This window comes from Poecilia reticulata, chromosome 12 (genome assembly GCF_904066995.2).
Source record: "Poecilia reticulata chromosome 12, P_reticulata-male-v2, whole genome shotgun sequence".
NCBI classification, from domain to species: Eukaryota; Metazoa; Chordata; class Actinopteri; order Cyprinodontiformes; family Poeciliidae; genus Poecilia; species Poecilia reticulata.
The window spans coordinates 4,551,428-4,623,516 of record NC_088841.1 but is presented as its reverse complement, the minus strand read 5'-3'; the positions used below and the strand labels follow the sequence as shown (position 1 = coordinate 4,623,516).

The 72,089-nt window shown below is 40.0% G+C and overlaps 1 protein-coding gene across 1 annotated transcript; it reads left to right on the top strand.

The window, feature by feature from the left end:
• The first annotated feature begins 11,653 nt into the window (after positions 1 to 11,653).
• On the top strand, positions 11,654 to 64,993 carry LOC103473262 (zinc finger SWIM domain-containing protein 6-like). The gene is made up of 14 exons (XM_008423360.3): positions 11,654 to 12,429; positions 39,725 to 40,081; positions 41,848 to 41,996; positions 42,678 to 42,828; positions 43,991 to 44,170; positions 45,345 to 45,521; positions 45,934 to 46,080; positions 46,253 to 46,393; positions 50,556 to 50,822; positions 53,849 to 53,984; positions 56,187 to 56,344; positions 57,594 to 57,757; positions 57,838 to 57,919; positions 60,752 to 64,993. The coding sequence occupies exons 1-14, from the start codon at positions 11,997 to 11,999 to the stop codon at positions 61,612 to 61,614; spliced, it is 3,405 nt and encodes a 1,134-aa protein (XP_008421582.2). The 5' UTR covers positions 11,654 to 11,996; the 3' UTR covers positions 61,615 to 64,993.
• Positions 64,994 to 72,089: the final 7,096 nt, after the last annotated feature.

Sequence of the window (72,089 nt, the reverse complement as noted above, 5' to 3'; positions counted from 1 at the left end):
ATGACGGGATAACATTATAACATGATTTAAAGCTCAAAAAAGTTTGTAATTTCACATAATACCACCCTTTTAATAGAATGAACAATTAATGTTTTTTCAATGACATTGAGTGAGCAAACTTATTCACATCTAATTTTAGTTGCATTCCTTATTTAATGAAAACACCGCAATTGTGAAATTGTGGGGTTTTTTTGGCATTAGCGGAATACCAGCAAAGTTTTGCGCACATTTGTAATGGAAGCACAGCTAGTGGGACCATCTTTCCCAAGATGAAAGTCTCTCTTTAGTCTTTTTTTCTTTCTTTTTATCTACTTACTCTCTTCCTTGTAGGCTGTTGTACTTTATTTGAACGTTTGAAACAACACAACTGTTATACAATAGAACAAGAACGTCTTGGTATCTTCAAGAACTCTTCCAGTGAGTCTTACTAAAGGAGAGCAAGACATTATTTTCTTTTATACAGCAGGAAACACAAATTTAATTCTGGAATCAATAAATGATAAAATGGATATTACGGATTTGATATCTCGGATAACAGTTTTGTTTTAGCTTAAAGTAACGGGCATGGTGACCTTGTGTACTGAAAGGACAACGAGATTCTTAAAGGAAAGGAAGGAAATAAGAATGGAGACACAGACAGAGAGAAAAACTAGGAAATGTGTTTTAAACATTAAGAATGCTGTAGCCATGATGAGCTGTTGATGCTGTTACTGAGAATGTGCTATGCTATGACACACACACACACACACACACGCACACACACACACACACACGCACACACACACACACACACACACACACACCTACGCACACTCACATAATCCCCACAGACCCCGGGGCCTTCCTCTGAGGCGCCCTCAGCTGGGTGACAACAAACCTGCCTGTCTGATTTATGAAAATGCAGATGGAGTTTATATTACACCCCCTCACACACACACACACACACACACACACACACACACACACACACACACACACACACACACACACACACACACACACACACACACACACACACACACACACACACACACACACACACACACGTACGCCTCTGTTTAGCTGTGAGGACAAAGGAGGGTCAAACGCTGGAAGAAATGTGTCAACTCCACAGCAGCCGAAATGTAGATGAGATCACCGGCTGTGTGTTAGTTATGATCTGAGGACATAAATCTGTCTCTGCAGTGCCTGACAGACTTCAGAGAATCTGGTTCTACATTTGATTTCTGTATACTTATAGTGTCTCAACACTCAAAACCTATGAAACTCACAGTAGCTGTGTTTGCACTGACCATATAATTGCGCAATTTGACATTTTTGAAAATAAATTTGCTCAATGGAAACACGGCAATTTTTTCTGTAAACAGTTTTGGCACTAGGATGTCTTTCTTGGCCGTATCGAAATTGGTTTACTTCGCAAATCTGCAATGGAAAAGCTTTTTTTGCACATCACACAAGTCTCATGATCAACAGCCAGATGTTGCCGTTGGCGCAAACCACGAAGAAGAAGAAAACATGAAGTTGATGGAGGATCACTGCATTTTATTTGTATGACTTATCGCATGATTTGAAGTGCATTTCTCATTTAATGGAGACGCCATAATTGCGAAATTGTGTTTTTTCGACATTAGCGAAATATTGATAAAGTTGTGCAGACATTTGTAATGTAAACGCAGCTTTGTCAGGTTTTTGGTGGGTCAATTTTATATATGGTTTAAGGACTGGGGCGGGCTGCACAGTGGCGCAGCTGGTAGAGCTGTTGACTTGCAGCAAGAAGGTTCTGGGTTCAATTCCCGGGGTCTTTCTGCATGGAGTTTGCATGTTCTCCCTGTGCATAGTGGGTTTTCTCCGGGTACTCCGGTTTCCTCCCACAGTCCAAAAACATGACTGTTAGGTTAATTGGTCTCTCTAAATTCTCCGTAGGTGTGTGTGCATGGTTGTGTGTCCTGTCTGTCTCTGTGTTGCCCTGTGACAGACTGGGGATCTGTCCAGGGTGAACCCCGGACAGATCACTGTTTAAACTTTACCTTTAATAACATAAAATTACCTAATTTTTAAAGTGCAATCAGTAATACTTTTATAACAAATTTATATCAGTGATGATTTCTTGGTTAATGTCAAGTTGTCATAACAAAGATATTTTGAATAATGTCAACTTTGTATTAAAAGTGTCATAATTTACCGAATGACGCTTTATGACAACAGTCATAAATAATTATAACACATTCATGTTCATGGCAGGTGTTATGTCATGTTTATGACAGTGTCATGACAGTCTTATTCACTAACCCTAACCCTAACCCCCCCTTCAAATAAAATGTTACCAAAGAAGGTTACAGAAAATACATTTGACATTAGTAATCTGTTTTCAACTTCAGCTAGCTTCTGGTTTTAAGCAATTTCATGTACAAACAAACTGTTTTTATTTTTTAACTGAGGACATGAACCAGCATAAAAAGAGCTGTACTGCGAAGCTTGTGCCAAAGAATCAAGTTCTCTAAGTTAACATCTGTCGCCTCGGGGAAATTTGTTTCATGCTGTTACTTCTTTATTAATAATAATAAATCTGTCACGCTGCATTGTTTAGTGTCTGATGTTTTGATAACAAACGCTGGCTGAGGCTGCTGACGCAGGTCAAGCCTAAATCTCACATTCACTAGAATGTGAGATTTGTACTGCAATGTACAATTTTTGTGGCTGAAGACGTCAACTAAAGTAAGGAAATTTGTGTTTGGGGTTATTTTTTTCTTTGTTTTCAAAATGTTTTGTAGTGGAAAATCTGCTACCTTTTCAGAAAAGAAGCGTACTCCTCAAATTTAGCTGCATTTGCAGCAACTTGAAGTTTGTGCAAAATCTTCTGCATTATTTTGAGTGACATTCAGAGCCATTTCTAATATGAAGGTCAAGTTTCAGAAAACAAATGATATCAGAGACAGGCAACAAAATGGGCGTCAAAAATCAGTCTTGTCCTGATTTGTGGTTCATGTTTGCAGAACAGTGTGGCCTTTGGATTTCTACATGGACAGGAAGAGACTCAATAAAGCCAATCTTGCCTTGATAGGGCAGCCAGGAAGTCTGTCATCAATGCCCTTCAAAGACATTTCTGTGTGCAAGGGACTCGGAACATTTGGAGGAATGTGTGTTCAGCGCCGAGTCTGGAGTGAAGACGCTGAGAATGTCACAATAATTACTACAGACACGTTGTAGCATGACATCACATGCCCAAAACCCCGCCCAGCTTCCTGCTGGAGGGCAGAAAGCTGCTCGCCGATGACGGCCACCATTGGATTTAGCTGTCAAGATGTCAATATAAATTTTACATTTGCTCGTGATATACAGTATAAAAGTGAAAAGTATGCAGTGGTTTGCTACTCATTGTCAACAGTACAACAACTAGAACACTAGGTCAGGAAACAGTTTTTTTTATTTTATTTTAAATGAATTGCTAGAAAGCATAACGAGAAAGAGGAAAGTAGGTCAGTTATGCTATAGCTTGACTCTGACAATCTTAACATGTAGATGTGCTGCAGCGGTGTTGGTGTTCCCGCTAAATCCTGAATATACCCAATTTGGGTTGTCTTGGGAATTTTTATCGCAACATGTTGGGTTTTTCCTGTCTGGGAACGAGAATACGACCTATTGAATGTGACAGGTAGCCAATCACAAAGCGCGGTGACGTAAGAACGGAGGGGAATCCCAAACAGCGGACATATCGCGCAACTGAGAGTCGAGTGGATATCGGAGATGATATGTGGAAATGTTTATTATTAAATCTAAAGGTCATTATTATGTTTATTCAGTTAAAAATGTTAACTATGAAAAAACATAGTCACCTCCGAATCATAGTGCAGCAAATAGAGCGGCTGCTCCCGTCGTCTTTCATCCACCGCCTTTTCTTTTTGTTATGTCTTTCATCTCTTAAAATGATTCCACAAACTGTCACTATTGCTTCTACATCATCATCCGTGTTTGGTTATTCTAAATTCCCGCTATGTTGGAGGTTTAACTGGATTATCCTCTTGAATCTCGATGTTCATGACTAGAATCAGTTCGTGTTGCTCCTGCCTTGGAGACACGAACCGATCGAACCTGTTGGACTTTTATCAGCTCTGTGGTCACAGAGGTTTGGAGAATCGGCTGACAATTCTTAAATCTTTCCGTCTAAACCAGACTTAAGACTCACGACCGCAGCGAAAACGCTCTGACTCTGGTCGCTATGGTAACGTTTATATAACGCTTCAAAATAAGATACAGATGCGCCACAAAAACTAACATTTTACTTTGGTGAAATTTTTAACTCACGATAATGACTAACGGGAGCCCTGAGCTTGTTTCTCTGCAACGAGACGGTTCCATCTGGGAGTGATGAGAGACAATAACACCTGAAGTGTTGCTTATATCCACAGTCTGCTTGGTCTCAACGTGGCAAAGCAGCTTGAAGCTTCATTACCTCATTAGCAGCCGGTCGCTGCATGTTACGCAGAGCGGGTTTGTAATGTGGGACTCACCTACCGGTCCGGGACAAATCCATTCTCCTGTCTTTTCTCTGGGCCTTTTCCCCTTTGCAAAGAAACTTTCCAAAGACATCTGATCTGTTTCTGACTCATTTTGCTGCTTGTGGCCTCAGTGTTGGCGCGCAAGTAACCAAGAGAATCCGGTTAAAGGATTTTCAAAATAAAAGATCCTCCAGACTCAAATGATACATAAAACGGAAATATAATATATATAATATAATATTTCACTAATTCTTGCGCGGCCCGGTACCAATTGGTCCACGGACCGGTACCGGTCCACGGACCGGGGGTTGGGGACCACTGGAGTAGAGGATAAAGAAGCATGAATGGAGAGAACATCCTTGTAGTCTGTCTCTAAACCTGCAGAAAGAGAGAAAACAAAACTGAGAAACCACAACTTCTGTGATTTCTGTTTTGAGTCCAGAACACATTTAAACCACATTTACAGTTGCTTGATGAAAAAAAAAAAAGTTTGATTGTTAATGTCATTTTTTTTTCTTCAAACTTCAACCATCTAATCCAAGAATCAATACTGAACAAGGCGTCTATGGCATTTGTAGAAAGGATGTGGCAAGTTTTTCATTAGCACCACTTACATACCCAACTCCGTTGCTTCTATTCCAAGTTTATGTGCCTGTGATTTGCTAAACGCAGTGGATATTATGAGTGGATTTTTTTCCCCTCAAATATGAAATAACCAATGATCTTTGTCCTGGCTGGGTTAAGGTTAAGCTTAGGGTAACAAAAAAGTCACCACAGAGAACAACACTGAGGCACAAAAACATATTACATATTACACATATTACAGCATTAATGCCACATGAGAGCCAGAGGTGTGACAAAGCAGCGACAGACTAAAAGATCTTGCTTACATGGCTGCAGCAAACACCATCAACCAAACACAGCACAGCGGAAAAGACTGAGGAATAAATTTACACCTGAGCTTTGAGGGAGGGTGGGGGTTGGGGGGGTGATTCAGAGGTGTAAGGGAGACCCAGCTGAGATCATATTTGTTGCTTTCGGCTGAATATTCATCACCTGCAAATCATTTTACATCAATGAGGGGGAAAAAAAGGAGTGGAGCGACGGGGTGGTTTCATGATCAGAAATCAGAATCCTTTTTCTTTAAAGAGGAAGGAGAACAAAGAGAGAAAAGAAGGAAAGAGGAACCTGGTGGAAGGTTAAAGGAACTCTTCTTTCCCTTCTCTCACCGCTCTCTCCTTCTTGCTGATGCTCTTTCCATGCGTTGATCGGGCACTTCCTTCATTTTTCACCTCACTTTCCTCCCTCTGTGGGGGTCTTCTTTATTCCAGAGTCCTCTCCATCCTCCCTTTGCTCCGTCCTTCCCTTCCCTCTCCCATCCCCGCCCTTTTAGTGATTAATGCGAGTTTTAATTGTCATCCTCACTCTTATGCTCATTATAGTGTATTATGCAGCAGTTGGGGTATTAAAGTTCAGCAAGAGATTTCATGCATACTGATGAGCATGTAAATGAGCCCAGCACGAGCAGATACCAAGGTTTGTGTTGTGTGTGTTCAAGTGTGTGTGATTATTCCCAGGAGAGAGCCAGACTATCATTATCACCCTCGCCAGCCATTGTAACTCAGCAGAGAGTCCATACGTGGTAATGGGACGCCCAAAGCGTCCCTCATACCAGTGTACCGGGACGTCATTAGCAAGAAGTTGCGTTGAAGTCAGGTGTGTAAGTACATTTAGAAAAGTTCACACGTGGATGCCTTGTCCTCCGTATTTGTCCTCCGTATTTCTGGCTCTGTTGCCAAAAGATTGATTAGAGGTACAAATTTTGGTGAGATAGCAGAAGTTGCACCAAAGTTAAGTGAATTTGCTACATTTCTTCCTTTTTTGTTGTTTCCATAATCACACACTCACTATTTTGTTCCTGCGAAGATCCTGAACTTGCTCTGTCCATGCAACTGCAACCTGAACCGGTCGAAGCTAAACTTCTGGCTTCAGGATTGTTCCTGGGATCGGTGGGTCGGATTTTACTAAGAGATAAGGAAGCAAAAAGACTGAAGACTCTAGAGTTGATGTAGTCAATGTACATGTCCACCTTTCCCAATCAGCAAAAGCTTAGGGAGGAAAATTCTTACCCCATTGTGGACGGACTATGCATGGCTGCCAGAAAAGAGCATTTGGCCGATGAAAAGGAAAGCAGTTTGGGCATGATTATAGGTTCAGTTTCATCCTTTAGTCTTTAGCTTCTCTACATTCTGTTCTTGATGTTGTGTGAGATGTTAACAACTAAGGCCCTCAGATACTCAGGTGTACTTTAGTCCGAGAAGGGAACTCGAGGTGAACTCAAAGCAGGTGGCTGAAACTGACATCCCCGCAAGGTCGTGTTTTATGACCGAGCACTCTGTGTCCCACAGTGAACTACTTGATTGAAATGTTTTGTATGTGACACCAAGCTAATAAGTTAGAAAATTGGCATAACCGGTCACACTCTCTGGTGCGCAGTGGCAGCTGTGTGGTGGCTGCCCAACTAGCTCATCGAACTAGCTAGCTTCATGAGCTATCAAAACTTGATCCTTTTGATCAAGTATGACAGTTTGTATTTAGTCTCAGTAACAAACCTCTCACAAATCCGTTTGGATTATGGGAAAATAAGGAATTTGTCACAAGAAATGTAGGCAATTGTTACGCTTGACGATGAAATCTCAACCTTCCTCAGAAGGTGCGTGAGGAGTCTATGTTGCTCGCAGAATACGTACATTTCGCCCGAGTATGTGAAGGCCTTTGAATTTTTATTTAAAACAAAAACCATTTTCAGTTCATAGTATATACATTTTCCAATTCTATTGTATATTTTTCCACGTCGCTGAATTCTGGTGGCATACCAGATAGAGTGGACAATTAAACTGGAATAAGGCTTTGCCTGACTTCCTTCATCTTTATACCACTCAGTAGCATGATGAGTGGGTTTTTAAACTTTGAGTATTATTTGCTTTTCTGTTTTGATCTTCTTTTTTTTTTGTTGCTATTGCTAATATACTTTGATCATGCCGTGTTAGCCATGTTTGTGTTGGCTTCTTTTATACATTTATTCTTACCATTTCTGCATTGGACTCGTTTCCTTAGATTTGTGTTTGCTCTATTTATATTAGTTTCAGGTAAGAATACAAAGAGATTTTTTTGAAGACAGTAATTTGCATGCTAACAAATCAATTCAAGACTCAGGCAAGTACAAGCTTTACAAAAATAAAAAACAACATTGGAAACTCCTTGACAGGGAAATAAAGGTGATCCTGATGGAAAGACAGACTAATTGCTCTGTTTAATGAAGGGTTACAAGACCAAGGTGACATTTGTGAAAGCAGGCAAGAGTGAGACACGGAAAACAGAGACAGGAACAGAACATGCTGAATTTTATAGATGGTACGTAGGTAGTGTGTAGTGATTTTTATAGGTAAAAATTGGAAAGATACAACAGAATAATTAAAAGACTTTAAAATTAAAACAAGAGAGAATCAAATGAAACAAATGATTAAAAACAGTAACATGTCAAAAAAAATCTTAATGAAACACACACTTAGATGAGAATATCTTACGCAGATTTTTAAATGAGTCCAAACTCTACAAGTCAGTAATACAGGAAAAAGTTTGACCTAGTATGGCGCTGAAATTTACAGGCAAATGATTCAGAATTAAAGTGGTAACCAGCACAAAACTTTATTCCTGGATTGACGTGAAATCCTCTTTTTGGTCCAGTCAAGAGTCTTGCTGCAGAGTTTTGGACCAACTGTAGGAAGTGGAGGACTTTCTTATCGATGAATGTGGAAAATGTGTCTCAACATTCTTGACACGAGGAGATAAAGACATGAATAATCATCTCAAATTCCTGTTTCAACACCAACCTTCTTCATTTGAATATATTCCTCAAATGATCTCTTCTCAGACTTCAGTTGAAGGAGTTAGCTTAAAGACTGGTGAAAATAAATATAATGTGTATTAAAGTGATGGAGGATGTTATGAAAGTTATTAATAGACTGCCAAAGAGGGTGAAAATATATACATAACAAACGAAGTGGGCCTAAAGCATGGCCTTGTGGTACCCCACATATTAGAGCAGCAGATTATGAAATTATATGGTTTACATGAACAGTGAAGTTTCTGTTTTAAAAGTTAAGATCTAAACCGCCAAAACGGCTCCGGAGAACCTCACCAAGATATGAAGTCTGTTCATTTAGGTGATGTAATGACTGAGTGTCAAAGGTCTAACAAAACTAAAGCAATAAATTCCCAAGTGTGTCGCGTCACTGGACAATTTAGGCAAAACTGTTTCTTTTTACAAAAAAAAAATAATTCAATTGCTTTTTATCAACGATTTCATGTTGCTCCAGAAAAGAAATCAATTGGTCGGCCTCAGCTTCTTAAAAGATTTTGTAAAATGAAAGGAAATTTAGAAATGATCCCGGTTTTATTTGGCCATGAGGAGTTAGCTGGATTTGTTAAAAAATGTATTTGACAACAGTGTGTTTAAATGAAGAGGGAATAGAACCATTTCTAAATACTCTTCAGCCATACTGTGCTGAAAATGTACAAGTATGAGAGAAGTACAATCATATTTGGGAAAGAGATGGATAAATGGAAGGATAGGTAACAGGTGAAGGTGAAACATTAGTTCTGATATGCATAATTTGACTTTTAATGTCAGGAATCAAGTCAAGTTGTGAAAATATGCCTGTAATGGTGAGTACTGCATCAAATGTCTTGACAGTCCATCTTGTAAGTTTTGATATTCAAGGTGAAACTAGAACAGTGTCGATGCTGAAATGTAGAATTTCAGAGGATGCGTTATGTGGGATTAATAAGCGTGATTTAGTAAAAATTCATAAAAACCAATGTACTTGTACAATGTTGGCATTAAACAAAACAGGAGAAGACTAAGGTACACATCCTGTATTATGTAGAATCAACTTTTTTCACATCATTTTATATTATTCGCTCATAAAAAACATTCTCTAACATGCATGACTCCTTCATGCATGTTAGAGAAATCCTTTAATCTCCCGTGGCAACCATTCAGCTGTGCAAAACACCTGGTGGGACCTAGCTCCGCCTTTGAGTCTCAGCTCCTCCTTGGAGCTTCGGCTTCCATGCTGCCGCCTCACAGAGTTTTTGCACTCAGCTCCTTCAGACTAGCCAGCAGCAATTAGCAAACACCTGGAGGGAAGGCACATCAGCTGAGCTCATTATAGGAGCTACTGATCAGAGCAATGCTGGTAAAAACATTGTTAAAGTGTTAATACAGGAGCCATGTTGTGATGACTTCCTGAAGGCGGAGTCTCTGGTAGAGCAGGAGTTTTTAAAGAGACAGAGGACCAATTTCAAGGCGTTAAGTTACAAAATCTAGTTTCTTTTAAGTAACAACTGAAGGTAACATAGTTACTTATGCTATAAAATAGCACCTTGTGCCTGGAAAACCCATAATACTGTCCCTTTGAAATGTCTTTTTTGTTTCATCTAATTTTTACTTGATGCCAGTAGAAATATTAAAACCTTAATCTTGTAATGAATGACTGAAATCTAAATGTAACGCAGTATGAAACGGATCAATGCAAACGCCACAATGTCAGAATTCGAAGGCTGCTTTTCCCTGGGTTTGTGTGTCTGCGCTGCTGTCTCGCAGCCCTCCAACTGTTCCCACCACGCTGTGTGAATAGGCTCAGTCATTACTGTGCTTCTTCTGAGCTGTCTGCAGGGTAAAATGAGACAACAGTCAAGATTTCCAACATGGGAGCCTAAATCATTTACGCAGCATGGAGCAAGTGTGCCGAAATGAGGCTGGTGATGATGCCGTCCTGCAGCAGCAGCAGGTGGTACTGTAAACGGAAGAGAAGACGACAGATAAACTCATTATGCTGGAGGAGAATGTTGTCTTTATGCTCACTGAAACGGCTTGGAATTGTCTTTGAAAATGTTCCCCCGGCGCTGATAAAAAGGGGTAAATACTTCTTTGAATAAAGGGAGTTTAGTCGTTTTTGCTCAGAGCAGAGCACGGCTGCAGAAGGACATAGAACGGCGTCGTGTTTTTGCAAAGGGCTTTTGGGGTGGCATTTGTTGTGAATTGGCACTACTGAGCCGAATTGAATGGAAGCTCATATAAGTGGATTTGTGTTTGAATACTGCAGGCTTCTGTCATGCTAAGCTGTTGGAGCTCAGCGTGGTTTATAGTTTTGTGCTTACTGCAGTTTTTTTTTATGTCACAAACATAGTTCCTTTAAAATTCCATAATCTCAATTTTATTATTGTATTTTAACATCAAATTGCATATTTTTCTACAGTGCATTATTTGATATATTGAAAGGATATGAAAAGACATATTCAGTAAATTAGAACTTTAACAAAAAGTTCATTTATTTCAGTAACTCAATTCACTCAGTGCAATACATTATAAAGATTAATTGCATGCAGACTGATGTTTTCAAACCTTTATTTATGTTGCTAAAGAGTTTCAGCTTACAGCTAATAGAACAAAATTTAAAAGGAGGATATAAAATTAAAAAGTCCAAGATATAAGCAATTTATTTCATTCAAATTCAGTTTTTGACATAACAAACTCGATATCTAAACATAATTCCACACGAAATCCAAGTAAAGGCATTTTGGAAAAGATGTTGTGGTCTGTATTCAAAGTGAACAGGCAGGAAACAGGAAGACACAAGAGGGGAAAACATGCAGTAAAGGTCTCAAGGTTAAAGCAAACCCTGCATTGAGGACTTATCGTCTGTTTATATGAAGTATACCAATCTCTGTCCTCAAATTTTACATTGAAATACAGTTTGCATCACGCTCTGCAAAGCATGTTTACTTTTCCACATCTTTAAATAGTTGAAAAATTCTGTTTGCTTCTGACCAACTTATTATTATGGTTTGTACATTTTATCTATATTCTTCTCATTTCCAGTCATAATATAAATCCTTTTTTATATTAATTATTGGCACTAAAAGGCCTCCACATTTCCCATAACGATGTGTATTTTCTTAAAACGTTTCACATTCCAGTGGAGCGTAAATGTCACGGGGCGGTGCTACGTTCACTGCCCCCACCCCCTTAAACCACGAGGCTCTAGTGTTGACAGGCCGATAACCGCCTCAGCATCCAGCTGGCTGCCAGACAAAGACTGCTCTCTCGTCCTACCGGCTGAACTATCGCCTGAAAACTCCTCCTTTTCGAAGTTAACAGCTTTTAAAAGCTTTATTTTAAAGTTTGTCGACCAAGATAAAGCGTCCGTTCGGACCTTTTTCCCCCTTGTAGTGCAGGACAAACCAACCAGACTCCGCCTTCGCTTAATTTGTCAACAAAGGGGTTTGACAGGCTCGGAAAGCCCTGCCCCCATGTTTCCATAAAAGGATGATTTGGGTATACACGGCCAACAATCAAACCCTTGCTAACCTTTTCTTTTCACCATCCACTTCATATGGTGCGTTGACTTCCTCCGGCGCTGTGAAAGCAGAGCTATGATGGCGGAGCGCGTGCAGCAGCCCCCGGCCAAGCGGCTCTGCTGTCGGCCGGGCTTCGGTGCAACATGTAGGCAAGGCCAGCGGGCCGCTGGGGCTCTGTGCGGCGGCTCGGCTGCCACCCAGGGCGAGTCGAGCCGAACCCAGAGCCCGGAGTCTCTCCTGGACATCGCGGCGAGGAGAGTCGCGGAGAAGTGGCCGTTTCAGCGGGTGGAGGAGCGCTTCGAGCGGATCCCGGAGCCCGTTCAGAGACGGATAGTGTACTGGTCCTTCCCGAGGAGCGAACGGGAAATCTGCATGTATTCGTCGTTCAACACGGGCGGCGGGGAGGAGGTCGGAAGTGGCGGCGAGAGCGGCGACGAGACGCGGCTGCCGTTCCGACGCGGCATCGCTCTGCTGGAGAGCGGCTGCGTTGACAACGTACTGCAAGTCGGTGAGTAGGGGAGACGAGACCGGGCGTAAAAGTGTTGGAAATCAACACCCCTTACAAAAGGAACCAACAGAATGACCACAGCAGTGGTGATAAGGTTTAGATAAAGTGACAACAAAAGGGAGACAAAGGGGCTTTAAATCGGCTGAGCGCGTGAATGGGAATGTGTGACTGGGGCATTTAAATCCTGTTTAGTTCAGGTCCGGTGGGAATTTTAAAAGCTTCGAAACCTTCATTATATTTCCCAGAACTTACTGTGAAACTTTGTCAGAATGACTAAATAAATAAATAAACAAACATGTATCTCTGATTTACTGTAGGTGACACAAAACATGTTAAGCGATTCATAGCGAAAGCGTCCAGTGTGCTTCACGTTTTGTTTTAGTTTCGTACACATTTCGGTCGGACCTGCGAAATCAGTTTTAGACTATTATAACTATTGAGTAATAAGGGAAGTGTGCAGGGTGGGTCTCAACTGACGCGTTACATTTCAATGAGTTGTTCTGCGTGTTGTTCTGCGATAATTAAAAAAAAAAATGCATTGTTGCTCCGTCAGCACGGGAGGAGTTTGATCAGCAGACACGGGGAGATACAGACCAGCGGAGAAGTCAAATATGCTCTGTTTGTGTTGTAAAATTAGATCCGGGGAAGTGCCTGGAATGTTTCTAGCTCTGAAGTTAACGTCCTCTCCTTCCTAAAATGAGGGAGGAGAGATGAGAACAAGCCCCGGGGGTTATCATATGTCTGCTTGTTCATACCTCACTGACAGCGTGTGGAACAGGAACAGACACCTGTGTGCTTGTGTTTGACAACTGCAGGCGTTCAGTGGCATGAATCAGAGCGTTCTTTGTGTGTCACCCCCCTCCTCCTAAAAGAAACCGTGGAAGTTGTGTTTTTCTCTCTTGTTTTTTTCACCAAATGATTAATGGTGACGATACAAACACGGCTCTGTCATAAAGCTGTGAGGATTTCACGAAAATGCAATTTTAAAAAGGGAATGAAACAAAAACTTAATTCGGTTTTCTGTCTATCTGGTTAGATGACATCACGAGAGATGGTTTAAGGCGAGCTGGCTAACTGAAACATTTCAGAGATGCACCAACCAAGTCGTCCAGTTTTCTCCCAAATCGCCTCCAATTAGCAGGTCAAATAATAATTTTTCCTGTCACTAAGACCATGAACTTTCTTTCTTTTTAAATTTTTTTTTATTTTCCTTAACACTTTTTATTTTCCTTGGCACCAATACAGTCAATCAGCACCAAGAAAAATAAATGGCACTTCTGCTGTTTTGCGAACGCCAGCCAATAGCACAAGAAGTATGATTGCATCTATGTATTTTAACTTCCCAAGCTGACATTTAAAAAAAAAAAATTTATTAATAAGAATATTTTAGATAAATGCCATGAAAAAATATCCGCAAATAGGCAAATGTTTTGTAAATTTCAATTTACGTTCCATGAAAAAAATCACAAGTGAATGAATTTAGGCCTTTGATGTCATCAGAGGCATGTGTGCATGGGAGCTTGATTTATTTATCTATTTATTCCAGCGAGTAAATTTTTATTTTAATAACAATTTACAACAGAAAACAGAAAAGCTGACGGTATGCTGTTCTATAGGTGACAAAATAAAGTTTGTATACTTCTTCTTTTTTTTTTTCAACATGTCCCTTTGACGGAGACCTTCTTTCGGATTTTAACACCCCAGCCTTTGAACATATTAACAACAATAATATTTTTTTTAAATTATGACTGTTTTTTTATCACCCCACATGTATGTGTTTATTTGTGTATTTCATGCTCCCTGTTGGCTCCAACCTAACAAAAGCAGCGATTCATTCTCATTGTTAGTAGAAATCATTTGGGTTGAGGAACTGTTTTTTTGTGAAGTTTGGGGCCTTCACTGCTCTTTCAATAGAGCCACGATTCACACCAATCCTATCACCAGTTGGTGAGTCTGAAATCGCCGCCATAGAGCCAATATCTAGCGCCGATGGAGACAGTTGTGGCTTTACAGCTGCTGCCCTTGGGGGCTTTGATTGTGTCGCTGTGTGTCACCTGTGGGTTCGCCAGACTCGGGAACACCTTCTCACACCAGGCTGTAATCCCATTACTCCACATGCTTCATTTGAATGGTAATGCAGTTTGATTTCTAGGACTTCTCTAACTCGTCACCCCCAAAACAAGCCACCCGTGTGCTGTGGGAGTTTGACTCTAGTAGTTGGGTAACCTTGAGTAAAAATACAACAGTTTTAATGTATCAACATGAAGATTATGAAATAAAACACTTTTATTTCAAATGGAAAAACAACAATAACTTCCGATGCTGCTATAATTATCTAAGACTTTGGTTATAACACTAATCTTACATGCTACTCTGTTATTTTGATTTTGATGCATAAACGTATGGATAGATGTCGAAAAGGCAGCTTTATTGCTTAACAGTTTTTAAGTAATAATGAATATTACCTTTTTGTATAGATAACATCACATCCAGTTCAATATATAAACAATATATTTGAAAAAAAAGTGCTTTCACAAACACAATAAAAGTTTACAAGTTTACAGGGATACACGATATATTGGCAATAACGTTGGTATTGGCCGTTATTTGTCGATTTTGAACATATCAGTATCGGTAGAATTAAATGAAACTGGGGCCAATATGAACAACTGATAATTATTTTGATCTAATCCTAGTTTTTCCCCAAAGGTATCAAAATGTTAGTGAAATATATATAATATCGATTATCAGCTGTAGTAGCAATATTAATATCAGATATTGATATTAGCCCAAATTTTTGCATCTTTACATCCATAAACGTTTAATAAATTTCAAACTCTGTGATCAGTAACAAGTGGGCTTCTCTTTGGACTTGTCAGCTAACTGTCATTGTGACATCATAATTTCAAGCTCTACTTCCTGTGTTATTTCAAAGTAAGAGTTTCAAGTAAGCTTAAAGCTCTTCATATCAGGACAATAACATTAATTTGGACTAAAACTACTTCAGAAAACAGACTTCATTTGAACAAGAAATGCCATGATGGTTTAATGCTCTAGAGTTCCTTTCTTGACAGCGAGCGTATTGGCCGATCAGCATCAGTTACTAAACCTCAGGTCTTGGTATCAGAAGTGAAAAAAGTGGATCATCCCTACTTCTGCGTTAATCCTAAAACTGCCACTGTGCATGTCCATGAATACTGGCTTGTATTCAGGTGTTTGAACTATTAAAATGGGGAGTTTAAATAGTTTCTAGAGGGAATCTCAAGTATTCACAGATTTCAGCTATTCCTTAAACCCCCGCAAATACTGGAAGTCCAGAGTATATTTGCAATCCCGGTAATGTCAGTGTATTATCTCAACAGGTTCAAGGACTCTCCCTGGCCTTGATTGCTACATCTACTTTAGATGTTAATGCCTGAGCCCACAGTGATTGGTCAGGACGTCTGGATAATGGAAAGGAAAACAGAGGAGCGATGAAAATCGATCTCATCAACACAAATATTCCGCAGCAACATCACGACAGCATAAATTTCCAAATGCCAGTATTCCCAGATAGAGCGGGGAAATGTGTGCAAAAGGTCTGAAACTAAATCTGGCTTCCATCCGTCTTCCGAAGAGGAACAACAGTAGTCCACAAACACAGGGAGGGTTTCTTGGCTTTATTGGACTCCAGCCTGGAATTTGCTGGAATAACAGAGCTGGGGAGTGATAAATAAAAGATGTAATCTCCCCACGTGTGGGCCGCACCGGAGGAGGGAGGTTTTTCTCACAGCGGACCTTGAGGAAATGAACTGGCACACACACACACATGTGCTGCAGGCTCCACGAGTCCCACAACAAGCGCACTCGGTGAAATCGGCGCTCTATCCCGTTTTGTTCCCCCGGCGATAGCCGCCATGACAGTCTGTAAACGCTGTTGTCGAATTGTGAGCAGGAAGTGTGCTGGTTTTTAAATGAACTTTGGAGTAAAGCTAGCTTGGCGGTTGCCTTCCTCTGCAATTCAACTCGAAAGAAATTCTCGCTTTCTTCCCTTGACTTGGATTTTCTCCGGTAGATTTTTATTTGATTTGATTAAGTCTTTTTTTACTCGGCCAGCGAGCAAACAGAACAAAAAGTTGTGAACGACGACATTGACTTCTGCGCTTTTTTAGATTTGTAGTTTTAGCGGCTGAGGAAGTGAAGGAAGCCGTTCAGTCCGGTTTGGCCACACCTTCAAATCGTGGCTTAACATTTAACACCTGCCTAGTTTGGCGTTTATGTGACGTTTACATAAAACCTAAACAGACTCTACGCCTTCGGGAAACAATCATTTCTCCACAGCTGAGAGCCCAGACCCTCTGGATGAAGCAAAGCGTAGAACAAGGGGCTGGTTTTTTTTTTTTTACAAGATTTACTTCTAAGCCTATGGGTTAAGAGGTTTTTGACAGCAATGTTCCACAGTTCAGTTGTTAGATGAAAACCTCAATTTTGGATTAAAAATATTCAAAAATTGCCCCATAAATAAGGTAATTATTATATTATTCCCTTGTAAAAGTTGTATTTGAATGAGCTAAGATAAGAAGTTTTTTTTTTTCTTTCTTTACAAACAAACTCAGCTGGTGAGACGTCGCCACCGATATAGTTTCGTTCTTTTTGTCTGATGCAGGTCGCATTCAGGCTCACAAAGAAGAAACACATCCTGTGTTTTTTAGAGCATCACAGGGTAAAATCTGCAACCAATCAAGCAGAGGGGATTCAGAACAACGACTTTCTGTGGCTCGACACTTTTATTCTAACAGTTCCAAACAAAGAGTAAGTGGTAAAAGTATTCACACCTCTTAATCATTTTTACATTTTTCTTTCAGCGCTATCATTTGGATTCTGGGTGATAGGCCAACACAAAGAAGCAGCACAATGTTGTGTTGCGGCGCGACAATTTAAAAGTCAAATCGTTTTAGAGTTTTAAAGTTATTCACTAGTCAGTCTTATGAAAATATTGTAGATATGTTCATGTAAATTTTGATGCCGGTCTAAATAAAAGATTCATCCCTACCTCGGTTTATGGAAACTATATCCAGTTTTTTTGCCGTCCATTTTGAATCATAGTAAAATGAAATCATTTGAATTTTAAGCTCTGTGGGAGAAACTTTTTTTTTAGCTGTAAGAAATAGGAGTTTCGGCTAATGTGGGATAAATACAGAAATAAGAGTGGAATATTTCAAATATTTGGGAATATTTTGTTGTTTGGCAACTAATTCCAATAAATTCAATGTGCATTTGCAAAAACCATCACATTTTTCTTTGCAAAAATTTTTATTTTTTAACTCAATATTATCAAAGTTTAAGAGTTACATTAAATTTTGATGGGTGTAGACAGGAAAGATCTCCTGTAGCAGCCTGTGTTACAGTATTTTTGAAAAAGCCTCTGACTTAAGTCACTTTTATTTTATTTCTCAAACTCAGTGACTGTATCTGTGTCTCATTATACGTTCATTTACATCCAGTGAAACACAACAGAGCACTTTCTACTTGTTTGACTGTTGAAAAACATCTTAAAATATAACGAGGTTCTTTTTATTTATTTGTTTTACCACATGTCCTGTTTTTCTATTGTTCTTTTATGGTTTTAAAAAAAGGAAATCTGAGAATTAGCAGAAGTAGTCATGTTTGTTTTGGTTATCATCACACATCAGCTTAATGTGGTTGCCTTATTTGGAAGCAAATAAAACCAAAAGCCCAGACAGAATAACCTTTCGCAAATTAAAAACTGCACTGCAAAAACACAAAATCTTACCAAGTGTTTCAGGTTTAGTTTCTAGTGCAAATATCTTAGTACACTGGAAGTAAGACAAAACTGACTTACAAGTAACTATTCAGTGAGAAATAAGAGCTTGTTTTAAGACAATTGTTCTTCAATATTGATGAAAAACTACAAGTTCCACTGGCAGATTATTTCACTTACAGTTAGTACTATTTCATCAACTTTACGAAATGATTGACTTAAAGTAAGCTCATATTTCTTGCTGAAACGATATCTTTTAACTAGTTTAGTGTTACTTCAAGTGTGCGAAGTTATTTAGACTAGCAACTAGACCAAAAACTACTGAAATTAGGCCAAGTTTTCCACCCACACCTTTCGGTGCCGTTCCTACACGACTGTGTTGGTGTGTAGGCTTCGTCTGAATTACAGGTTGGAGCTGAAGTATAGGCTGCTGTGATTATAGAGGCCATGAACGTGGCTATTTTAGGAGGAGGGGGAAAAAAAAGAAAAGGGAACGATGTAAACATAATGTTTACCTGGGCAGGACGGCGCACGGTTTCTGCATGCGGAGAGAAAACATATGGCATCATGTGTTTGTCGTGCTGAGGTCACGTAAAAGCCGTTTGCACTTTGCAGAAGGTCAAGGGTGTTCTCCAGCTGCCAGCGCCTCCCACTGATCCCTGCCGGTTTGCTTCCATATGCTGCAGAGGCGCGGGGTCGAAGGTTGCTGCAACGCTCACCGTCGTCGACGTTTGTTTTTCTGACAAACCGAAATGTCATCAGAGCGCACGGGAACTTTTAAAGGGACAGTGTTGCAGTGAATCGACTTGTTAAGGCTTTACATCATGTTAATCAACAACATACCTGGAGAGTTGCCTACGTTCTTTCATGCATGCTTGACAAATCCTCTAATCTCCTATGGCAACCATTCAGCTGTTCAAAATGCCTGGGTGGACCTAGCCCCGCCTTCAAGGACGCAGCTTCTCCTCTGAGCCGCAGTTCCAAGCTTCTGCCTCACAGAGCAGCTCTTCCCCCCCTTCAGACTAGCCAGCAGCAATTAGCAAACACCTGGTGGAACTGTTCATCTACTGAGCTCATTATAGGAGCTTCCTCTTTAACCCTGGTAAAAACATTGTTAAAAGGTTAATAGTGGACTATTAAGTCATCACTATTAAGTCATTAATAGTGATGACTTCCTGAAGGCAGAGTTTCAGAAAGAACAAGAGTTTTTAAAGAGACAGAGACCCAATTTCAACGAGTTAAATTACAAAGTCAAAATTCTTTCAAGTCATATTTGATACTGTATATGCAGCGCTCTGGAAGGTAAGATAGTTACTTGATTGTGCCATAAAATGATACTAAGTGGCCGGAAAATCCATAATGCCGCCACTTTAATTTAGTAAGCTGTATCTTCTGTTTTTGCTGAAATTTACATAAGGCAGACATGTGCGATCTTCAAAAGTCATGAAGTTGATACAAAACAAAAACACACTTAACCCTTGCCACACCTTTATTTTTAAAAAGTCTATAAAACAACATGAACTGTGATAAACATGGCTAAAAGAGGAACCTCGTTTATCTTGCCATTGCACACAGTATAGGAAATGATAAGGGAGTTAAAGTTGAATGTGTAAAGGTTCAGTGGATGAACTAATCCTTTAAAAATAGCTCTGATTCCCCTGCAATGCCAGCCTCTCCACGTATCCGGCAACAGGAGAGGGAGTAGAAATCACCATCGGGACGTTTCATAGCAGTGGCAGCTTTCATAATGTGGCCGAGCTGTGATGCTACTTCCATCAAAACGTTTCTCAAAGTTTTTGTCATTAAGAGGCAGACAGGGCTCGTTGAAGTATGCCACGCTATCCAATGTAGAAATTGACTTAAACGTCACACGTTGTCACATGGCAAAGCAGATATAGAATTTTGCGACTTTGTCAAACAATAGATTACAATAGAAAAAGACATTATGATATAAAGGAGTTGGTTTGGGCCATCAGATAATACAGATGTGGATATATCTTCATAGGATATATTTGTACTTTAACCTCCTTCTATTTTTTTCAAAACTTCTTTTGAAATACTTTATTTTCTGTTCATTTGTTATTCAGGTGAATGTGGTAAGATACAGTGCTGACTTGAGCAGTTTAAAGCGCACACACACACTCAATCCTATGTGAGTGCTTAAGGATTTTGTGTGCACTGATTACTGCTTCTCATCTACAAGTTTATAAAGAATCGATGAATCGGCGTGCGCCTACTGAATCATGCAGAGCTCCGAGTGTGTGCAGAGGGACGACCTCGCTCAGCCTGTCAGCTGGTTGGCTAGGATTAATGTTGTGTGTGTGTGTGTGCGTGTGTGTGCGTGCGTGCGTGCGTGCGTGTGTGTGTGTGTGCAGGACTTGTCATGCCGATGCTTCGCGAGATCAATTTTTATCATAGCGACATCAGGCACGTGCTTTGAGAGCGGCTATTGGCAAAACCTGCCATTTTGAAAAATGGTTTTGCATTACTGCAAGCATACCTGCATAAAATTAAAAGATAAAAAAACGGAGAGCCGCCACCCTTTGCCGCCGGTCGGAAGTTCTGCCTCGTCGTTTTTTTTTTTTTTTCTTTGTGTCAAAGTGGATGGAAGTTGACCTGTTCACTGCCGTTTTGCTTCCAGGTTATTCTTTCGCCACGTTTTTATTTGCAATTTAGATGAAAAACCAGAATACAGTGCTGCCTTTAAACCCACAAACGGATAGTTTGAGGGTCTTCATGATTTTTCTTTTTTTTTTTTTTTTTTAACTTTATGACCTTGCAGCGGCCCTGGCTTTTCGTGTATGTCTGACAGAGACGTACACGAAAGCCAGGGCCGCTGTTTATCTGCTGCTTCTCTTCATCATTAACCTTCAGCTGGCAGCGGAGCAGCAGGAGGAGGAGGAGGAGGGGAGGAACTCATTTTCCATCGTTTTCCCTCGATTAGCTCGATAAATCCTGGTTTGTTCTTGAAGTTTCTCTCATGGCTCAAAATGCCGCATGATGGCGTTTCTTGTTCCTCATTAAAAATCATATCAGATATTTCCCATTCGGAGGGGGGGAAACAAACTATTCAGTTTCTCTTGACGTGTCTTGTTTTTTGTTTTTCTTCCTCTGCCTAATGATGATGTGTACACGTTTTTAACCTACTGTAATGTGATTAATAGACGTTAAGTCACATTAAGATGTAGCTGAAATTAACATGCAGAAACTCAGTCAATTGAACTAAAGGAGAAGTTTGGGTAAGTGGAAACTTTTGCAAAGTTTGGAGAAAAAAAGAAACCCTCAAAAAGAAGGAAACAAATCCAGTCAACTGATTAGTTTCCCTTACATTAAATTATTTTAGAAAACACTTAGCAGTTTGAGTGTCTCATAAGATTTGTAATTGTTCCCCATATTTTTGAAATCTTCTTGTCATGTCAAGAACCAGTTTAAGCAAAGGTTTTATACAGTTCTCTTGGGATTTAACAAGCTGACGAGAGAAGACAACGGATAATGGTTATTTACATTATTTTAGTTGAAAAAAAATTCATTAATAGACTAAAGATTTCATTGTCCTTTAAAAAATCTGTAATGTTGGATACTTTCAAAGTTTATCCTAATGCCAAAAAGCTACGGCTAACGCTTTTGGTAGTTTTTGTTAATAGATTAAAGGTTTTATAAATCTCCAAGTGGATTTAATAGAATCTGTTCACTCCAGAATTAACAAAGTCAGGTTTGACCAGCCCTTTGAATCGCCCAACTCATTAAAAAAATAACATTGCTATCCTTTTAATAGGAAGCTATGAAGCAAGTGCTAAGTTTAGCTTTGTTAGCAGCTAACGGTTAGCCAGTCACTGTTTTCTCGCACTGCTTCCAGAGCTCATATCTTGACGGTAACAGTTTTTTGTTAAAATTTTGACATCCTTAATTGTTTCAAAACGTAATTATTTAAAAAGTAGCTAAATCATTTCTGCTGCTTTTGTAACTCGAGCATTGTTAGCCACCCAGAAAAGAAGTCATTATTGGTCGACTGTTGACTCAAGAGCTCTTTACTTTCTTACACAGACACAATGTTTAAAGCTTAAACCACACAGTCACATCTCAAATTTTCAAACATTTTTTTGTTTTTCACCAGACGAATCTCTTGCTCACACCAACTAAATGCTGCTTTATCAGACGGGTGAGAATTATTCTGGCTTTTTAATATTGTGCAGTCAGGTTACACCCCTAACAGTTATGGTTTAATCACTGCTAGCATTCACTTCATACCATTCTTTGGGTGTAAAAGTTGTTTTAGTACCAATGCTGAAGAAAGTCTCACACCATAGAGTCAGGTAACTAATGCCAGCTTGTAATACGTCCATTGTCTCTGTAAAGAGAGCAGCAGCTAAAAGAATAGCGCTCTTCACAATGGACTCTGAATATTGTAGATTTTCTTATTCTTAAAGTCTCAAGTGAGAACAATTCAGGAAGGTAATGCTTAACATCATCATGGATGTAATATGCAATGTTTTATTTTGGAAACAGTATGAAAATTTGTTGAGTTTTAAACAATAGTAATTAGGCTTTACTGGAAAAGTTTGCCTTAAAGCTGCAGGATGTAACTTTTAGTTGTTTTTTTTTACATATTTGATCAAACTAAAATAATGTCAAGACATTATAATGTAAAAACAGATATTATTTGAAAGCAACATAATAGTTAAACAACCAATCAGAACCAGGAGAGGGGTCTTAGCGCTGTCAATCACTCTTGTGTATGCATTACTCCCCTTTACTCTGTGTTGCGCTGCAGCTGGTTCATCACAACATCGCCTGCCACAAATACTAAGGCTAGCTAGCATTTAATGGCAGATAAATGGTTTTTCTGGAACAGCGAGTTGTTTCTCTGCAATGAGCATGTACATAAGCATGATTGAGAGCACTAAGACACTCCTCCTGCCTCTGATTGGTTGTTTTTACATATTTGCAGACCACAACAGCAGTACAGGGAGGATGTGGAGGAGCTTGATTTATTTATTTTTTTGTTCTGTCTATCTCATAACGTTCTGTCACAACATGGTGACGGTTTGAACAAATATGGAAGTAAACACATTTATGTAAAAGTTACATACCATATAACGTTAAACTTTTGTGTAACGTTGTTACTCAAGGTTATGAAACCGTGAGAATTTCTTATCGACCTATATCTAACAGGAGCCTAATCTGAAAGCTAAAGTTAGCTGGAATTCTTTTCTTAGATCAATTTCTGGAAGTGTCACTGCTAAAATAGCTTGTGTCACTTGGTTTTCACTTTGTCCTCTGCCTCATCGCCTGTCACAGTGCAGCGGCGTCTGCTCCTTGGCAGCATCTGGGGAGTTTTCCTCAACTTCGCAGCAAGTCGAAGCCTGTCTCCTTCCAGGCCTCAAGGGAATCCGGACACCCCCCACTCCGAATCCATCCCCCTTTAGTAAAGGACCCTCTGGACCTCCACCGCTCTGCAAACAGAGCAGTTTTGTTAATAACAGATGAAGTGCTTTGAGTGTTTTTACCAAAGGTACCTTTTTTTTTCTCTTCTCTGCTCTTGATGTTTTTGTTCCCTCTGAAGGAGGCTGAGGAGCCCGTGGCGACTGATGCAGACTGAAGGAGAAGGTGGGGCTTTTGTCTTTGAAGAACAGGCGACTCGTCTCTTCCAACCTGGGTGCTTATCAAAAGCTGCTTATGAGTAATGCTTACCTTATAATGGGAACTTAAAGGCGCCATCCATCAGAGGCGGTTACCTCAGCTCTCTTGCTAATAAAGAGCGATACGCCCGTCTTTTCTTTTCCACTGCACCTGGGTCCCTCCAGTCCTGTTTTTCTTCCCTCTCCCTCTTTCTGCCATGATTTCTGTTTATTTAACATTTGAATATTGTCTGGAATAGTACAGTATCATATAGTATTGTGCTATTATCTTAGAACAGTATCTCAGAAAACTTATTGAATGTATTTTTTTTGTTTTTTTTTAATGTAACTGAGAGTGGTGTGCATAATTGTGAAATGGAAGAAAAACTACGTGGTTCACATTCTGTATTTTTATTCCACCAGTTGGCTGGATGAAAGAAAGGCAGTACTTCACGCGCTGTTATTGGCTGTAGCATTTACAAAACAGTCAATCCAGGAGCGTCATTTCTTTTGCCGATAGGCTGGTAAAAACCCAATGAACCCAAAGAGTGTAGATGAGAGACTCAACTGGAGCTAAGACTCTAGATATTTTTTTCTTTTCTTCTTGGCAGTTATTTTCAGGGGTTTTTGTTGTTTTTTTTGTAAGATAATTTTTTGTCACTGTTAGGGTTTTTGCATGTTGGCCAAGAAAACCTCACTTTGATTTCATCTGACCAAGGCACACGAGGAACTAACATGTATACCTCAGTATACATGTTGCTTCCATGTGTTTGCTGTACATAGCCTACAGCAAACATCACTTCTTATGATCTTCTTTTTCTCAAAGTTGGTTTTTAGGGGATTTTTATTTTTTTTAGGGGTATCAAGACTAAAGCAAACGAGACAGATATGCACGCAACACTTTATAGAGTCTAACTTTTAAACAGTCGTGTAACCCATGTATCCTTCACTACTTCAAAGGCATACTGCATGAAAGTTTGTGGTTGCTCTGTGAGAAAAAAATGGTGTAAAGCACTGTAGATGCCTACGTTGGCTCTGTACTTTCAGATGTTCAAATTATTTTTAAAATCAAACCAGACGTTTTAAGTATATTCTGCTGGTTTTCACTTTTAGGATTCACGAGGTTCTCTTGTACATCTAGCAAGTCGGAATCGACTCATGGAGTAAAATAAAGCTTTCAGGGTTCGTCACGAACAGACAGTCAGACCTGAGCTTTGTGATAGTTGTAACAGAAACTGATATCACAAAAGCAGCCCTGAATTACACCAACTACAGCTTCTACCTCAGCATATACGTTGCTTCCACAAATATCTCTAATATATTCCTCTGTTTCATTTTTAAAACATGTTTTAAGGTTAGTTCAGATGATATATTTGACCTAAAAGTGTGTAGAAGATAAATGAGCATATTGACGTGCTTCCTTCCTGCCTGGGAACCTGCTCTTCCAGCAGATAACGCTCCCTGCCATCTGTTGTCGGTGTTTATCTCCCCGTAGAGAGAGAAATTGCCGGAGTGTTTGCATTGTGTCATGAAGTTGCCCCACACGGGTTCTTCGTGACACAACGTTTAAACCTGCCGGCTGTCGTCACGGAGATCTGTAACCATCGGGCATTTCCTGTCTGCTTTCACTTTATTATTCTGCCTCCTTTGCATGCCCCACCTAGTGCACTTTTGTTCAGATATGCCATAAAACAAAGCAAATGATCTCGTTCTCCTGGTCCAACTGTAGCTACAGGCCTTTTTCCTTTCTTTCCTGGCTTTTGTGTGCGTCTGACTCAAGTGCCTTGGAGCTTCAACTGTGCGGCATGTCAAAATGAAGACGAGTAGGACGAGATTTTAAAGCTGACTCTGAATGTGTTGCTGTTGACACAAGACCTACGGGCAAACTGCTGCTGGCACAGGTTGAAATGTTCGTCTGAACTCTTGTGATTTTGGACTCGAGTTCAGCGACAAAGAAAAACATTCTGTGGGCTTGAAAGTTTTATCACAATATTTTGTGGTGCTACTATGACGGCAATCTTGGTAGCCAAGCTATCCCAAACGAGAAATGATGACCTGTTTTATCATTTCCATGTCTAAAATTATTAGGCCATGGTATTTTATGTTTGAAACTTATGAGATAAATGGGGGGTTTATAATTTTGTAAAATCTTGAATGTCATCAGTGTCACGGTGACCTAACACATCTGATCCCACAGCATGATGGAAATGAGTAAAACACAAATGACGCCAAACTACATGCCAAAATTACAAGGCATATCTGGTGGTTCTATGTTCCAGTCATAAACTAATCTTTGAACTTGTTCTGGTAAATGATGATTTAAAAACAAAGACCATTTTGGGTAACTCATTTTTAGCTTTAGTCACCTTCCTAAAATAATTGCATGTCATTTTTTGATTTTAATTTTAGTTTTTTTGCCTTAAGCATCTTTTGAAAAAAAAGAGGTGGTGATTTACTTTTGCCAAAATCACTTTTGGCAAAAAATGACACAGGCCATTATTTTAGGAAGGTGACGATATGTTTCTCAGTCTTTCATTACACAACAACAACAAAAAAGGGTTACAAATAATGTTTGCCACTGGATTTTTTTGGTACTGACGGTTCAGCTGTGACCGTAACGATACCACGCTTTCTGTTTGACACGGCACAGCTTCTCTGAGTTCTGCTTCTTCCGTGGTAAAGCCAAACGGCTCAGCTGGTGATAAACCTGAAACCCTAATTACGTTCTGTGAATTAGGCTGACTGATTGATCGCTTTCGTTAGCTCTGCTCACCACTTCAGGGATGACACAAGCTCTCACAAGCCCTGTAAGCTCATCCGGTATGCACGACCAGGGTATGCCTGGCATGCACCTACAAGTTGAGTCATTGTTTTTATCTGTTAGACATGAGTCATCTCTGTACATATGATGGAAGGCGATTTAAAAACCTCATCAACTGAGCTTTAAAAAGCAGTTGAACTTGGGAGTGGCGGTGGGAGGAGCCATTAAGGGGATTAAAAAGCCCCAATTTCAGAATAAAAAAGGAAATGTCAAATTATTTAGGTGACATAATTTGAATGTACCTGGTGGATTTAAAAGTGCATTTGATGAATTAGGTTATTATAGACCCAATTGCTATCTATGTAAATTTCAACATGTCAGTGTTCTGCAGATTCAGAACTAAAACATGCGGGGAAATTAATGTAAGTAGTAATGTAACTGTATACTCGTCTCTTCACTGCTCCGACTGGGATTTCTGCCATTGACTTGGATTCCTCTGGTAGAATTTCAACTACGCCAGTCGGCGAACAAAAGAGAAGCTGTGAACGATGACATCAGTTTTCTGCTCTGTTTTAGGATTGTATTCCACCTGAATTAGCAATGACAGTGGTAGAAGTGAATGGAGCCGTTCAGTCCTTGTTGGCCACTCTTCCAAATATTGAATTAACTTTAACAGTCGACTCGTTCGGCTCGGCACTTCTGTCTTTGCAATGGAGGACGCTTGTTTGCAGCACATGCAATTTTTGGTAAGCTTCGTAGTGCTAAACTGGCGGTCAAGCATTAGCGGTCGGGCCAGACATTAGCCGCTCCAAGCGTTTTACACAGCTGAATGGTTGCCACGGAAGATTGAAGGATTTATCAATCATGCTTGAAATAGTCGAGGTAATACTTCAGGTTTGTTTTTGATGAGGAAATAACGTCATAACATAATGTAAAGTTTAAAAAAAGTTGATTTTATATAATAGTGCCCCTTTAAGTAGTTGGACCAGCCAAACGATATAAAAAAGTGCAACTCATGGTCCAGAACATGCGGTAAACGATTCACAAACTGTACTTTAAAGAATCTAATCAGTGTCGACTTTTCCAAATCAGGTTTGATTAGCCCGTACATTGTGGTGTATATTATTGCCTTCTTGTGCAGACCAAATGTAAAAAACAAAACAAAAAAAAACAGTAAATCTGTCCCCCTACAGACAGATTTACTGTCTGTAGGGGTAAATCTACAGACTATTGGTATCCTATTGGATCCTATTGGATATCAATAGGATACCCATAGGTATCCTATTGATATCCAATAGGATCCAATAGGATATCAATAGGATACCCATGGGTATCCTATTGGTAGGATACCCAAATCTGTCCTGTCTTGGGTTAGGACAGACAGAAAACTGCGAGTCAATCCGGTGAGTCGTGTGGCTGCTGAACAGGAAGATGGGCCCCAGGTGGTAAAGGAGATGCTTAGCCGGTATTCAGACAGGGTAGCAGAGAGACGATGTGAGACGAGAGAAACGCCGATCAATAGACTGTTGAGGGAGTCGCGTTTATCTTCCAGTCAAGTCAGAAACGTGAAGCAAGCTGTTTGTTCTGTTTAGCCCAAACAGAAGTGAGGCTCAGGGTATGATGTACCGCCATGATAAGGCGAGAGATCAGCATCCTGTTTTGGCACTAAGGAACCCTCACCCACCAACCCCCTTACCCACTCTGCGTACCCACAAACACACACACACACACACACACACACACACACACACACACTGCTGTGACACCAAACCAAAACATTCTTCTCTCTCGTACAGGCATGCCATATGACTGGCAGTTAAACAGACGAGAACAAGCCGAGCACGTTTTTAGGCTAGGCGTTTGCGCACACGCATGCTCATCCAAGTCATTTCCATGCACAGTTTCATTTAAGCAACCAAGAGTTATTTGTAAAGGCACAAGTAGAGCGTGACGTTGAAATAAAAAACAACAAAAAACCGCACCTTGACGTGGCTTAAGGTTTATCGCTTTGTGTATTTGGAAGAAGAAACTCAACAAGACAACACATGCATGAAGTGTTTTCTAGAACAACATCCAACAAGAAAACTGGCATGTTGAGACACCAGACAAAAGCTCATAAGTTGCAGTCGGAGGTTTACATGCAACATTTTTAGGGATTGAATGATTGAGAACATTTGGAGGCTTTGATGATTTGTTTGAACTGTTCATTTTCCAGGGTGGAGTGATGCCAGCATATAATTTTATTTATTTTTTTACCGACTCATCTAGAAGTCTCTCTATTGATGATTAGAGTATTTAATAATGGAGTCATGGTGCATAAAACTGTGTTGGATTAGTATGTGACTGGTCATTGGAAAGATTGACACCTATTTTGTAAAAAAAAGTACTCAAAAAAAATCTAGTCTTTTTGGTTGATCGCATAAAATCTTAAGTAAAAAAACATTACGGTTTTGTGACAAAATATATTAAAAAAAAGGTCAAGGGTGTGAATACTTTTACAGGGACCGAATCAGCATCTCCTTTTAACTTCTCCTTCTTTCCAAGGTTTACAACCCTAGAAAACTTCCAGATCAAGATGGACTTTTACCGTGCCACCACAGCTTCCACTTCATCTAGAGTACAACGTCATCTGCATATCATTTGTATTCACAGTAGAAAATTTGCACTTCTTAACAGCTCCTCCTGTGTGAGACACTGAATTGCTGCTTTGTGTAGTTTTAATTTGTGGTTTGCTGCAAACAAATTGGCAATAATTTCGGGACACGAGTTCAAATAAAAACTTGAACCACCCAAGATTTTATTTGGTTACCATGACAAGGTACATTGGGGTGTAAAAAACCCCATCCGCATGATGAGACGCAAGACAAATCTACGTTAAATGGAAAGAAACTGGAAGCAAGTAATAATAAATAATAACTTGAACCAGCTGAGTTCCAAAGCAAGTGAATCAAGCAGGCGTATCTTTACTCAAAGTTATCATAATGTAATTATCTTGTCCATTCCCAGCTCATGGTTTGCTTTATCCACTCAGACACATATATGTCTTTATGTCATTTATTTTAGCAGACATTCAGCCACGTTACTCATGATTTAATCATTTAGAACATGTCATTAGTGGCCTGTACTTGTATTCTGCTTTATCAAGTCCAGACGACCCCGAGGCGCTCCACACAACATCCAGACATTCACCCATTCACGCACTCATTTACGGCGCTGATTTATGGCAGTATTCTGTTTCATTCATGCAAAATACATCGGCACTAACATCAGTATCGGCTGTGTTATAATTTTTTAACACAGGCTTGTCACAATAAATTGTCCCAGAAATTATTGCAATAAACGATAGTATTGTTGTTTTGATACAAAGACAATGACATAATAATTTGAGTTTGCCAACTCTGTTTAATAAAACTTCAGTTTTATGAAGAACATTTAAAACTGAAACTGGAAGACATTTTAAATACTCAAAATATATCGCAACTAAATAAAAAGGAAATAAAAAATCACACACACAATTGGAACTGTAAATGAAGTGTATCATGAAGTCTCTGGAAACAAAGTAGAACTTTAAAAATATTAATCATCAGAATGGAAATCACTGAGCTTATTTTAATTTATCACAGGTTTAACTGATTCATTGCTTTGTGCGACAGGCTTTGCTATGGTAGGATAACTGAGTCAATATTAACAACTGGTATTTATTTCCATCTTGTTGCCATTGGTTTCTGGGGTGGGAGTGTGGGAGGCTGGTCATGATGCAGCAAAGCATTGTGGGGAGTTTACCTGAAGCAGAGAAGCAGTGAAGTCAATGCAGTCATGTTTTCTCAAGGTGTCGAAAGGGAAATATATATTATATCGGTAAATATTGGCTATTCATAAGAGCAGTATTAATATTGAATATCAATATCGTCCCAGATTTTCATATCATTGCATCCCTACTTCCTGTTTGTCCTCCAGAAGTTTCTACGCCTGGAGTTTAGACCGGCTCCTCACTAACTTTTTGTTTCTGTAGCCAAACTTAGCTTCATGAAACTTTTACTGCTACTCTGCATGATTCAGACAATATCCATTGCTTGTGTCATGGAAATCTGTATTTAGAGTTAAGTACACTCGGATCAGAGTGTGTGAGTGAATGCTAAAAGCTTTTATTTGATTTTGTGTCTTCATGGGACTCCAGGGCTCATTAGGAAGCAGGGCTGCAGCTCTGTGAGCAACTCTGCTGAGACGGACCGCATCTCCAGAGTAGGAACAAATGCATTTGGAGAGGAGAAGCTCCGGCCTGGCTTGCTGATAGCCCTCAGAGGCTAAACAAATGACTGCCGCTGAGCACACTGGGAACAGGCAGCACTCAAACAAATGCTTTTTAAATAGGAAAAGACAGCGAGGCGAAAATCCTCCTCTGCCCCTTTAGAAGCTGCTTCTCAAACCTCCAACGGCTGCTATTTTTCACCGGCATGCATGAGCACTGACGTTACAACCCCCAGTGAGCTTCAGGCTAGCTTGCATCTGATCCTCCATGGAGGAGCTGGTTTTATCTTTGAGTTAACGTTGAATGTAAAATAATCTTTTTTCTAGGTTTACATCATATTGTGCTGTTATTCCCTCATCAAAAACATACTTGGAGTGTTGCTTTGTTTCTTTCACGTATGTTTGAGAAATCCTTTTAACTCCAATGGCAACCATTCGGCCGTGCAAAACGCCTGGATCTAGACCTGCCTCTGAGGATGGAGCTCCTCCTCTGCTCAGTTCCTTCAGACTAGCCAGAAGCAGTTAGCAAACACCTGGTGGAACCGTGCTCATTCTCAGTACGAAGCTGGTAAAAAGGCTATTAAAGGGTTAATAGAGGAAGTTATGTTGTGATGACTTTCTGAAGGTAGAGTTTCAGAAAGAGCAGGAACTTCTCAAAGACACAGAATCCCAATTTTATGGCGCTAAATTAGGAAGTCAAATTTCTTTTAAACCACACACACACACACACACACACACACATATATATATATATATATATATATATATATATATATATATATATATATATATATATATATATATATATATATATGCATTTTTATAATACAATGGCACCAGGTGCCAGGAAAATGCATAATGCTGCCCCTTTAAGAAATGAGTGAAGATCAGAACAGGATTTCATCAGTAAAGTGTCCAATACACCAGTACACACTTGGCCATATTGTAAATAAAACATTTAAATACCATAAGAGGACATGTAATCCTTCCAGTGGATTCACTCAGCCCCTTTGGAGGAGAAGCAAAGCCACTGAAGTGGATTCGGTTATTCCAGTCCTCATGTTAAATTACATGGAAGCGGTATCAAATCCTGCCTCTCTGAGGGCTTTCATACTTGTTTGTCATTCTGATCCATTCATGGTCATTCTTGACTCTTTTCTCCTCAGATATGCTGCCAGAAATATTTCCTCATAGCCGCATGAGCCTCGTCAGACTTGACTCGCAGCTAATCTCAGTCAGGGTCTTTTGGTTTGCTGCTGTAAAGCAACATTAGTTGCCTTGTTGTTTGGCCAGTGTTATTTATGAAGTGTTTTACAGAAAATGAAAACATGACATTGAAGATTAGAATATTACATCAGCCCAATAAAACCCCTTTTAAAAACAGAAACATGGACTTAATGGAAAGTATTCTTAATGCCTGCTTAAAGGTTATTTTTAAAAGGTACATTTAATCTGCCTAACGAGCCTCATCAGAATGCGTAATGTAATTTTTTTCATATGACTGTGTGATATGAACGGTAAAAAAACCCGGTGATTTCCTGTTTTTTTTTTTGTTTTTTTTTGACAGAGCTCAGGAATGTGTCTGTTTGGTTTTAGAGGAATCCTGCTACAGTCTAATACTGGAGCTCAGTTTGCAATGTTAAGCATTTCTGTTGCAAAAACAGAGAGACGCTACTGTACTGGATCGAAGGAAATGGAAGTGATAACTGTCCCCCAAAATCATTTGAGTCGGTGAAAGGCTACATCAACATTTCAAGCGGTGCCAGGGAAACTTTGAGCTAAGCGTTGATTAGCATATGTCTGTTCTCTGAGGACAGAGCTGTAGGTGACTGCTTAAGAAGGACACAGATTGACCCGGGTCACTCAAATCCTCAGTGACCTCTTGTGAACTTGCGACAACATGCATCCATCAGCTCTTTCATAACCCCCGGCCTGACCCCATCACCTGATTTAACCGGGGCTCCTGAGCACAGCTGGCTGTTTGTTTGGTAATCCCTGACCTCAATCTACACACAGACGTATTTATCACTCAGTGAGTATACATTAGAGATATTTAGATATATTTTATAGAAGAGTGAAACAAGAAAGCACAAAAAACCGCCTTTCATTTCCAGAATTAACTGTTGGTTTACAGTCCATCGCTAACTTGCTGTTTGCTAATGTTAGCAGTTAGCTAAATCAGTTAGCTTGCGTTTCTTTCTCTTTTTTCTAAACAAACAAAAACATATGTGGCAACATTTTTAACATTGCTGAGTTAAAAGCCTACAATTCCTGGTTTTTATATTGTTGTATGTAATAATTGACAGGTTTATTAGTAAAAGAAAAATTATGACAAGATTTAAAAAATGTAAATATTCAAAAAGGCCAAAATCTCATCCATCCTTTGATTTAAATTTGTTTCACTGCGATGTCAAAGAAAGTGCAGAGTGACTGAAGCGTACTCCATCTGTATTAATCATAGAGTAATGCAGAGCTACCCCCCCCCACCTGTTGGTGTTTTTAATCACTGTAATGATAACAGCGGTGCCGCTCAGCAAGCTACAAGTGGCATCGCTGTAAAGCAGCCCAGTGCAGGCTAGCAACCCAAGAAGAGAACCCAACCATAAACCAACCATTATAAATAGCTAGACTTGTGATAAACTTGGATTAAGGAAAGGATTCTACTGATTTTATTCAAGTTTTTTCATTAAATAATTTTTTTTTTTTAAATCAGAAGTTTATTATTCTAGACACAGCTATAATCATTTTCTGTTTTTCAGTTTAAACCAAAAGCTATAGGTAATTTTTATTTTGTCACCGTCCCAAAATAATTTGGGCAAAAAAATGACATGGGCCATTATTTTAGTAAAGTGACCATATTTTCTCTTTAGATTTTTGCATAAATACCAAAATACTATTTTTATTGACGACTATCAACGCACGAAAATCTCTTCTAGCTTTTACCTGGTAAAACAATGCCAAAACAATTAGCATTATTCTTATGTCACAGTTTTTCGTGCTGAATTTTTCCTACATTATAAGAAAACATGTATAATCAACTGTATTTCTTTCACATCTCATATTATCACAGTTATCTGTATTTTCAGCTGCCAGCTGTGGAACGATTTCATCAATGGTCAGAAATATGTTGGAGCCCGCCCTATCGGCCATTATCTCATACACTTTCACCTTTGTCTCTGTCTAAATTCACCTGAAACCAGACGCCTCGGTCAGATTGTGATTAGTCAGGCATCACTATTGATTGGTTGTTTACTGCTCCTTCTGCCAGCCCCAGGGACACCTCAGTGTCTCCATGGGCGAGAGATTAGCTTCCCCATTGTCACCAAAACAATAACACACACAAACACACACACACACTTAAACACACAAAGTACTGCTTGGCGGAGAAGCCGTCTCTGCTGCCAGCCCGGCCAGCTTTTGAGACCTCTGGCATAACTGTAATTGAGATGTTAAACAAGCAGTGTTACTCTGTTTCTGTTGCATGGTGTGTTTAAATAAGAAACAGGAAAATAGTAGTTTAAAACCTCACTGTAATTTGAACATACCTATTTTTATTTTATTCCTCCCCCAAAAACGATTTTTCTATTTGTCATTTCTGACGTTTCTTGTAAACATCCCCGTATAAAATTCCCAAAATACTAGCTGTAGCTACGCCAAGTCTTTTGCGGTGCTTATGGGAAGCACACAAGAAACGGACAAATTAGACATAATTAGATATCCTTAGCCCCTATTGGGAAAATGTAAATGGTGGGAGTGGGGTGAATGGGGAAACTAGTTGCTTGTATTAGTGTGGGGTTATCTAAGCTGTTTCAATAAACAACATTTTCTGAAGCCAAAACAGAATATTTTAGCCTGAGAGTCAGTTTGTAAAACTGTATTTCATCAGTCAGTTTGTAAAACCCTCTACAGAGCTCAAAGTGGGGCAACCATCCATGCTCCAACACAGCTAAGAAAACAAAGAGGTGGCTTCTTGAGGGTCCCTTCTCAAGAAACATATCTAGAAAGACCTAAAACTAGCGGTCCACTGAATCTATCTAGACAGAAGAACTCTAGTTCTTTGGTCTAGATCAGGGTCAGTCCTTGAGGGCCAGCATCCTGCATGTTTTCGTTCTCTCCCTAGTGGTAGAAACAACCTTTTCAGGATGTCAATGTTCGTCTTAGGCCTCTAATGAGCTATTATTTGATCCAGGTGCATTAAACCAGGGAGAGAACTAAAACACGCAGGATGCCTGCCCTCAAGGAACCACTTTGGGCACCCCTGTTCTAGATAGTCTGGTTTCTTTGGGAAGGAGTGAACGCCCAATCAAACTGATGCAGATCAAAAAGGCAAACCCTAGTATTTCTTTAATCCTAGGTCCCAGTTCGACTAAAGTCTAGTGCCGTTCAGATGCATATCTGAATACCAAGCAGACCGGAGGCCATGCAGGAAAGCAGACCATAGTGCAGAGCATTCTGGGTAAACGCAACCAAAACAAAGGCAGAAGTCTTGTGCTAAGCAGGAAAAATTACTTCTGGTCTTTTGCAGACAAAACAAAAATCCTGCAACTGCTAAAATATGATACTGCTCCATTTTTTGTTAAGTTTCGTGAAGAAGAAAGTCGTGTTGTGTTCTTCAGGGATTCTTGATGCAGCGCCACCACAGGCAGGACGGGTACAGGTTTTTCAAAGCGTTTGGTTGGTTTGACACAGTGCAGTGTGAAAACGAACCACATCAACTGAAACTGTAACAAATGTTGCAACTTTGGTCGCCTATGTACCAACCATCAGGTGAGAAAACACCCTTAGTTATCCATCTGAAAAGATCAGCAAATAGAAGAATTTGTGAATACCGAACCGAGTAGATTCTGTGGAGACATTTTGAAGAAGACTTGAGGCTAGTAAAGGATTTTCATATTATAAAATATATTATAAAAGAACTGATGAACTCATGTTTTAAGGTTTCCGAGGCATTTAGCGACTTTTCAACGTGTGATATTTAACCTGATTCTTTTTTTTAAGAAGAAAAAAATAGTTTTAAGAGCAGGTTTTGAACATAAAGCAGTAAGTAGTCTACGTGATATCGCCAATTGAAAGCGTTATCACGACATGCAAATGCCATACCGAGTCGGGTCTGTGTGGTGTCGGGCTGCAGCGGGGTGGAAGGGGTTAACTCCGGTTGCTACGCGGAGCGCACAGCTGAATTATGCAAGTTGTGAAGCGTAGACAGAGAGAAAGAGAGTGCATTACAAAATGCTGAGCTCAGGGGTTTGGCTCGGAGCCAGGTCTGACGCTCCTACATGTGCTTTCTCACACTCAGCTGAGGGCATAGCGATTTTTTTTTTTTTTTTTTCCAGCGGCACAGCGGCGCTCCTTCCTCCTGCCGAGTCGCTGTCTCTCTTTCTGTTACGTCAGAGGTTCAGCTGTAGGCCAGGCATGACCGGGGCGGGGCCACGCCGCTGTGTTTGTCTTTGCGTTACAGGATGTGGACCCGGCGGTTGTGTAGAGTGTACATGTGTGTGTGTGTGTGTGTGTGTGTGTGTGTGTGTGTGTGTGTGTGTGTGTGTGTGTGTGTGTGCTCGGCAGGAAAAGCAGCTGTAAGAAGTGAAACTGTGTTTTCTCCATTTCTACACGGGGTTTCACTCTCAGATATCTACTCCTTCCGCTCCTGTTTGGTTTGGCTTTGGTGTGCGTCGCGTCTGCAGACAAAACACCCACTCTGCTTACAGCGATTCTTCCACAACACTGGGATGGATATGTGTCAGCTATGTGCCGGGTGTCACACACACACACAACAAAAAAAAAACAAAAACACACCACCACCACCCACACAGGAGAAGATATGAGCAAAGTGGAAATTAGACCTGATGTTCCAGTTCAGGTTCTGGAGCTCATACGAACAGTGTGTTTGTTTTAGTATAAATAGTAATAAAACCCAGTACAGAACTCTGCAACAATCACCCAGTTTACTCATTAGGAAGATATGATATCAATAATAGAAGTCAAGTTTATTTGTGGAGCAAAATTCAGCCGTTCAAAGACCTCTTACATAAAAAAAAAACCATTATAGAGTCAGCAACTATGAAACAAGCAATAAGCATTACAGTTTGTCAAAATCATCATGCAAATACACATCAAATATAATGATCAATCTTCCAGTTAATACTAATCAATGGAAATGATAAACAGGTGGGGTTTTTGCCTTGGAAGTCAGTGTTTCAGCATTTTTGCAGTTTTCTGGATGTTTGTTCCAGATTTGTGAATAGCTAAACACCACGGGGGAGCAGTGGTGTTTAGCTGATCTGTCCAATACTGCACTTAGACCTGTTGACTTTCTATTGTGAAAAGCCTTGCTATGGGATACATACCGCTTTAAACTTCTTCCATTTTGTTCTTTATAACCACAAACCTTACTGTATTTAGTGGCATTGGATGTGATAGACCAACGCAAAGTGGTAGAACATTGGATGGAAGTCGATGCATGGTGTACAAGTGTTAGTGAATTTGTATTAATCTGAGTATCAACTCTTTTTGCGTAGACTGGTTGAGTCTTTCCAACCAGTCCACAGATTTTTAATTTCTGTAACATTTTAAATTCAAATGACAAATGGATGGAAACATGATTATAGTCAATGAGAGATTCACTGGTCCACCACAACCTAAAGGGACGGTTCAGATGTTCTGACGTGAAGCTTTTTTTACAAGTTATCATTCAGTATGCTACTTGCTAAAAAATCCCTCTCCGAATGTCTCCTATCATGAGTTAGAGATCCTGAGTTTGAAGTACCTTATTCCCAGAAATGTAACAACAATCAAAATGTCTGTGTATCAATCAGTAAAGACTCAGAGAAGTGTGATATTTTCAGTAGATCCCACTAAAGTACTGCTGTAAGACCAGCCTGTCTGAGTTTCACATTCTCAAGACACAGCAGAGGTTCTCGCCTGTGAGAACAGCAGTCGTGTTATTTAAACCTCCCCCGTAGACCGACTTGACAGAAGGTCGAGTCTTTGACGCAGCTTTAAATTTTCTTTGGCTCAGACGGCCACCTAATAAAGCCACCTGTCAGCTGTCACAGTCTTGGCTTTGTAGCTCATCAGCCTCTCGTTTGGCTGCGCTGTGGACGACAGCAGGGAGCGAGAAGCACATCGCGCTCCTGCGACTCAAGCGACTGTTGCGTGCTACGCTTCTCGTTGGGCAGAACGAACTTGTTGGTCTTCGCCGTGCTGTGAACCTGAGACGGGGACAGGCTGGTTGTGGACGATGAACTCCTACGGTGTGTACCACCGTGCCTATGAGACCATCTGTTAACCCACAAACCCTGTCTGGTTGTCTATTCCAGGGTTTGCTTATAGAAGTCCTTGCTGTCATGGTGTTCTTTGCCAACGCCTGTCCATCTGCCGTTTCTTTCCAAGCTTAATATTTCAATCTCATTTTCGCTTGCGGCTCGGTTGAAGTGAAAAACCGATGCCCTGGTCAGGTTTACGGTACATTCCCGACTGAAACCCAAATATACAGGATTTGAGAAGTCGATTTAATCTCACCTCCATGTGAATGTTCTTCACAAATACTTCTATAGGTTCTGTGTTGAGAGGACCAGAGGTTGACAGTTTAATAGCAGGACTTTGTGCTGCTGGTGAAATGATCCTGTCGGTGCTGACAGAGGAAGGAGGCGATTAGGGGAAGGCAAGCAATAGAGGTGTTGTGAAAGGGAAATGAGAGTGTGTGTGTTTCTGTGGCACCCTTTCAGAAAGACAGGTTAACGGTGAAGTGAGGGGATGATCAGTGAATAATGAACGAAATTTCATATTAGTAATGTTCAGTCTGAATATGATTGGCTCTTCAAATTTCTTGATAAATAAATTTTTTATGACATTTCTGTTGAGGAGGAAGTAAATATTGCTCCACTATTCCTATGCAGTTTACACAGTTTAGTCCAGGGCTACATCAAGCTGCAACAGATTTTTGGGGCAGTTCCAAAAATGTATTTCTTCACAATCTCCATGTCTCTGAGATTCCTTATAAATATATTAACATAAGCACTAAATGATGTAACAACAACCTGACAATGTTACCCAACTTATATCCTTTCTCTGCGCCGATGATGAGTTACCTCACCTTTGGGTGCTAAGAGAATGGAATATTTCCAGCTGACGCCAGCTGCGTTTTTATTACAAATGTGTTCAAACCTTTGTTGATATTCTGCTAATGTAAAAAAATATATATACACACAATTTCACAGTAGCAAAACATTCCATGTCATCATCCTCTTGACACTTTGTTGCTTTCTTTGTCTTTTTCTCCAGTAGTAACATCCAGTTGTTGATTACGTGACTCGTGTGATACAAATAAAGAGTTTCCTTGCCGTTTTGCGAAATATACCAGTTTCGATATGGCCTCATTCTAAGCACAAAAACGTTTTATTAAAAACATGGGTTTTTTTGTAATCACCGTGTTTCCATTACGTAAAATTATTTTCGGAATTCCAATGTGTGCAATTTGGTGGTCAATGGAAACACAGCTGCTCTGGTCTACGTTTCGCACTTCCTGTGTTCCTTTGAGCTCGAAAAGTTGGGTAAACCCCAAAAAAGTACAAACTGAATTATCGCCCAAAATAGCTCCCAAGAAACTGCAGCTTTCTTTAATTACCTTTTGTGCTACCTTTGACTTTATTTGTAAAAACCTTAGAAATACTGAAAACATCTGGCTCCGAGTCCTATTCTTTACTCAGTCGAGGTGTCCACACTGAACAGTGTTGATGTTACACTGAAAACTAAAATCTCTTGGTACATCTCCACAAAACCTACAGTGCCCGATAATGCTTATCTTCATTATTAAATCCCAGTTAACTCCACAACGGGTTTTGAAATAGCTGAAAGTCATAAAACTTTATTTCATTACCACTGATTGACGGCGAACATGTTTCTGTGCAGGTTTCCACCTCAGCGGGACGGTCCGGGAACCGGCCACGTCCTCCGAGCCGGAGCTGCTGTGCAACGTCAGCGTCAGCTTCGACCGCTGCAAGATCACGTCGGTGACGTGCAGCTGCGGCAATAAGGACATCTTCTACTGCGCCCACGTGGTGGCGCTCTCGCTCTACCGGGTACGGAAGCCCGAGCAGGTCAAGCTGCGCCTGCCCATCTCAGAGACGTTGTTCCAAATGAACAGGGACCAGCTGCAGAAGTTCGTCCAGTACCTGATCACGGTGCATCACACGGACGTGCTGCCGACGGCTCAGAAGCTGGCTGACGAAATACTGTCACAGAACTCCGAGATCAACCAGGTGCATGGTGAGTGGAGGGGCCGTTTGGGGCCTCGGGGCCAACCAGAGGCTGAACTTTTAACATGCGTACAAACACGCAGTCAAGCAGACGCAGGTATTTGTTTTCATGTTTGCACTGTTTCGTACCAGTCGAGGCCCAGCTGGTGGGTGACGTTGTAAGGAAGAAGTTGGAATAATGGCCTGAATCTAAACAAATAAATTATGTCTGAGTTTTTGTCTCCGTTTTTAGAATAAGCTATAAAGTAAAATCATTACGCAGCTCGTTCACACGCTTCTCGCCACAGTAATAACTATTTAGCCGCTTGAATCAATTTTTATAGACTGAAAACATGAGTCTGTTTATAAGCTTGCAGCTTCCTGATTGTTCTGGACACTTCAGGCTTCAGTTTCTCACTTCAAATTTCTGCTTAACTACTTTCACTCTCTCTGTGGTCGAACCTTTTTACAGCGTTCAGTTTTCCCAAGAGAGCTTGTTAAGTGTTCCAAAAGTTGCTCTTCTGGGCTGGCTGTAGTCGCGGGGTTAATGCTATTGATCAGTGTTTAAGCTGACCGAGCACACATTAATGCATTCTGTTTGATTGGAGCACATTAAAAAAGAGCACTTTAAATAAAAATTTCTGTATATAATATGCACTGTTAAGTCAGAATTTCACATTTCCCTAAAAAAAAGCAAAACAAAAAAAAAAAAACAAATCCAGCTGAAAGGCAGATTCCATTCCTAGGTTTTTCACTTGTCCAGATCTCAAAATCCAATACATGTCCAGCCTGGTCAAGTGAGGAGAAACCCAGAGAAACTCAAATGCTTAAGATCTCTGGAACCTGATGGGATTCTTAAGACATGTGCTAGATTGATAGCTAGCTAGCAAGCTATCAATCTAGCTGTCTACGTAGTTGACAGATACATAGATAGACAGACAGACAGATACTTTGCTAGCTAACTACATACACAGCAAATTTAATAAATGACTAAACTTTTGTTTTTTGAAGTCTGTACTTGGTTTCAATATTTGTATTAGCTAGCTGGTATAGCTGAAGGTGGCTGAAATTAGCATTTTCTTTTCACATGTTTCAAATGTCATTCTGTCACACACAGACGTGCCGTATAAATCCGCCTGTAAGCATGTTCTTCAGGTGTCTGAATGTGTAAAATGCATGTGTGGGGGATCAGTTGCGGAACCCCCCCTCTTCCAGTAAAATATGAGTCTATTATCTGTTCTTATGAATGTTTTGTTTTATTAAAAAGCACTGTTTCATTGTCCATGTTTAGCGGAATATTCACGTGTATGTTGGTAGCTATTCGGACTGAGAGTGAAACAAGTTTGGACAGTGATCAGTTTCTAACAGGCGCTTAGGGCAGCCTCGGGTCTGAAGGGTCCTAAGTTTTGAAGAGGAGGAAGAAGAAAAAAGATGGCGAATGTAACCGTTAGAGTGTAACGCACGGATCGATGAACGTGTTTGTATGTTCAGAAAAAAGGAAGTAAAAGAAATTTACAACCACCGCATGTCTCGACACCACTTTTGTTCGAGTGTGCAACACATACAAGCAGAAGTAATTAGCCTTCTCACTGTAAACAACCAGTGGCAGCTCGCTGTTTTCCTTACAACCTGTTCAGTTGGCGATAATGTCATTCTCAGGTCAGAGTTGAGACTTCCAAGCAAATAGGAATTGTTTCTACCTCTACCAAAAGTTAAAAAAAAATACTAATCAATAGATCAACAACTTGAGAGAGCTTAACCACTTTCTGTTTTTTCTTTTCCCTTCACTCATGGCAGGAGCTCCAGATCCGACGGCAGGGGCGAGCGTGGACGACGAGAACTGTTGGCATTTGGATGAGGAACAGGTCCAGGAACAGGTCAAGCTCTTTCTCTCCCAGGGCGGGTACCATGGCTCGGGAAAGCAGCTCAACCTGCTGTTCAGCAAGGTACCGACCTTCCAGCCACATTAGGGCTCTCCTCTCTGTGCCTTTCTTTGGGTAATAATGGAGCTACAGAGATGTGGGATACCACAAGGATGTATGTCAATGTCTGTGCTACTTCTATAACTTGTGATGTGTGTTGTGATGCAAAAGACAATATTCTGTTTCTGTCAAATTAAAATTAATCAATGATTAAAGTTTTGTTTTCTAAACTCTTTTTTTAGCTTTTAGCTTTTTAAAGCATTTCCCCTCTGTACTTTGTGCCAGTATTTTTACTTGCTGGTACATATTTTAAGTCTTTTTATACGTTTTTACTTAAGCTAATTTTTTTCCAGTAGTTTGATGGAGAATCAATGCAACCAAATATCATTCTCATATGCAATAACTGGTGAATGTTTTATGAATGATGGCTGTTGTATTCTATTTTAAGTAAGACTGTTATCATGTGTGATTTATTTTGCAAACCTTTTGACCCAATCAGTCCTTATACTCATCCTGTTTTTATTTTTCCTTCATATTGGTGATTTCACCTTTGTTAACTGAAGCCATGTAGATTCTTCTTTTATTTACACTCATATGTCCTGTTTCCAAATCATTTTTTTTTGTAAAATTCGATTTTTCGCCAAAAGGGAAAAAAAAAGACTACTACATGTCTCCATGTGACCTGAACTCCCCTTTCCCCTCCAGGTGAGAGAGATGCTGAGGATGAGGGACTCCAACGGCGCTCGCATGTTGACGCTGATCACAGAGCAGTTCATGGGTGACCCCCGACTGGCGCTGTGGAGGCAGCAGGGGACCACCATGACTGACAAGTACAGGCAGCTGTGGGACGAGCTAGGTACGGCGATGAGACGCGGCCGCACCCGGACACTGACGCCGGATGGCAGCTGCTGTAAAACATTCCCGCTGCTCGGCGTCGCTAATCGATTCGATAAGACCAATCAATGCGCATTTTGGTGCATTTGATGAAGCTTGTTAATTTGTTTTACTGCGAAATTGGAAAAACTTTCTGTCGTAGCATCCATTTGTAACAAGATGCTTTGTGCGGTATGTAGACATAAAGTGGTGTGAGGTATTCCAGTACGCGCAGCGATCCTCTGCAGTAACACGATGATGCATTAATGGGACGAGGCGGGTCAGACCCATGCTTTCCTTATCTGATGGGGTTTTAAGCCGAACTTATTTTAACTTTGAACAGCAGCTGATTTGGCTTCATATGAACCATTTTACTCCCACAAAACATTTCTCTTTAGCAGAAGGTTTTATCTGAAACTCACACAAACTTGCAGCAGAGACACGACGGAGTACTGGGGCTGGGCTAGGAAAAAGTTTTATTTTAATAACGAGAATAAGGTCATAATAATATGAAGAAAAAAGTTATACAACAGTAAAACCTCAAATGATTCAATAATAAAGTTGTAATGAGACAAATAGTTGTACAACATTATGAGAATAATAGAGTATTGCTTAATTTATTTTTGTTTTTCTGGTAGTAGCTCTCATAAAATTACTGCTTCATTCTCCTGATATTACAACTATATTCTGGACTCTTTATGACTTTATTCTCGTATCATCACATCTTTGTTTTCAAAAATGTTCAAAAAAACTTTTCTAGAAATGTCAAATGACAAAATTTCAACAAATTTTCTCGCAAATGTTTTACTTTTTTTTTTTACATGATTTTTTTTTCTAGAAAATTTTGAGAGTTTTGGAAGAAATTTACTATTTTTAAAAAATGCTATAATATATATATTTTTAATTACATTAGCCCTAATACGCCGTCATTTTCATCTCATATCTGCATTATATTAACTTAAGAATCAACGTCACTCTGACATCGACACAGTAATAACAATTCCTTTTGCTTTTATACATCACAATCTTTGCTTTTCATTCGGGTTTCCACTGATCCGTCGTTGTATTTTTGCCGACTCTCCTTCAGCAGTTTGCATCTCGGAGCAGAGTGTGTGATCTCGGGTCGTGTGTGTGTGTGTGTGCAGGCGCCCTGTGGATGTGCATTGTCCTGAACCCGCACTGTAAGCCCGAGCAGAAGTCTGCATGGCTCCGGCAGCTCCGCAGGTGGAACGGCGTGGACGTGTGTCCCTTGGAGGATGGTAACCATGGCAGCGAGCTGATCAATCTGACCAACGCTCTGCCCCAGGGGCCTCTTGGCAATCCAGGTGAGAGGAGCGCGGCCCTTCCTCTGTTTTATCCTTTCTCTCTCCTCATCAGACCGCTCCGCTCCCTTCGTTCTGCTGCCGTAGTAACGCCATTGAGCCCTTTCCTCCACCTCTCTTTTAATCAAGTCTCCATGCTTCAGTCTCAGAGCCTGTGAGCCTTATTACCCTTTCAGCGTGGCTAATAGTATGAGCCTAATAACACAGTGGAGGTCCTGCAGCTTTTTCTTATTTCACTCGCTTTCACTGCATCAGAGAAATTCCCTTTTTCCCAGGTAGCAAAATAATGTTTGCAAGAAGGAAAGAGGGATTTCTATTGCTGCTGGTGTTTCTATCCAGACAGTCTCTGCAGCTCTGTGTCATTCTAACATCTTACTTGTGTTCCTATTAGTGTGTCTCCTTTTTACTTCTGATACAATATCAACCCGATACGATGTCAGCACAAATCATACATACTTTTATTGCTTATTTTGTAACATGGTTTGTACAGCTGCATAAAATACTTGAAAATATATTTCATTCAGCTGTTTTCAAGGTTTGGAAAGTGCTTGAAATTCAATCGGCATACTTTTGAAAATGAAGTGTGACGTAACGTTTAGAAAAAGTTTTCATATGCCTAATAAAAAGACATAGATTTTTTTCCTCACTGTCTGAAGTTAAATCAGATTACATTTTTCTTGTAAAGATTCAGATGGAATCACCAAAATTATTTCTGTTTGTTAAATGCAAGAAGACTTATTGAGAATGTTTTTTTTTCTGATTGTCTTTGCATATTTTGTTTAAGCATTTAATTTGAGCAGGAAGGTCATTTACCTTAACATGATTAGTTTGGATTGTTTCAGTGAGATGAATATTTAATATTTGTAATTATTCATCATTCTATATTTTATACACTAAGCAGCATTATTGAAACTGCTGGATTTTTTTAAATTAGTGATTTGTTCTTGAACCAGTCATTTCAAAACATAACCGATTCCCGATATCTGTTTAGCTTCTTCTAGCCCTTCATTTATCCTTGTTTTAGCAAATTAGCATCATTATTTACGCCGGTTCTTGTCTTGACACTTCCTGTGTTAATTGTGATATGAACAACGTGCTAACTTCCTGTCGCCACACGGTCGAGTTGTGACTAAAGTCCTTCGGGTTTGACGAAGCGTTCCAACTCTCCGTTCCGCAGACGCTCTGACGGGCCCTCACCGGACCGTCTTCACGCGCGCCATCGAGGCCTGTGACCTGCACTGGCAGGACCCCCACCTGCAGCACATCATCACCGAGGACCACTACAACAACTACTGTTACCACGACAACCTCAACGGCTCTCTCTTTGACTCCAGAGGGTGGCCCCTGTGGCACGGTGAGGTCAAAATCTTACCAAGTCTGCTCGGTCTAGTTCCAAACAAGACAAAACCAACTATAGATAAAAGAGCTTGTTTTATGGCAATAATTCCTTAATGTTGATGAAAAAACGCAAGTTTCACTGGCAGATTATTTCACTGGCAGATTATTTCACTGACAACATGGGAGAAATGTCTTGTTATAAAGTGAAATAATCTGCCAGTGCAACTAGAACTTTTCATTAATATTAAGGAATTATTTACCTAAAACAAGATTCTATATCTTGCTGAAAAGTTACTTGTAAGTAAGTTTAGCATATTAAGATATTTGCATTAGATACTAGACAAAATTACTAGTGTTTTTGTAATACTTTTTTCTTTGTCAAAAATAAAAATGTCTCCTCTCGCTGTTTTTTTTTTTTTTTTTATCAGAACACGTTCCCACGGCGTGCGCCCGAGTGGACGCCCTGCGGTCACACGGTTACCCCAGAGAGGCGCTACGGCTGGCCATCGCCATCGTCAACACGCTGCGGCGGCAGCAGCAGAAGCAGCTGGAGCTTTTCCGCAGCCACAGAAAAGGTCAGTCTGTCTTCCTTTGCTAAAGTGGAGTTTAGCAAAGGGAGATTTTGTATCTTAGGTGACAAATTGACACAAGGTAAAAGTTGCCTAGCTGTTTGGAATACAAAGTTTATACCTAATTCTGATCTGGTACCTGGTAGTAACTCAGCTGTTCGTGTTCTCGTTCCCTCAGAGCTGCTCCACAGGGGCGTAACATCCGTCACCAACCTGGAGGGCTGGGTGGGCCACCCTCTGGACCCCATCGGCACTCTGTTCGCCACCCTCCTGGAGACGGGACGGGGGAGCGACGACGGGGCCACCGCCGACTTCCCAGGTAGACGCTCACAGATTAACAGCAACTGCGATTCGACTAAGCACAAATTGAAATTCCGAAAACAAATTTGCTCAGCGGAAACGCGGCAATTGTGGAAAGAAAATCACTCACGTTCTTCTATAAAATGTTTTTTGCGCTAGGGTGAGGTGTTTTTTTTGTTTTTTTTCCAGCAGTATCAAAATAGATGGATTTTGATGAAAATTAGATGACAGGAAGTAGGAGGAAGACAGTTTGTGTTTGTTTTTTTCCAGACAATCTGCAGCTCACAAATTGCACAATTCATAAAAAGTTGTGCGCTGAATCCATCACTCTTCTGTAAAATTGCCATCTACAATTTCCCCAAAACCCTCCAAGTAGTCAAGTAGTTAGATGTTTACATTCACACTCTTATTTTGAAGTGAGTAAAGACTGTTTACGCAGCTGTTTTTATTTTCTCTCCTCCCTTTTTTTTTCACCAAAAGCTTTATATCAAGCAAGAAATGAGAACAAAATAAAACACTGACAGTAGATGAAATAATATAAATTCAAACACAGCGTCTAAGGGTATGATAGAAAATGTAAATTATGTTAAAATAAAATGGTGCATGAGTGCTGTAGTTTGCCAGAGGCAGATATAATTTTAAATTGAAGGTAGCAGGTTAGCACTAGCTTCAGCTAATCCCCATGTTGGTGTAGCGGTTTAGCATTAGAGGAATGTTTATGATTTGTGCTTTAGGGTTCGTTCAGCTAACTTTTTACTTGGCGTTGCCCACCACCAGGGCTTAAAGAGGTCCGTCCGCCTCAACCAAACTAGTCTCCGGGCTTAAAGAGCTCCGTCTACACAGAGGTCTGCCAATCAGAATTCTAGCTCCCGCGTTCTTGACCAATGACTGTAAAATGGTTTGTAGAAAAGAAGCACATGCGCAACAGAAAAGAAACTAAAGTGGACATAGCAATAAACGAAGAGAGGATAATACTAATCAAATGAAACTAAATGGAAATGAATGAAGAACAAAATGCAAGAATAAACTAAGAAACTAAAGTAAATACAGAGGAATAAACTGGTATGGCAAGACCTTTCAAGCAATAATTAATACAGAGGACTGTATGGCAAGAATAAACAGACACTATTTCCACATAAAAGGTAAAATAATATTGTTGAAGTGCCATGGGTTTGTTGAGACCACATCTAGTACTGAGAATAAATATATCTTACAGACCATAACAGTAAAGAACTTATCACTTATTTATGTTTTTAATTAGATTAGATATATTTATTTCTTCAATATTATTTTTCATGTCAGTGTTAATGTCATGAGGCTGATGACTCCATGACTCTTTCAATTTGACTCATTAGGATTTGATTAAGAACCAGATTTGTTCTTTGTAATTTCTGTCCAGTAAAACTATTAATCTATAATCAATAGGTCTATATAAAGATATAATCCATGTTTCTGTTTCATATTTGTATGGCATTAAAAGGACCTGGAACTTTTGTTTCCCACTGAAAGCTCTGGTTTGCACAATAAATGCCATGTGGGTGAAGTTTTATGGATGATACTCTGATGTCCCATTCTCCTGAAGGCAGCACAAAGCTGCACCACCAGAAAATGACAAACACTGAAAAGAAGAAGAGTTATGATTAATGTAGTTACAGTTCTATCCATGTTTTAATGTTGCAGAGCTCAGTTGTTTGCAAATAGATCAAAGTTTAAACTGGCATGTTGTACATCTTTTATTTGGTCATTTTGTGGAATATTTAACAACTAGAAAATGACACAGAATAAGAATATTTTTTCCACTGATTGGCTGCTGTCAGGCCTACCGATTTTAAGTTGAAAGTTTATTACATTTTTTGTAGACACCTGTGGAAATTATTTCTATTCACATGGCTTTTTTGTTCTCTGGGAAATTATCTTGATGATAAATACAGAAACAAGCATAAAAATCAAAACATCTACAATGGTGATAGTAATATTAATAATAAAATAATAGTCAGTGCAAAGTAGCCTGCAAATTCTTTGGTGGGGGCGGTGAGGGACCTGGATAAATGCTGGAGGGGCGCTGGCCCAAAAAAGGTTGAGAAACTGATCTAGTTGGTAATGTTGCATGTTCTAAAACCTTTAGAGCACAGACATTTTACATTTTGTTTTGAGTTGAAATGTACTGAAGTCTTATTTAAGTTTGAGTGTTTAGTTTGTTAATTGTATTGTTAGAAGCAATTGTTGCACTATTCAAAGACACTTTTTATTAAACTGTGGCAATAGCAACGGTATAGTTCATTTATATAACTATAAGTTTCAGGTTCAGGATTTTTTTTACTTTAAGCCCTGCACCACTGTTGGTACTTAAAAACAAATACAAGATCACAAAAAAGTTAGCCTCTTTAGAAACGATACCAGAAATCGTGGCCTCCACCTCCACCGCCTCCTGTGGTAACGACGTTTCCATTTGTCGGACTCGAGCCGTTAGACGCACCCAGATGTTTTCCTTTACTGCAGATGGAGCCGTCCTCAAACGCACCATCACGCTGCAGCGGTTGCGTCGTTCCCATCAGACCTGCAGGGCCTTGGGTCGTAATCAGCAGAGATGACACAGACGTGCTGATTGGCCTGCAGTCGTCCTCCGATACCGGCTCATGAATAAGAGATGCGGCAGGAAAAACACTCCAATTAAAACGCATTAATTATGCAGGCAGACGAATTTCAACATGCCACAGCCAGACAGGACGTCACAGCAGCCCTCCGCTCACGTCTCTGGTATAAAGTACGATTAATTCACAAAGCGCCCCCTGCACTCAAGACCCCCTTGAAAAATTAGGCAGTTTAGAGTTTGTTGATCTGAGCTTTAAGATGCTGTTTTAGGAGAAAAATCTCAAACTTTATAAAATATTTCTCCATTTCAGAGAGGGCTTTTATGTTTTCCAAGTCAATCAAGACTCCACAGGCTTTCAACACTTGAATTCAGGTCGTTTGGACAGACTGTCACATTGATCATCTGAGGTCTTCAACCTTAGAGATTGTACTTTAGTTCTTTCACTGAAGATTGTTAGTTTATTTTATCTATTTAACTTTTATTTCTACAAGTTGTCTCATCAAGATCCAGGATCTCATTTACAAAATAAGAGCTGTTGAAGAAGTTTTATTTCCTCGCTCATTTCACTTCCTTACATTAAAGCTCCTACCCATGTATTTCAGAACAGGATATTTTCATTTATTTTTGTAGATTCTGATAATTATGGCTTACAGCCAAATATTAGATTCCCGTTAAGCTCGGCCTAAAAGACCAATAAAAATGAAACTTTACTTAATGAACGACATAATCATGTGCTGACTGGACATCCGGGGGCCCACAAAAGGTTATTGATAATGAAAGCTGGCTGTTCAGGGGCCTTTATGAAAGAATTGCCATGGGAAGTTGAGCGAGAGAAAAAAAATTGTGGTAAATTTCTGTAAAAGAAGCCTCAGAAATTTTGAGATTAATCAGACATTTTCTATAGAAAATTTGACTATTGAAACTCAGAAATTTCTGAGTTTTTTATTTAGAAAATTTCTGAGATTAATTCCCCAATTTAAAAAAAAAAATTTGCCAGAAATTTACAAAAAATATATTTTATTTTCTACCTGCTGTGGCCCTAATATGGCATCATAAAAGTAATTTCCTATAAGGTTTTTTGTTGTTGTTTTTTTTTTTTTGAAAAGTCAGAAACAATTCATCAAGCTACTGAGACAATTGGATTTTTTAAACACTTTGTTGACTAAATTATGCAGATTTTTCTTTTTTTTATAATTTTCTTTGTAATGAATCATTGAGTAGATGGTTAAAATAGTTTGAAATAAAACCTGCAACACAACGAAGAGTCAGCTGCCTCCGAATAGTTTCGGTCTCTCTGTGCCAACGTAGCTGTGGAGGTTTTCAATTAAAGCCGTTGTTGTTATCGGTGTAAGTGTGTGTGAGAGAGTGTGTTTTCTTCAGGGAGCGTGGGTTCTCCTGGGACTAACGGTGAGGTCTGCCTAGACATCATTAAAGCTCTAAAACGCATGATCACTGCTCCCAGGAGGAGACACACAGCGCAGGGAGAAAAGGAATCAATAGGTTTATCAATACGCGGCTCAGTTCACACCCCAGAGGGGACGTTTAGTTTTCGCTGAGTCATCGTCTCTTCTCCCCCCGACCCCACCAGGCTCCCTGGGCCCCTGCAGGAGGCCGGAGAACCCCGTTTACACGCTGCCGCCGCTGCCTCTCCTGGAGGAAGGCGAGACGTTCGCGGCGCTGGCTGTGGAGACGGCGCTGATGGGTCTGGGCCAGCAGAGGGCGATGCCGGACGGCCTCTACGCCCAGGAGAAGGTGTGTCGCAACGAAGAGCAGCTATTGGCTAAGCTCCAGGAAGTGGACCTGGACGAGGCGCTGGTGAAGATCCTCCGGAAGCAGGCCGCGCTTCTGCTGGAGGGTGAGTGAAGCAGCAGGGTTTCATTTATCTTCAGACATCTCTCAAATTTTTACGTTTTGAATTTCGTGTGGCCAAACATCTGCAATTAAAGAATGACGCGAGTTTGACTTGTGTATATATATAGAGACTTTCTTTGTAATCGGGGTAAAGTTATTATTTTCTGACAATGGAAAATGTGAAGTACAACACAAGGTATTCATCTCCTTATAACCAAGCTTTTATAATAAGTACAACATCGTTTATCCAGATATTTTTGCTGAAAAACCAATTTTGCTGCACCGAAATCAGGTTTTATTTCATATATTAAACTTGGCTAAATATTAGCAATCCTTTTGAAAAATAGTGACCCCAAATCCTGTTATACTGAAAATGAATTTGCTAAATCAAGTCCAAAAAATGTCTTTCTTTTGACATAGCAAACGTGCAAATATCTTCTGGGGCCTCATGCATAAAAGACTGTGCAGTTTTCACACTAAAACTTGGCGTACAGAAAAATTTAGAAAAGTGCGGCGCACAAAAAAACTCAGATGCATAAAGCCGTGTGCACGCACGTGGCTGCGCACCTTTCCTTTATAAATCCCAATTTGCAGGAAATAGAGCGTAGCTGCTGGTCCGTCCTGTCGCCACTCACAAATACACATGTAAATTAGAATGAATAACTGGAAGTCTGCCACCGTGCAAAGCAGTAACCATGGCAACGTCCTTGTTTGAAGCAGTATAAGTATTTATAATAAAAATTATATATTTTATTTAAAAGGTGCTTTGAGGGCACAAGGTCACCTCACAAAAACAAAAATACATTTTAAAGAAAAAAAAAAATCCAAATTAAGATCGTGCAAGTGCCTGTTTGAACAGCAGCGCGTTCAGCAGGGATTGAAAAACAGACAGAGAGTCAGAGGGTCCATTGAGTGGGGAATGTGGGTTGTGCATTTACAGAATAGAGATGCTTTATGTCCATAAGGCGCATTCACAAAGCGGGCGGCTCGACTGAAGGATGGCTGCAGCTGGACCGGTACCGCACGGCTCCTTCCTTAAGTTCTGCTCAGAGATCCAGGATGATCAGTCTTAGCAATCTAAACGCTAATAAACCATCATCAACATTTTCCAGCAGGTCAATATGATCTCTGATCAATCGCTCCCTCTGAGTCCTTCCATTGGCGATGTTCTCCATCAGAGCCAAAGAGCTCCAGACTTGCGTGGCTCACCTTTGCGCAGCTACTGATATAGCTGCGCAAAGGTGATCAAGGTTCCATACACACCTTGATCACCCTTAAAGTCATAAAAAGTGCGTATAAAACGCTGTCACGTTTCTGCTATGCAAAGCTAACCTCGGTCTTACTGTACTGCGCACACACGTTAACATGCTACCAACCTTCGCTAACATGTTGTTTGCTCTGTATTCTGCTAATCTGTTTGTGTCTAAACACTGTGTTCTGTCTGTGTACCTTAGCATGAACTCAGTGCTCCCTTCGTTCCTTTATTTACACTCTCTGGTGTTTGCGATGCTAATTTACACATGTCTGTATCATTTGCTCTGCCAGGGCCGGCTGCTGACGTCGTGTACATATCTGGGTGTGTGTGTGCGTGTGCGTGTGTGTGTGTGTGTGTGTGTGTGTGTGTGTGTGTGTGTGTGTGTGTGTGTGCACAGCAATGGCTAAAAAAAGCTCGCGGCTCGTCACGGTTCAAGCCTCCTTTGCTCTCAGTCCCACTAATGATAGAGGCGGTCGGCATCTCACATGAGGCTCGGTTATCCCCATTTGGTTGTGATTACGAAGGAGACGCCCACAGGAAGTGGCTGCTCGTACATTACCGAGGGAAGACTGAAGACAGAATGCATTTGGCTTACTTTTAGACAATGGCTGGTAAAGGAAGCGTCCCGTGATGTTCTGTTTTTATTCTCTCACACAAAACCCACTAACAAGTAGGGTGTGTTGACCCCAGGCTTGACCTTTCTTCTTGTTGTTCCACAGCCCAAAAGCAGGTGAAGATTCACGACATAATGGACTTTGCCTCATTATGAACTTTATACTTGATACTGCTTGTAATGATGCCCACAAACAATAATAGTGGAAAAGACAGTTTTGGGGTTTTATGCATCAGGACAAACTTCAATTCAAAAATACTTTATTGATTTCAAGGGGAAATTAAAATGCAAATAACTAAACCAAAATACTTGGTAAGATTTTTTTTTCTGTGGTGTGAAATGTTTAAAATTAAACTTTGGCATCAAATTTGATGTTTATGGACAGTTTGCAGAGAATGGAGAGTTTCTCCTGTCTGAGTAACATCGACTGTAATTGAAGATTTTCTGCTGTGTCAGCAAAAAAGACCAGGCAGGAGAGTAAGAGTGACATAAAACAAATCACTAAATCATAAATTAGCAGCAGCTAATTGTAGCAACAACACTGCAAAAACACAAAATCTTACCAAGTATTTTTTTTTGTTTGGATTCTAGTCCAAAGATCGTATTGAACTTGAAATAAAACCAAAATAATTTACAAGTCACTTTTCAGCAACATATAGGATCTTGTTATAAGTCAATAATTCCTTAATATTGATTTTTTTTAAAAGTATTATCTATAAGTAAAATAATCTGCCAGTGGAACTAGTGCTTTTTTAGTACTTGTTAAGATTTTGTGTTTTTGCAGTGAGCTATTTAACTCTTTCAATTTCAATATTTAACAATTTCTGAAAACTACAACTTCCTGTTCCTTAAGAAAACATGTTCTTAAAGAGACAGTCTGTAATGTTCATTGAAATAAGAAACTAACCTACTGCTGCTTTTGACCTGTTTATTGACTGTATTTTCATATCTTTGAGCACCAATGTGTACCTATCTGCATGAACAGATGTCAAATATCACGTCTCAGAGTCAGGACATACTCTGATGTTCGTCCGAGACGTCGTCACCTGATCCGCAGCAAAATCTTCTGCTGACATCGTCGGCACGCTAAGCGTCCCGTCGGCAGCTCCTGTATGCTCCGGGCTGTGACCGTTCCCCCCTCTGTTTGTCTCCTCTCTTCCAGCTGGTCCTTACAGCGGTCTGGGGGAAGTCCTCTACAGAGAGAGCGTCCCCATGCACACGTTTGCCAAGTATCTCTTCACCTCCCTGCTACCTCACGACGCCGAGCTGGCTTACAGCATTGCACTGAGGGCCATGAGGTGAGCCGTACGCCGGCTAGCTGCTAACAGTCTGAACAGAGAACATGTGTGTTGCTTCCTTTCTTTATGACTCTTAGAGAAATAAAATGAGGCTTAGACAAGCAGTCAGAGGTAATTATTATTTATATATCTGTTGTTGTCATTTGCAGACCCAGTTACAGAAGCAGACAGCAAAAAAATTTGGTTGCCTGTTTCAGATTTTTTTAGAGGTTTAATTGTATCGTTGTAGCACAACAGCAAACAGCTGACTGATGTGACTTATAGTCTGGAAAATACGGTAACTCAGTTTGTGCCATTGTCGAACAGCTCATTAGAATAAATTAATATCATTGGGTTATTCATCACCATTTTGTTTGGGATAATAATAATGACATTCTACTATAACAGTGAAGTGATTTACACATTTTCCTACATTTACAGAACAAATTCAGGGGAATAAAATGGTAGAAACCACTCAGATAATTATCTTTATCCCCACTTAATTCTAACCCATCGTTAACTTTCCAAGTCTGCGTCTCCACTTGAACTCCATAATCCAAAATTCGGACTTCCTAAAGTCAAGTGGAAATTTCTAAAAGCCATGAGTGATGTTGCCTGTACTGCCCCCTGCCTACAGCTCTGCCACTCCTTGTTCCAGCTGACGGTCAAACGTTCATCCCTCGTAGGAGTAATGACGAATGATCATTCAGGGATTATCTGAGGTCAGAATTATTTGAGGACCTTGATGATGACTTCAAGACGAATGTCAAGAATTTCATTGTTTTCCTGCAACAAAAAAAATTGTTGGCACTCAAAAAATGACAAAAGGACAAAAACCAGATGTGAGTGTTGGGTAAATGCATAGTTATAAAAAAAATGGTAGAACACAGGGTGATGATTATTTCCTATTTCTATCACAAAGTCAAATTCAGAGATCCCAGTTTATGTTTGGAGGAGCAGGAGAATGTGCTAGTGATCCGTCGATATTGAAAACATTACTAGATGGGGTATCAGTGACGATGAGCCACAAGGACAGATCTATTCAGTCTAATTCTATGCTACAAGCTCTGAGCTACGTCAAGCTTTATTGTTTATTTAACATTATATTTGCACTGTCACTTAGTAAATTGTACTTTCTGACCCATTTGAAAAGTTTATTGCAGTTTATTTTTTACATGTTTGGCCAATTGTTTTTCTTCTACTCCTGATTGACCTGAGTGAAGAAATTAAAGATGTTTTTACATGTTTGATCAAGATTGTGAAGGTATTGGTGTATTTAAGTTGCTGTACTGGTGCAGAGTTATTAATGCATTTGTAATTCAGTGTATTTATTATGTATGTGTTTAAAAAAAAAAAAAGAGAAGATTTTAAGTCAGTTCTGTTTTTCTGTATTGGATCGGTATCAGCCGATATCGGACCTCAGATATCTGCATCGGTATCAGAAGAGGAAAAAAGGAATCGGTCCCTAGAATGTGGTTGAAGTGCAACATGCAGATGGACATTTGACCAAAATATTAATGTTTCGGTTTTGGGGAAATCCTCTCTACATTCAACCATTCTCCCCCCCCCAGCTCTGGTTTTTAAGAGTTATTGTCATTAATTGTTACTTTGTGACTCCAACCTGCTTGAATTGCATCACTAACAGCCCAAATTGACGATGAGTGCATGTACAGCTGTGACATGAAGGCGGCGTCCCGCTGTGACTCGGCCCCCTACTCCCCAGGTCTCCTCTGCTCCGACGCTGCGGCTGATTTAGAAGCTGGCTGAGACTTTGTTTAATGACAAAACCTTTTGCTGGAATATTCACTGAATAATTAAACACTGCAGAGAGGCACTTTTACAAAAGCGTGTGAATAATAAATAAATGCCATTGGTGTTCTCCCTGACCACTTCTCTGGCCTATATTAAACTGCACTGATGCTTTGTTTCTCTGTAATGAAAAAAAAGCCAAATAATTGAACTCCAGCAGCTTCAGCTGTGATTTGGGCTGCAGAAAAATTTTATTGTTCTTTTTAAACCCATCTGATTTTCGGAGCTCGCAGTCTGAAGCTCAGACCTAAGCTCAGGTGTGCAGGTGCACAAAGAAAAGCTGTCGATTGATCTTCTGAAGGGAACATTACACTTTGATAACGTCTTTACATTCATAAAATGCTGCCGCCAGTGGAGAAATGATGTGTTTTGATCTAAGGAAGAACTAAAGCAAAAGTTTTCCTTTTCTCTCAGGTTGCCGGTCCTCGAGTCCACGCCCCCTTCTACTGACTTGTCTCGGCCTCAGCACATAGTGTCGGTGGTGCCCAATCGCTACCCTCGCTGGTTCACCCTGAGCCACATAGAGAGCCAGCAGTGTGAGCTGGCCTCCACCATGCTCACAGCTGCTAAAGGTACGCACAGACACCAAAACACCAAAACCTCCATTTCTCTACGGTTTAGACGAGTGGTGGCCACCGCTAACTAAAAAGATAGCTGTGCTAAGCGTAGAGCTAAACACTAAAGCACTATACCAATATGGTGTTTGGTGAATTCTAAAGCGCTAATAACAAGCAGTAGTTGTGCTAACGCTAAAGCGCTACACTAACGCGGTACTTGGCGGAAGCTAAAGGACTAATCATAAACATTAGTTCTGCTAACAGTAAAATTATGCAGCAACATTGTACTTGGCAGAAGCTAATGTGCTAAAGCACTAATAATAAACATTGGTTTCACTAAAGCGATACACCAACACAGTACTTAGTGGAAGCTAGTGCGGTAAAGTGCTAATCAAACATTAGTTCCACTAACTCTAAAGCGTTACACAATGGCTAAGAGATAAAATTGAAGAGAATTCAAAAAAGAGGTTGGCCTTGAACATCTTACAGAACTCTGTTCGGTCCACTGTGGCCATCCCAAAATTGCTCTTTAATTTAGAAATGTCTTTTTTTCCCAGCTCTAACTAATTAGCTTTAGCTGAATCAAAGGCAAAAAAAAAAATGGCTCTTAGGTTTATAAAGGTTTGTGTTTGAACAGTCCAGTAAAAGTGCAGACTTAAATCCAACTGAGAGTCTTTGATAGTTGATGTTCACAGACGCTCTCCATCCAATCTGACTAAACTTGGGCTGATTTGTAAAGAAGAAAAGTGCAAATACTTCAGTTTATGGATCTTCATAGGTGTTAGAGACGAGCGCCAAGAGACCCGCAGCTGTAATCATGTATCCTTATGTTTCCACTTTACTGCTTTGTCACACAAAGTCACGATAAAACACACTTAACAGGATGTCCACCTTGTATGACTCTCCTCCAGAATGAGCCCCCTCACCTTCCTCATGCTGTGAACTTTGTGACTTAAACAGTGAAAATACTGCATTGCTTTTAGCTGCTCCTCAACAACGACCTCTACGTTATTAGTCAGCGGAAAGTTTTGGGTGCAAAGATTAAACGTTGCCGTTCCGCGACTCAACTCTCCGCACCACAGTGACAGGAAAACCAGACATCTGTGTCAGAGCATGGGTGTGAAGATGCTAAGAAAAATGCAGCGAGAGGTTGTGAAAGTAGGGGAACAAAAGAGAGAAAATGAATGCTATTTCAGAAAGAAGGTTTGGCAACTTGGATGTAACACACCCACCATGTTCCTGTTCGCCTTGCCGTGTTGTTCAGGTGACGCCTGCAAGCTCCACACAGTGTTAGAGTCCATCCAGAAGAACATCCACTCTTCCTCTCACATCTTCAAGCTGGCTCAGGACGCCTTCAAGATCGCCACGCTGATGGACAGCCTACCAGACCTTACGCTGCTCAAGGTCTCCCTGGAGCTGGGCCTCCAGGTAAGCGGCGCGCACGCAGAGAAACGCGCGCGCGACCCTTCGCCGCGCCGACCCTCTACTGAACCTCTCGTGTCCCGCAGGTGATGAGGTTGACCCTATCCACGCTGAACTGGCGGCGAAGAGAGATGGTGCGCTGGCTCGTCACCTGCGCCACTGAAGTCGGTGAGTTTGGTTTCTGCCGCCAAAAGAAATCCTTAAAGGAGGAAGTCGGTGGCTGCGTTTCCATTAACCATGATTGCGCAATTTGATGTTTTGGAAATAAATTCACAAATAAAATAAAAAAAGTTCACTAAAAGGTTTTAGTACTAAGATAAGGGTTTTTTCCTCTGTAATTGGTTAATTTTGTAAAACTGCAATGGAGCAGAGGACGAGTTACATGATCAACAGCCGGGCGTTGCCATTGGTACAAACCACAAAGACGATGACAGGAAGTAGCTAAAGGACCATGGTGCGACTTATTGCGTGAACAAAGTCATGTATGACTTTAATCACGTTTCTTATTTAATGGAAACACTGCAATTGCAGAATTGTGTTGTTTCTCCCAACAATAGTTGAATATTGTCAAATTTTGGGAATGCAGCTACAGATCATAAGGAATTAAGTTAGAAGGGAAGATTCGCGCTTCAATCGCTTTGATGTAATCAAAATGTGACATGTGAAACGTAAAACAAAAATGACAAAAAAGGAAAGATTTTCATGACACTGTTTGTTAAATGAAAAGGACTAGAAAAGTGAGGAAAAGTCTAGCCAGCATGTTATAAGCGTGTTTATTGTTTTTGTTAAAATTATTCAACTTGCCACATAATTTCATATTTTTCAGACATTGGCAACTATATTTTAAATTGATAATATACTAGCTGAGAAACTTTAACCAAGGCTACACAACATTTGAATTCTTGATTGTCGTCTATAATTGAGTTAAATGTCTAATACCAAACTGTAAGGTGTAAGTTTGCCCTACTGTTTTGGCTTTTCACATGAGCCTTGCTGCTGCTGCTGTTTGATGGAAACCACTGGAACGAAAAGCTCAACAAGCCCGCTGTGCCCTCTGGCTGCTGACAGACGGGAAAAGCAAACATCTTGTTAGAAATAATTCAGGGTGTTCGTGTCCTCACATGCTTGGTGATGAGAGCTACTTTCAAGAACCGGCAGGCCGGACCCTGCGCCACATTACAAGCTGGGTTCAAGGGGGTTCTTGGCGAGGGCTGAGGAGTGACCAGCAGGGCGGTAATTATGGAACATTGTCGGCTGATTAAGTGGGTCTTTATGTTTGGAATTCCTTGAAGCAGGCAGGAAGTGGTGTCCGGAGGGAAGCCCTCCTCCCAGATGATTTCATGTGAATGTAAGGGGAGTGACAAGGAGTCCCTGTTTGGGCCGGTTCAATGGAAGCATTGAGAACATTCCAGTTGGGGATACAGAGTGGAGACATGTCAAAGGTCACAAAATTACAGACAGAAAATCAGATTACTAGAAGGTAAAAAAAAATAATAAATCTTTCGGATACTGATTTAAAACCAACAAGGTTTTTGTTCATTCTCTATTTTTTGATGCTCATTAGACTTAGGCCTTTTTGGAATAAAGATTTCTTTATTTTGCTTCTTGGAATTTTTACAGAAATTTCTTTTCACTGTAAGATGCCTGTGTGAGTGCTTTGTTGTTGTTGAAGTTACTGCTTTGCATTGAAATTTGATTAGCATGTTGTTGTTTTTTCACTTGGAGCTCCCATTGGTTTGTTTTTGACCTCAGTTTAGTGCAATTGCCTTTTAGGAAACCAACAACATAATCTACAAATTCTACTTTTCTAAAGTTTATTATATGCCTTCTTCCAATAATGAAAACTGAGCACTATTAACGTTTTAGATCTAAGTGGATTTTGAGCAAGAAACATAAAACCAGAGACTGCTTTGGATATTTTTGCGATTGTCAAAACACAAGATTATACTGTATGACTTTGCTGACTGTGAGTCAGTATCCAAAACAGAATATAATAAAATACAACCTTTTTTAATTGAGTCCAGTAAGCTGGATCACTATCCAGAGGTCAGTCAGCCAAAGCTGGGTCCCTTTATGAAACGTGCATGTACCTGGAGAAAAGCAAACCATGAATGTGGTAGACATACAAACCTTCACACAGAAAGGGCCTGGCTGAGATTTGAAACCAGGACAATTTATAAGTGAAGCAAAAGTACTATCTGCTGCTCCACCTCCTAGTCATTTATTCCCAGTTCATAAAAAAGACGTTGGAAAATTAATAAAGGGAAGGACCATAGATTACACCTTGTGGAACACCACAAAGGATGGTAAAAACACTTTATTTTGTCAAACTTTGCTCCATGACATTGTTGAATGCTAATGAATCTGAGGATGCATTCACACCAGCGCCATTTAGTCCACTTTAGTCAAATTTCAGCTCGTTAGCCTAAAAAGTCCCGTTCGTTTAGGAAGGTTTGAATGTGTAATCAAACTCTGATGTGGACCAAAAAAGCTATCTTTGGTCCACCTACAAACCTCGGTCTGCGCTTGGTTTAAGAGAATTCTGCTACGATTCAAATGCGTATGTGAATGTCCAATGGGGCGGAGACCGCTCCAAAGCAGGAAGCGGACTATAGTGCAGAGCATTCTGGGTAAAATACAACCAAAACAAATGTGCGTGTTAGAGAAATGGCTCGTGGTCAGACAGAGAATGCAGAGGATGACCTACAACTTCTAAAATCTGATGCCACTCCATTTCATGAGGAAGAAATTTGCCCTCAGTGTCTCGTTCAGAGATTTTTGTGTTGTTTTCCTCAGTGGCTGTTGGAGCATCACCACCACAGGCAAGTGTAAACACAAATGCAGTGTAAACACAAAACGCAGCAGCTGAAAATGGTTCATTAGGGTCTAAAATTGTAACATTTGCTACGAGTCTACTGGACTATCAAGTGTGAAAGCTACCTGTTGGGTAAATCCCAATTCCAGTCAAAGCTTACTACGTTTCTCTTCCTCTGTTTCTAGGTGTGTTTGCTCTGGACAACATCATGCAGAACTGGTTCACACTCTTCACGCCGACAGAGGCGACCAGTGTGGTGGCCAGCACCATCATGTCCAACAGCACCATTGTCCGCCTGCATCTGGACTGCAACCAGCAGGAAAAACTGGCCAACTCCGCCCGCACCCTGGCGCTACAGTGCGCCATGAAGGACCCCCAAAACTGTGCCCTGTCCGCCCTGACGCTCTGCGAGAAGGATCACATTGCCTTCGAGACAGCCTACCAGATTGTACTGGATGCAGCCGCCACAGGAATGAACTACACCCAGCTGTTTACAATAGCACGCTACATGGAGCACCGTGGCTATCCCATGAGGGCGTACAAACTAGCAACGTTAGCCATGATGCACCTTAACCTCAGTTACAACCAGGACACGCACCCGGCCATCAACGACGTGCTCTGGGCATGCGCCCTTAGCCACTCGCTGGGGAAGAACGAGTTGGCGGCCGTCATCCCCTTGGTGGTGAAGAGCGTGAAGTGCGCCACCGTGTTGTCGGACATTTTGAGGCGGTGCACGCTGACTACGCCGGGCATGGTGGCACTGCACAGCCGCAGGAACTCTGGGAAACTGATGTCTTTGGACAAGGCTCCACTCAGGCAGCTGTTGGACGCCACCATTGGGGCCTATATCAACACAACGCACTCTCGGCTGACGCACATCAGCCCACGCCACTACAGCGAGTTCATCGAGTTCCTCAGCAAGGCCAGGGAGACGTTTCTGATGGCGCACGACGGACACATCCAGTTCACGCAGTTCATAGACAACCTGAAACAGATCTACAAGGGCAAGAAGAAGCTCATGATGCTCGTACGAGAGAGGTTCGGTTGAATGACCGAATTTCGTCCTGGGAAAATTTTCATGGGATTCTTACTGCGGTGATTCAGGACTGATGGCTCTAGTATAAGGAACAAGGTCTTGAGGCCACAAAAAAACAAACTAGGATGTTAAAATAAAAAAAAACTAGGATGTTAAAATGTTCTGAGCACGAGACGAGACATTTTGGCATCGAAACAACCGAAAGTAATGAAGATAAAACAGGAATTTTCAATCAATAACAACCTTAAAGCAACACCAAGGGGCAGATGTATGAAACTGTGTGTTAATGGGTAGTAAAAATATTACCTTCCTCCTCCCAGGGTAGTTACAAAATAATAAATGACAGTATAGCTACTTTGTAGCAACTTTCGGAAGTGTTAAACTCATTAAAGGCTAAGTTTACCTGGCTAAGACTTAGACTGAGTTTTCCTTTAGCGATCCACGATATATTGGCAATAACATTGGTATCGGCCCATGTTAGCAATTTTTTAACATATCGGTATTGGTCCGATAATTAAAAGTGGACCGATGTTAACTGATGATTATTTCCATCCTGTTTCTGTTTGTGTTTCTGGGAGGAGAGGAGGTTAGTCGTGTGGTATTTGCTTGGTCATGCGACGGTGATAATGATGCACCGCAGGATTATGGGTATTTAAGTGAAGCAGAGAAACAATGTAGGTGATGTGGTAACTTTAACACGGTGTCGAAAGTGGAGTAAAATATTTGTATTATATATAATTATTGTGCATCGCCCATGACGGCAGTATTAATATCAGATATCGGCTCAATTTTTTTTTTTAAATCTGTGCATCCCTGTGATTCCCATTAATCTTTGTCAAAACACTGATGTCACTGGGATGAGCTAGCATGGTAGCATGAATGAAAATATTTAAACACCTTGCCGATACTGAAGGCATCTAACTTTTTTGCCGAGTTTTGCTCATTGAGGACGATGTGGTTTAAGAGAAATGCAAGGAATGAACATTTTTGTCAGGACGAATGTTATCTAGTTTGGTTTTGAGTGCACCCACTCAACACAAGAGAATCAGAATCCCAGTTTATAAACTGAGAATAATTTGTTCCAGTTTTGACTGGAGCTTTGTAAGAATAAAGCATCTCAGAGGAGTTTTCTCAATAGATAATTGGAAAAAATTATGCAAATTTAGCTTTGTATATTCCGGAATTGTCAACAAAATCATGAAAAATACCAGTCTGCCAACATGCTAATTGTGAAGCAATTTTTTTGGTTTAGTCCTTTAGCATTTTTGCTAACTTTGAAAAAGTTTAGTGCACTTAACTTTCCCTTAATATATTTTTCTGGTTCAGTTCTAAAGTGCCAATTTAATTGGCTGTCGTGTAAACTTTAAAGTTTTAAGTAAAGTTTAACATCTATGTTGAAGTTTTGGTTATTAACATTTACATTCATGCTCTTATTTTGAAACAAGTGAAGACTGTTTATACAGCAGGTCTGTTTCCTCTCCTGACAGGTGTTACTGACACCTGGTGTGTATCAACATGGTTGAATTTATCACTCAAGTGGATTAGCTTTGGCTTCTGCTAAATACCGTATGGATTAGCAGCAGTGGAACTAATGTTTTAGGATTAGCACAACTAACTTTTTAGCTAGCGGTGTCCACCACTGAAAATTACCAACCAGCATCTTCCCGGTGTGATGAGCACATTTAGATGTAAAAACATCCAAATCAAAATTTGTGGATTACTCAACTTCAAGATTTGACTTAAAATGCTTTGATTCGATGTTGGTGACAATTCAACCATATGAAAAGGTGTAGAGCAGGGGTGCTCAAAGTCGGGCCGGCATTCTGCATGTTTTAGTTCTCTCCCTGGTTTAACACACCTGGATCCAATGATGGCTCGTTAGAAGGCCTAAGAGGAGCATTGACATGCTGAAAAGGTTGTTACTACCACCAGGAAGTGGTGGTAGTAGCCCAAAGTGGGCCCCCGAGGACCCACTTTGGGCATCCCTGGTGTACAGATAGCTTTAGTACACACAGCGTTTCTGCATCTGATCCCTGGTGAGGACGTGTAAGAAGCTTGAGTTTTTGAAGAAGTATCAGTAGTACCTGGATGTTCTGTTCTTTCCCTTTATGTGAAAGTGAGAGCTGCTGAAACGTCTGCCTTTGCACTCCTCTGACTCCCCTCATCTAACGGCCTCAAAGAGAAGTCGAACGGCTTTAAACCAAATGGTGTAACTCCATCTGAAATTACGAGTACCTCTTGTTTTAAAAAAACAAAATCCAGCTTTACTCCTTTACTTCCCCCCTCCATGAGGAAATAATGAGAAAATGCCGAATCGGAGTTCATTTTGCCGCCTTTTCCCCCCGGCTTCACGGCGTGTCCTACGTTCAGACTGCTCACGTGAACACATCGGTTGCCATGGTGTCGACGCTCGCTCGCTCGCTCACGCGGAAGCTGTCAAACTACATTCTCAGGGATTTCTCTCCAAAAGCAGACAGAAAAAGAGAACATACGCATTTTATGTGTCCTGTATATATGAAAGCTGATTATTGGAAGAAAAAATAATAATTTATGACAAAATATTCTATGTAAGGCACAATACTTGAAGCTGCATTACTTTGGATTTATTATTTCTTTTGCTTTGTTTTTTTTTTTTAAATGACAAGAGAGAGAAAAAAAGAGAAACATATCAGTGCGACTTGATGTCGGGCTCGCGTTGCGTCAGGATTTGCGACGCGCCGCCCGCTCCGCCGCGCAGATACGGACTGAGCTGCGGGAACGCGGGGCGGGAACAGTTCTCCCGAACACAGAGGCACATTGAGGATTTCTGAAGTCGGACAAAGAGAGGCCTGTGGAGGCAGAGCGGCCGCCGCTCGCCTCGGTCCACGCCTCTTCTTCTCTCACCTCGACTTTGTGCTGGACAGAAAGTTGCTCTCTGCGGTGGTTCTCGACCGCTTTCACTTCTGCGCCTCTTCTCACCTGAACAGCTTTTTTCCCCTTTCTCTCTAGTATTCCCCCCTCACAGGAACAGCCTTGTATCTCGCCTTGTCTTAATGCTTTAAACGAACCAAACGTGGAGTGGTCTGGCAGTACCAAACTGTGCTCCTCGGCCAACGGACTTGTGTTACAGACTGTGATTTGTAGCTGGACTGGCTCGGTGCTGTGTTGCTTTAAGAAGCTCATCTCATCTGTTTCCGGTGTCGTCTGTTTTGTAGCGTCTCCGTTTAGAAGCGAATGTTGTTCCCTTTTTTCTTTTTCTTTTTTTATTTATTACGTCAGGTAAATGATTGTACGACCATGTCAACATGCTCATGAATATGAAGATTTGATACACTGATCAATTTATTTATGTAACTAAATCACTGTTTTATAAACAACATTTTGTTCTGATTAAATTAGTTTTTTGAGAGGATTTTTGTGTTGTGTTAAATGATTATTTCTACTAGTTTAAGGCAAAGTGTAGGAAGACGACGTCACAAACACTCTGCATTCACTTGAAAAACGTATTCAGGACACCAACATTTGTGTCATTAAACCTCAATCGGGTGGTTTTTAGCAAAGATAATCTCTTTGTAGAACCATCTTTCACTGCGGTTGCAAATCTACTGTGGTTTTCCACATGTCCTAATATAAGTCTGATGTATTATTATTTCTACACTGAATTCTGGCATCATTTCTGCTTTGCAAAGAATGTCAGACTGGACATCAATTTCAAAGTTTTAACAGATTTTCAACAAATATATTCTTAATATATCTGAAAAAAGCTTACGTGCTTAAATAATCTGAAAAAAAAAATCAGATTAATCGTTCAAATGATATAATAATCGATTTACTAAAATAATCGTCAGTTGTCCGCCCAATGAAATACTTTTGATGTTTGCGGTTAAAATGGGACAAAATGTAAAAATAATGAGGGTAAAAAAATGACTCACTCTTCATCTGCATGAAGTCATAAAGCTTTATGAGTGGCTCTTTTCATGCTCCTCCAGCATGTCCGTCAGCTGGCCTCAATCACACACACACACACACACACACACACACACACACACACACACACACACACACACACACACACAAACATGCACACACCTCGCGTTCCCTTCCCAAACACTAGGAAAAGCTTTCTTAGTCAGAAGACATCGTGGGACCAGCTGAAGCCCCATCTGTGGAAGAGGCCCCTCGGATAAATCTTATCAAACACATCAGATGCCTGAATCTGGGAAGAAGAAAAAACACAACACAGGGCTATTGGTGGAGATATTTGCTGATCTAATCATTCCTCTTTCATGCTCAACACCATCATGTTTTCATCTCCATCAGGCTTCTGTTGAGAAAAAAAAAATCCTTTTGAAGGCTACATCCAACATGCACCTATCTTCTGTAAAGAAAAATTGTGACATTGTGATGAAACGACCCAATCATTGAGTTTAACACAACTGTCACAGCGCTCCCTGGTGGAACTGAGTGAAACAGCGGTGCAGGGAGCATCACACCACCAAATGGTGGATACATTTGGTGGTGTGTTTGCATATTGGACTTTGACCCCAGCAGGATTCTGATGGAGAATCTGTAGAAAGATTCTACAGATTCTCCATCAGAAGAATCTGATGGAGAATCAGATTCTTCTGATGGAAGAATATATATATATTATATATAATATATATATATATATATATAATTAATATAATATATATATTATATATATATATTATATATATATATATTTTTTTTTTTCTTTCTTATAGAAAGAAAAAAATCCATTTACACTCATTATTGAGAACCACATAATTTCTGCCAAGTTGTTTTTTTTTTAAACGAAACGTAAATTAAATTAGATACGTTATTTTATTACCATCAGTGGTGGAGAAAGTACTCAAAAAGTTTACTTAAGTAAAAGTACAAATACACAGTCAAAAATGTACTTAAGCAAAAGTCAAAGTACCACATTAACATTTTACTTAAGTAAAAGTAAAAAAGTCCTGGCTTTTAAAAATACTTAAGTATTAAAAGTAAAAGTACTCGCTGAATGCATCACTTAATCGCTAATATCATTAAGTGTGCCGATCGTATTTAATTTTAATACGTCAGAAATGTGCCATTTTAATTAACACTACCACAGATTAAACATGTTCTTATTGTGTTTATTCTCTGTAACAGTTTAGACTTAGATATGTGATTCTATGAATTATAATTTCAGGGATGGAAACATTTTGTCTCCTGTCCTAACATAGCATGAACTTCATTAGTCACATTTATTTAGAAAGAAATCTAACTGAAAGGGGATGTAAAGATGGTGCGGGCGGGGTGGAGGACATGCAACCAAGGAGCCATGTAGCAGAGTTGTAGTCAAGACCACCGAACCCGAGACCAAGACCAGCGCCCGCGCTAAATGACACAATAACATTAAGTTTACCTATCAAAATTGATTTTCAGATTGATCTGAAAGATCCACATTCCCATAAAAACACCTAGATATTAAATACTTAAGAGCTGAAATATATTTAACCAGTATCAATTAAATCTCACTTCATTCTGTTTTGCTTTCATCGCTGTGCTACAATCTGCAGAGGTCTCCTGCTATCCCTAGAAAAATAACGCCCTGGGCGGTTGCCCATATTGCCCATGTCAGAAACCACAACTGAAACATCGCAATTAACGGTAAATAACGTTCAACTATGAACACTGTCCAACGGCGCAACAAGTAACCAAGCAGAATGAGCACCGTGACTGTTTTCATCCTCCTCCCACTGCGATGTTTGCCACCATGACAGGAGACGAAATCAATCAATGAGCAATGAGCATGCTCTGTGTCGTTCATAGTTCAACTTTTACTTATTCAGCGATTAAATGAATGTCTATATATATATATATATATATATATATAAGTGACAACAGTGTACACAAGAACAAAGAACAGCTCTCAGTGCTCAGGACTTAATAAAGATCCGTCGAGAAGAATCGGATCGTTCCTGAATGTCATATCACTATATTGCAGACTTTGGTCACAGCGTTGTCCCATATATGCAACACCTCAGTCAACACCTCCACACAGTAATTCAGCGCATGAGTGACTTTTTTTCATCAGATGCAACATGTGTCTCAGAACAGCTAACTTTGCTAGCACAGATCTTACCTTTCTTTAAGCTTTCCTTCCAAGTGACGCTAAAAATTGGACGAAGTCCCACCGTCTGTGAAAGCGAAGCGCTGATGATTTTACATGTCGCCATATCAATTTATGCAGCACTATTATATTATAGACAAACATCTCCTCCCGCTCAGAGGAAACCACTGCGCATGTCTGGAGCTCCGCGTGCGAGTAAAGGTGGAGGCGATGGGTGACAACAGACACTAAGTCACGTTATAGCTCGGATTTTACGGCGCCACCTTAAATCCCTGAACTTCACATTTTAACGGGCAAAAAAGCTCAACGCGACTTGGATGTAACGAGTAACGCGACAGTTTTGTAGAAATGTAGTGAAGTAGAAAGTACAGATACTTACTGTAAAATGTAGTGGAGTAAAAGTAGAAAGTCCCCATTATTAAATCTACTTAAGTAAAGTACAGATACACGAAAACTGTACTTAAGTACAGTAACGAAGTACTTGTACTTCGTTACTTCCCACCACTGATTACCATCCATCCATCCATCCATCCATCCATCCATCCATCCATCCATCCATCCATCCATCCATCCATCCATCCATCCATCCATCCATCCATCCATCCATTTTCTTGCACCCTTGTCCCTTAATGGGGTCGGGAGGGTTCCTGGTGCCCATCTCCAGCTAACGTTTCGGGCGATTTATTTACTTTATCTGTTTATTTATTTTCAAAAATAAAGATGTGTATGCCTTGATTTTTATGTTTTTGAGATAACTGTCTTATTTTCTGAAAACAATTTTTGTTTTTTTTTTGTTTTTTACTCAGAAATTTCCAGGTTTTTCCTAGAAAAACATATTCTTTCATATTGGTAAATCCAAATAAAATCAAACAACATGACCACTATAGATGAGGTCATGTTGATCTCTCTCTCAGGTCTCTCTGAAGAGACTAAATCAGCAATATTATATCCGAGACTGTAAATCTAAAAAAAAAAAACATTCTATTTTTTATGTGTTTTAAAATGATCTTGCCACATGGTTTTACATTCATAGCTGCATACTTACCTTGTAAGATCAATTTTCCAACAAATTGTACTTTGTGAGGACCCAGTGCTCCCAATGGGCCCCATAAGAAGCAGTGATGTTTGTGGGTTAACTGGAGTCAGGGGCTGAATATTTATCATAATGTTTATTATTTACTGTGATACATTTCTCGTAATGAAAATTTTGATTTTGAAATTTCTCTGCTGTTTGTTCAATGAGAGTATCAATAAATACCAATAAATGTGAAAATCTGATTGAGCTTAGTGACACAAATCCCTCTTTTTGTGTCCTATAGATGGGTATTACCAATGTGTGTGCGGTTTGTGTGTCTATCATTACTCTGGCACGCCATCACAGCTATCAAGATACCCCTCAAAAAATTGTTTCCTTTTAACATCTGAAACGTCCGCGACTCCTCTGGCTGTAATTTCAAACACCTCGCTGATATGGGTCCCTTAATTCTTCTAACAGTTAATTACCTGGCGAAACATCAACTCCCTAACACTGAGATAACAGACAGAGCCTTGTTAAAGCACATTAATTATCTGTCCCTTACCCTATAATGCAATTATAAAGGTAATAAATGCCCCAAAGTGAAATCCTATTGTTAACAAAGGCATATAAATTAACTTTAATATATTAATTCCCTTAATTATTTTTTTAATCATAAATCTCACAGGGAAATACATTACACTGCTACATGGGGTGGTATAAGGAAATATTCCAGGAAGGTTAGACACAATCAAGTGATGTAGTTTTCATAATACAAGTCTCTTGCTTCTTTGGGTTTGAGTAAAAAAAAAAAAAAAATATATATATATATATATATATATATATATATATATATACACTGCTCAAAAAAATAAAGGGAACACTTAACACAATATAACTCCAAGTAAATCAAACTTCTGTGAAATCAAACTGTCCACTTAGGAAGCAACACTGATTGACAACAGGGACCCTCGTCGGGTCAATCAGTGTTGCTTCCTAAGTGGACAGTTATATATATATATATATATATATGAAATGAAATCAGGATTTGTTGGATTTTGTAACCAGGTAAAAAAAAATGGGAGCTATTAATCCAGAGACAGGGATGATGTAGGAGACGTAGCTACTGTGCTTAAGCTGTGCAGGTATTAATTAGCGTTTTAATTAACAACCTGGTCATAAATATCAGGGAAATGTCTCAGTTAGCTATATGAGTGAGGAAAGTGGCTAAACCAGAACCTGATATGAAGCTGACAAGAAAACTCTAGCTGGATCAGAGTTTTCCTTTTTGGTTTTGAAAATGAAAATATTTGACGAAAAAATAATGTCAGCAGCTGCTAAAGATTTGTTCCCAAGAAGGAAAAGCTAATTCTTGCATACAGGTTGAATCAGACAGGCTGATAATACCTCTTCCATTGTTTTCGGCGACATGTTGGTGGAGCCAGGCTTGTAGCTCAGAACTGATGGACTGCATGACCATGTGAGGTGCATTTTCATAAGTTTGTGAGCAGCCGACAGGCAGCCTGAGGCAGCACATTTGATCCCAGCTCCCTTTGGCCCAGCCTGGAGCTTAGCTAGCTAACTTAGCTTCTCATCTTATTAAATTCAATATTGTTTGTTTTTCATCTTATCTGTCTAACCTGAGCTAACATACAGGACTGTTGTCAGGTATTTGTCTAAATTGATGACTACATAAAAAAAAAAAAATCCATTCAGCTGTGTATAGAAAAATATTTGTGATACTTCTACTTCTACTTACACTGTTTGTGAATCCATTTTTACTCTTAAGGGATTAGCTGTTCTTGGATGCATCTTTGTATCCAAGTTTTCTTGGCCATTTGGTCAAAGACACTGGGTTATAAAAAATATTTTTGGGAAATTGTCTGTTTTTTCAACTGAATTAAGACTATTTTGCACCGCTAAATCTAAAAATGACATCCATTTTTCTCAATCAGGTCAGGTTTTTATTCTAATTTGATTTGGAGAAATACGATCTTCTGACTAAATTGATGACATTTTTGTGACTCTGTCAGTTAATTTCCATTAATATTTCTCATCCATAAAAGGTTATAGGAGAAAAAAAAAAGTTTTCTAACAGAGTTCATTAATTTAATGTTGCAAACTTGGATTTCTGTAAATTGAATAAACACTGATATGGGTAAGTTCATGTGAATTGAACATTACGTCTTCATGGTGCTATATTCTCCGTCTGTTTTCTGTCCTGATAGAGTCTCTCCTCCTGCTCTTCACTCATCGATCCCAGATTCTCCAGATGTGAGAACAAGTCCCGCATTTTGATGCTCATGTTCCTCCATAGTTCAGAAAGTTGATCTGATAGAGCAAAACGAATGTGATTTTTTTTTTTATTCAGCTCATCAAAATGACCCTAAAACAGTTGAAAAAACTCCAGACAGTTTTTTGGCTGTTATCAGCCAATAATCAGTTAAGCTGCATTTTTGAAAAAATGTCCCACAGAAAGATTTCTTTTTAGTATGGGATGATTTTTAGTCTTGTTAGAAAGAAAGCAAACGTTGGAGTTCAAAGCAAGGTGCTCTGGAAGGATGAGCCCAAAACATAATTATTGCACAGCACTTTGTGATAAAGACACAATCCAAGGTGATAAAAGCCGGTGGCATCATCATGCTGTGGGTATGTTGTCCTATAGAAGGAGACGAGAAGCTGATGGTAATGAATGGGCGAGAAAAACATGTTAGCAGGCGTCAAAATATCTCTAAACTGGCTCCAAACATTCAGACAGAATGGTTTAGCTCGTAGTAAATTCATGTGTTTGAGTGGTCCAGTCAAAGTCCAGACCTCAATCCAATTTAGAATACTGAAAACAGAAAATTTGAAAAACATTTATCCTTCACGATAAAATAGGTAGTTCTCACTGTTTTGTTTTATCACACAGATGTTTATGGTTGCATTGTGATCAAAAGTGGAAAAGAATACTAATGCAATGCACTGTGTTTCTTTACAAAGTTAGCATTTCCTTTATTATACATCATTTTCTTTTCCAGTCTAATTTTGTAACGCTACAATTTAACAAACTTTGGTTGTTGGTTATCTCGTCCATCACCCTGTACCTCGATTAGGACCCTTCAAATCCAACTCTTGAAGATCTTTGTCCTGCAACCTTTAGATGTGTCTCTGCTTCAACACACTTGAGTCAAACAGTCAGGTCATTAGCAGGACTCTGGAGAATGTCGCTGCATACTGATGAGGTGATTGAGTCATTTAATTCAGGTGTTTTGGACCAGGAGCATATCTAAACGTTGCAGGACACCGGCCTTGAAGGCCTGGATTAGAAGACCCCTGATGTAGATTCAGAGTATTCATTTTCCATTCCGTGAAAATGACAATCCATGTTTG

Excerpts from the sequence above, each read along its gene's own strand:
- LOC103473262 (XM_008423360.3), top strand. The coding sequence starts at position 11,997 with ATGATGGCGGAGCGCGTGCAGCAGCCCCCGGCCAAGCGGCTCTGCTGT. Across the intron at positions 46,081-46,252 it reads TTTCCGCAGCCACAGAAAAG|AGCTGCTCCACAGGGGCGTA; the intron begins GTCAGTCTGTCT and ends TCGTTCCCTCAG. Across the intron at positions 57,758-57,837 it reads CCCTGGAGCTGGGCCTCCAG|GTGATGAGGTTGACCCTATC; the intron begins GTAAGCGGCGCG and ends CGTGTCCCGCAG.